We start from the raw sequence: 66188 nt of genomic DNA, 5'->3' as shown, positions 1-66188 counted from the left end.
AAAAGATACACAAAACACACATACAAACATCACTTTCTGAAGACAAGACAGACAGAGGACGTAGGTGGTGATTTATCAGGTACCGTTGAGCTGCCTCAAGGGGCCAAGGCTGGTACGGAAGCAGCGATGGAGATTCCCACTCAGCTTCCCCGCAAAAAAATTCCTTCAGAGAGCAGATTTGAGACCTGCTGCTCCTGAGCCTAAAGGAGAGAGGGCTGGGAGGAGGCTTGGAGTGCTACCAGCTCCTTCTTCTCCAGCACATGGAAGGAAAGGGCAGGGAAATTCAGTTTTAGAAACCCAAATTCTCTCCTATTGCACCTTGATTTATTAGAGAAGAGCCCATGGGTGCCTTCAACAAGAAGTTCTTGCCTCTATCTACTCCCTACCTGCATGGAAAAGTCTAATTCTGACCTTTCCTCATCCTTCCTGAGAGGACATAAGAAGATATATATTAAAATACCTTTATTACATTGCTAAAAACGTGTGTAGTGTCCAGAAATCTGTGGGGTCCCTGAGCAACTAGCAAAGCAGGAACTCAAAACAGCCAAAACGCCCACAAAAATCGCATTTTCAAAGCTCCGTGCGGTGCAGAAGCTGCAGCAGCTTCATCCTTCCTGGAGAAAGGTTGGAGAGAGGCTCACGCCCACGCAAGCCGCAGGGACAAAGGTGTCCCAGTTGCCCCCAGCCAACACCAGTTTGGGGTTGCCTGGGGCTGGGGTTGAGCTCCAAGCCCTCTGTGGGGCCGTGGATGCTCAAGAACGTTGCATCCAGGTAGGAAAGTTTCATTGCAAGCAACGGCTTCCACGGCCCCGGGGCCAGGAGGCTCCAAGACCACCAACCCCGAGGTTCTCTTTGGCAGGTTTGCATCATCTCCCAGCACCTCAGAGCCCTCCCCCCTCCCACCATCCCCATTACTTCTTGAAGAACTTCTTGTTGAGGAGGAAGAGGAGCAGGTTGACGTTGACTTTGGCTTTATCGAACATCTTCATGACGGCTACGCCCTCGTATTGCAGCTGGAGCAGGTCCTGCAGGAGAAGAGACCATCACCACCACCAGCCCCACGCATCAAACCAGGGATGTCCCAGCCCCAGCATCGCTTGATGCTGCAACATCTCTGCAGCTCCAAGTGTCCCCCCAACCCAGCCAGGTATGGAGACACCCCCAGGTTGTCCTGGTCCCGCTGGCACCAGCAGCAGCTCCAGGATGGGCTCCCTACCTGGTAGTGCATCTCGAACCTCTCCATGTCGATCCCCATGAATTTGGCTTTCACCTGGAACCTGCCCGATTCCTCGCAGGGGATGATGTCAAAAATCACGTTCCTGAACCTTGAAGGGAGAGCTGCTCACTAAGAGGGTCTTCACAGCCTTAGAGCAACCAAGGAATGGAGCAACCAACCCAGGGCCACCCCTAGAGGCTAGATTCACAACCCAAGAACCCCACTCCACAGCCCAGCTATTCCTGGTCTCCTGGTAAAAGCCACAGCCCCTCACCCCGTCCTCAGAGGATGATGGTAGGACCACATGCACCTTCCACCCAAGCTCTTTTCCTCTACCTTGACAAAGCTCCAAGCCATCACAGCTCATCCCAAGGACCTGGGGTTACGTACTGGCTGAGCGGCAAGTCCTCGATCTCCAGCAGCACCCCCTTCTCAAAGAGCCGGGCCGCCGTGTAGTGGAGCGTCTGCAGCTTCTTGTTCTTCCTACTGACCCTTGAAGAGAACGGACCACGTGCTCAGAGCCAGGCTCCAGCCACTCGCCTTAGACCCTCAACATCTCCACAATCATGGAATGGTTGATGTTAGAAGGGACCTCAAAGCCCACCTAGACCCACCCCTGCCACGGGCAGGGACACCTCCCACTGCATCAGGGGCTCCAAGCCCCATCCAACCTGGCCTTGAACCCCTCCAGGGATGGGGAAGCCACCTCTTCTCTAGGTAACCTGGGCCAGGACCTCCTCACCCTCACATCAGAACATTTCTCCCCAAGATCTCATCTCAACCTCCCCTCTTGCAGCTTCAAACCATTCCTGATCATCCTCTCCCTGCCCTCCCTGCTCAAGAGCATCTCTCCAGCTTTCCTTGAGCCCCTTTCAGCACTGGAAGCTGCTCTAAGGTCTCCCCAGAGCCTACTCCAGGCTGAAGAACCCCAACTCTCTCAGCCTGGCCTCATACAGGAGGTTCTCCAGCCCTCAGATCATCTCCGTGGCCTCCTCTGCACTCGTTCCAACAGCTCCATGTCCTCCCTGTGCTGAGGACTCCGGAACTGGACACAGAGCTCCAGGTGGGTCTCACCAGAGCGGAGCAGAGTGGAGAATCCCTCCAGACACCAACTTTACACAACTGGGTTTTTGTGAGGAACCGTACTTGTTGCTGGCTGCCAGGTTGTCGAGGCAGGTCTTGATGTACTGGTTGTAATAATCAATTTGCTCCTCATAAAACAAGGTCTTGGCGTTGAGGGCCTGCAGGGTCTGTCTCAGCTTCAGGAGCTCCCCTTTGCGGTGCTGCCGGTACCTCCTCTGGTTGCGGATGTCCTAGAAGAAACCAAGCCACAGGAAAGCCAATATAACTCGTTCCGAGCTTCACTGAAGCACCAAAGCAGGATCTCTGGGGGGTTTAGAGAGGTGACCTCCCAACTGAGAGGCACCAAAGCAGGATCTCTGGGGGGTTTAGAGGTGACCTCCCAACCCAGAGGCACCAAAGCAGGATCTCTGGGGAATTTAGAAAGGTGACTTCCCAACCCACCTTAGCCAACTCATCGATGATCTCCTGGTATTGGTGGGCAGAGTCAACGAGCCCCAAGCTCTCCAAGCGGCGGAGGTTGCGGATGATCTTGCGCTTCTTCTCCTCCAGGGACAGCTGGCGGTTGGCAGCCAGGGAGCGGTTGCGTTTCAGCTTGGCTGGGGTCTGGGCCTCTTGCAGAGCTTGTCTACGCATGAGATGGTCATGGGAGGCTTCCTAGGGACGAGGAGGAGGAACGGCTCAAATAGGACATGAGGAGATGGAGCAATCAGCCCCCCTTCCCACACACATGCGTCGATACGAGTGTCTCCTGGCCCAAAACATGTGCTTCTCCTGAAAACCACACTCCAGCGGCGGCTGGGCTCTAGGAGACGCAGCCAAACCTCCAAGATGAGCCAGGTAGCTTCTGGCCAAGGGCTGGTTTATCATATCATGGAACCATAGAATCTTGTGGGGAGGGGCCCACAACTGACCCCAGGATTCGAGGAGCGCTCTCCCCAGGGCCGAGTCCCGAGGGAGAAGAACCTCCCTGGCCCTGCTGGCCACGCCGGGTCTGATCCAAGCCAAGATGCCCTTGGCCTTCTTGGCCCCCTGGGCCCCTGCTGGCTCATGTTCAGTTGCTGTCAACCAACACCCCCAGGTCTTTCTCCATTTGTCTAAGAAGTTTTTAGCTCATCCCCTGAGCAACCTCACACATCGCACCTCACGTTCTGAGGCTCGTGTCCACAGGATCTCTGGGAGGGAATCTCCTGGTTGGGACTGGATCACATCCACCAGCATCTGCTTGGTGCTAGAGACCAGAGGGAGAAGTCAGGCATCCACTGTAGACCACCACCCTCCTCCCCAGAGAACTTTTAGTAGCCTCCCCATGGTTTCTTGCCCACCTTGAGCACCCCAGGTGGCATCTCAACACCCAGCAAGCTCCCCTGAAGCCCAGGAAGCCCATCCTCACCTCAGCAACAAGCTCCTCGTGTCGTTCTCCTCGCTGCTGGCCGCTGGCACCAACTTGCCAGTGAGGGTGAGGGAGATCTCCATTTTACTGAGCTGGGAGAGCATCTGCTCGGCACTGCTGTCCGCTGAGCTGGCAACGTTCTCTCCTGTGAGGGCACAGAGAGTCCAAGAAGCTACATTGGGCTCAGGAGAGGTGGCTTCCCCATGCCCAAAGCAGTCATATAATCCTGGAGTGGTTTGGGTTGGAAGGGACCTCAAAGCCCATCCAGTTCCACCCCTGCCATGGGCAGGAACACCTCCCACTGCATCAGGGGCTCCAAGCTCCATCCAACCTGGCTTCAACACCTCCAGGGATGGGGCAGCCACCACTGCAACCTGGGCCAGGGCCTCCCCACCCTCACAGAAAAACATTTCCTCCTAAGATCTCGTCTCAATCTCCCCTCTTTCAGCTCAAAACCGTTCCCCTTCATCCCATCCCTGCAAGAACAAAATGCATCCCCATCTACATCCTCATCCAACTGCGATCTACCTACCAACAAGGGACTGGATGGTAGGGAGCTCCTCAAGATCTTCCAGGAGCTCATGCAGGGGGTCTCCGTGATAGGGTGCGATGGAGTCCTGGTGCTCAAGCAGGAGCTGGAAGGTTCCAAGGAGGAGAGTCAGGAATGCAAAGAGTCGGGAACAACGCAAAGCCCTTTGCCCCTGGAAGAGGCTCCAAACTATGAGCTTGAGGGAAGGACAAGCAGCAAAAAACCCGCAGAATCTGGATTATTTGCTTGCTTAAAAAGAAAAAGAAAGACCTGGAGAAGTTGTGCTAGTGGTGGGAAACAGAGGAACATGATGAATCGCACTAGAAAGCCCAGGAGATGGGAGAAGAAGCAGAACCTACTTGCTCGCAGATGAGTTTGATGCTCTTACCTTGTGCGTGTTGATGAGCTCCCCCACTGTGATGTAGATGACGGGTTTGGCCACCACCACCATCTCCGAGTACTCATCCACGTTAAACCTCTCCTCTGGCTCAGGGACGCAGCAGGCAGCGGAGATGAACCTCCTGCAGAGAACCACCTCGTTGGTGAGACCCAAAGACCCTACCTGCAGCTTGTAACCACCCTCCTGTTCCAACGCCACCCTGGTGCCCACCTGAACTTGTGGTGGGTGTCCTCCAGGTACTGGTTGACCCCGCAGAGATGCGCGTTCTCCCCCTCGAAGGGCCTGCGGGCGGCCGCGTGCTGCAGCACTTTGGCGATGGAGCCCAGGCTGCGGCGTTGGTCAGGATGGAGGGTCACCCCAGCAGAGATGTCCACGATGTCAAAGCCATCGGGGGCCACCACTGCCGGGTTCATGAAGCGGTAGTAGAGCAGGTTCCCCACGATCTAGGGCATGAGACAGGGGGGAGATGATGGGGAGCACACGGCTGGTGGCCCAAGGAGAAGACAGCTCAGCAGGGAAGGTCGTTTCGTCCTTGCAGTGCCTGGTGGGACCCTCCCAGAGAGAACAGCAGCACAGAGAAGAGCCCACCCTTAGCCTTTTCTTAGAGGGTCAAGGAAAACATTGACTTGAAGGCATCAACTCAAGAGGACTTGACCCTCTGTGAAACGTCCTTCACACACACACATGGTTGAACACCTCCAGCCCCAGGGTACCTTGTCGATCTCCTCCAGCGGGGCCTTGGGGAACTTCTCAACCAAGGATGTCCTCAGGATTTTGGCCACGTAGCGCATCCCATAGCTGAGTCAAGGGCAGGGAAAGGTCCATCAGCATGTGAGGCAACACCAGGCTCAACCACCCTTCCCCATCCCTACTACCCAACACTCAAGGCACAGGAAAAGCCCCTAGGCTGGGGGTGATGGAGGAGTCCATTACAGGGGCTTGGGGCACCCCTCAGCATCCTCCTCTACCACCCCAGAAATCCTTGGAAGAAGCCTTTATCCTCCCAGATCACCACAAAGTTAAGCTTCTTCCCCGGAGACACCTCAACTCTAGTAGTGAAGCACTCGGGAACAGAGCAGCAAGAGGGAGCAGAAGAAGCAACACCCACGTGTTTGGATTGACCCTCGTTGACAGGACAGTAACCCAGTCCTGCAGCAGCTAAGGGGCCAGGAAGACCCCCATCAGCCAACCTCCCTGTCTAAGGCCTTGCTGAAGCTACCTTCAAGCCACCAACCCTGAAGGGATCTGTACAGAAACCACTGAGATACATACGGGATCTTGTCTACAGAGGAAGTGATGGCAGAGACGAACTTGTCCGTCATCACGAGGAGGTTACGGATAGAAATATCCAGCCGCCTTTGGACCTCAGGGTGGCTGAGAGCCTGCTCAGGGCTGACCTCGTAGGGGAGGTTGCTGTGGATGGAAGACAAGGTCCTCATCACCAGCCCAACACCCATCACGCTGTGGTTGCTCTAAGCCTCCTCGATGAGGGCCTGACCTTGTCTGCCCGCTCTGCGACTCGGTCTGGTTGATCCACGCCTTGTAGATGTCCACAGGGCTGGTGCGGATGCTGAGGGTCTTGTCCTGCAGGACCTCCTGCACCGGGCCACCCAGGATCTGCCGCAAAGCGTTCTGCCCACGCCCGTTGCGGTAAAAGCTGACGACCATCCGGATCACCGTGGCGTTCCCCGTCAGGATTTCATGGACGTGGTCCACCTTGGACCTGGGGAGAGGGACAGGATGGGTAGGACGGAGGAATGGACCAGCCTGTGTTCTGGGGAGGTTTAGGTTGGATATTAGGAGAAGTTTCTTTAGTGGAAGATTGGAATAAGCTGCCCAGGGAGGCAGTGGAGTCCCCCCTCGGCCCTGGAGGGGTTTGAAAATCATGTAGACGTGGCACTTGGGGACATGGTTTACTCAGCATGGTGGGGTTAGGCTGACAGCTGGACTGGAGGAGCTTAAAGATCTTCTCCAAGCTTAATGATTCCATAATTCTCCAGTCCAGGAGGCAGCAGCCAGAGGAGATCCAAGCCGAGAGCCCTGGTTCAGCCTTTTCCCAGACCTGACCTTATGAGGAGCGGCTGAGAGAGCTGGGGGGGTTCAGCCTGGAGAAGAGGAGGCTGAGGGGAGACCTCATTGCTCTCTGCAACTCCCTGAGAGGAGGTTGTGGAGAGGAGGGAGCTGGGCTCTTCTCCCAAGGGACAGGGGACAGGACGAGAGGGAATGGCCTCAAGCTCCACCAGGGGAGGGTCAGGATGGACAGCAGGAAAAAATATTTCCTGGAAAGGGTGATTGGGCAGTGTCCGAGGCTGCCCAGGGAGGGGGTTGAGTCCCCTTCCCTGGAGGGGTTTAAGGGCCGGGTGGACGAGGTGCTGAGGGACATGGGTTAGTGATTGATGGGAATGGTTGGACATGCTGATCCTGAGGGTCTTTTCCAACCTGGTGATTCTATGATTCTGTCCCCAAACCAGGACATCTATGGCCACCAACCTGATCTCCTCCTGCAGCGCTGCCTTGAAGAGCTGGAGCAGCAGGTAAGCCTCCCGAGGGTTGGACGCGTAGTTGTAAAGCGTAAAGATCACCGACTCCATGAACTTGGTGGACTTGTTCTGGGGCATCTGGAAGATCAGCCTGGCCAAGTACACTGGCTGCGTCTGCAGGGGTGAGGAGCACCAAGCTAACCCAAGTGTTGGGAGATAGCAGGGGGTCCCCGTGCTGCTCGCCCAGCTGTGGTGGACACCGCAGAGCCCCACCAGCCCCACCTGCAGCAGATAGAAGAGATGCTGGTAGGCCTCCAGCTTCTGTCTCTTCTCTTTGCTGAGTGACTTGAGCCCCTTCTGCTTGTCTATGGCCATCATCTCCGAGAGCTGCTCCTTGTTCTTCTTCGTCAGCTTCTTGCAGTGGGAAACCACCTCCTGGAGATATGGGAAAGGAGAGAGAAGCATTGGTGACCAGGGAAGCTCCATCATTCATAGAATCACCAGGTTGGAAGAGACCCACTGGGTCATCGAGTCCAACCATTCCCATCAAACACTAACCCATGTCCCTCAGCACCTCGTCCACCCGGCCCTTAAACCCCTCCAGGGAAGGGGACTCAACCCCCTCCCTGGGCAGCCTCTGCCAGGGACCAATTTCCTTTCTCCCACCACCAAACTCACTCCCCACCTGCAGCGTGATTCTGTTCTTGACCAGCAGCCCAATCTTGATGTCCATGAGGTCGAGGTCGATCTCCAGCTGCTGGTTCGCGCGGATCCTCTTCACCACCTCCTCCTGCAGCCGCAGGACCTCCGCCTCCTCCCAGAAGTCACGCTGGCTCTGCTCCAGCAGGTGGATGAAGCGCCGGACGATGCTCAGCGGTGGACTCCTAGCATGGACTGAACATCCGCACGGCCAATCCCACCACAGACCCTCGGACCTCCAGCATCTCGCCAAGACACCTCATCCTCCTCCCCAAAAAGCAACGCGAGGACACGGCCCCGTGCCGTGCAACGTCTCCTTGGGAGCCTTCAGGAGCGGAGGGGTGGCGAGAGCAGCCCCAGCGCTGCTGCAGCTGATGCCAAGGGACCACGAAGACTCTACCACCCTCATACGTGTCACGGGGACACCAGTGGCCAGCCTGCCACCACCCCTCCATTGCACAGGGCCAACGAGGGGAGAGGTGGAGTCCCCTTCCCAATTAATTACTCACCCAGCATCCTGTAATCCCCACGGGCCTTGTTAGCGCGCACAAAAGCCTGGATTTTAATTACAGCTTTGATCTGCCAAGACAAAGGGGACAGGAGGTGTTTCTCCACGGCACCTTCAAAACACACGGAGAGCAGAGGAGAGCTGGCCAGGCTCTCCCTGCTCCCACCACTGGGAATCAGCTGAGGGTTTGAGGGTCTCCACAAGCCAAGGATTCCAGGGTTTCACTCTCCTTTCCGCTCCGCTCACTGTAGGTCACACGCTGCAGTGACTCCAAAGGTGCAACTCTGCTTCCCACACCTCTTTCCCTCAAAATTCCATAGAATCATAGAACCACTGCGTTGGAAAAGACCTTTGAGCTCACCCCATCCCCGTCCTCTACTAAATCATCTCCCCAAGCTCCTCATCCACTTGCCTTTTAAGTCCCTCCAGGGATGGAGACTCCACCACCTCCCTGGGCAGCCTTCCAGCCCTTGACAACCCTTTTGGTGAAGAATTTTTCCCTGATGTCCAATCTGAACCTGCCCTGGGGCAACTTGAGGCCATTTCCTCTTGTCTTATCTTTGAGAGAAGATCTTATCTTATCACTTGAAAGACCAACATCCACCCCTCGACAACCTCTTTTCAGGCAGTTGTAGACAGCGATGAGGTCTCCTCTCAGCTTCCTTTTCTCCAGGCTGAACAACCCCAGGTCCCTCAGTGGATTTGTTCTCCAGCCCCATCACCAGCTTCATTGTCCTTCTCTAGATCAGGATCTCAAGGTCTTTCGTGTAACAAGGGGCCCAAAACTGAGCAGGGAACTTAGATTATTCCTTCCCCTCTAATGGGCATCGTGAAGTCTTGGTTGGTTTTTCAGGGAACTGGAGTGGTTCTACCCTCTTCACACTTTACACACCCTGATAGTTTGACTTCCACACCCACCAAGAACCTTTCAGCCTGTCCTTGCAGGAGGAAGGAGTTTCCTCCTCCAACTGCACTGCAAGCACTTGGGAGCACAGGTTAGGGATGTTTGGAATGGTCCTTTCACCTCCACAGGTGGTGACAAGCTCCCAGGAGCTGCTTCACACCCCATCCCATCACTCACATTGTGTCTGAAGTAGCGCAGCCTCTCCTGGTACTTTCTCCGAGCCAGCCACATCCTCACACCCGCCTGGATCTGGGAGAGACGAGCAAGCAAGTTGGATACTTGAAGGACTTACTTGGCCAAAGCAAAGAAGGTAGAAAACCATAAGGATCTTGGCAAGACGTTGTCTCCTCGTCCCATCACACTCCGGCTGCCGCACCCACCACTCCAGCTGCCTCTTTACTAGGCAGAAGGGAAACACCACGCTCATCACCAAGCAAGAAGGTGATCATAGAATCACCAGGTTGGAAGAGACCCACCAGATCATCGAGTCCAACCATCCCCATCAATCACTGACCCATGTCCCTCAGCACCTCGTCCACCCGGCCCTTAAACCCCTCCAGGGAAGGGGACTCAACCCCCTCCCTGGGCAGCCTCGGACACTGCCCAATCACCCTTTCCAGGAAACATTTTTTCCTGATGTCCAGCCTGACCCTCCCCTGGTGGAGCTTGAGGCCATTCCCTCTCGTCCTGTCCCCTGTCCCTTGGGAGAAGAGCCCAGCTCCCTCCTCTCCACAACCTCCTCTCAGGGAGCTGCAGAGAGCAATGAGGTCTCCCCTCAGCCTCCTCTTCTCCAGGCTAAACCCCCCAGCTCTCTCAGCCGCTCCTCTTCTTCTCCAGCCCCTTCTCCAGCCTCGTTGCTCTTCTCTGCACTCGCTCCAGAGCCTCAACATCCTTCTTGTGGGGAGGGGCCCACTAGATGATGACTAGTGTGGGAGCAAAGGGTGAAGGAAGAGCCTTCCAAACCTTTATCGCAGCATCTGCGTTGGCCTGCAGGTAGCGCAGCCTCTCCAGGTAAGCTCTACGCTGCTTGTAGCTTCTCCAACGAACCTGGACATGAAAGGAGACAACCAGATACTGAGATCTGCGCAAGGTCACTGCAATATCCAGTTGGATTTTGAGAACGTGCAAGAAGAAAGGAGAAGACAGCACATGGAGGTGGGACGGGTTCTGGCTACATCACCTGGATCCTGGTGGCAGCCAGCCACTGCTCCCGCTGGACGTGCCGCCGGGCCACAAAGTCCCTACGGACAAGGAAACCCCGGAGCCGAGCCTGCAGCTTCACCACGAAGGCAACGTTGGCTTCCCAAAGGCGCTCCCGGTCATGCTCAGCGGTCACTCGGGTGATGACCGACTGCAAGGACACAACGCAGCAGTTGAACCCCCAGTGATGCCACCAGCACCCAACGAGCTACCCGTCCTCCCAGTACCTGGATCTCCTCCCGGCTCAGGTGGGTGGTGTTGAGGCCACCGTCGCGTGGGCGCTGCCAGGTGCCCTCAAAGGTCTGCAGGCTCAGGTAGAACTCGGCACCATCGGCCAACCGGTGCCGGATCCAGCGTGGCTTCTCGCTCCCTGCATGGTGAATCATAGAATCATCAGGTTGGACAAGACTCATCAGATCATCGAGTCCAACCATTCCCATCAATCACTAACCCATGTCCCTCAGCACCTCGTCCACCCGGCCCTCAAACCCCTCCAGGGAAGGGGACTCAACCCCCTCCCTGTTCCAGTGCCCAATGACCCTTTCTGTGAAACTCCCCAGGGCCGAGTCCAGAGATGGAGAGGTTCTCCTCCTCCCTGCTGGGGCCGGCGTGCACCCCAGGTTTCTGGGAGGGGGAGTTTTTGAACAGCCCCCAAGCTTTTACCTGATTGTCTCTTGGTGGCCATCAAAGCCGCGAGCTGCTCCTGGTAGGCTGGGGCGCAGGCGCTCACCACGCCGCACAGGGCCACGTCAGGGTTGCGCAGAACCCTCAAAGTCTGCGCCGCCTTGCCCTCCTTGATGGCCTGGTTGATGGCCGCGGTGCCCAAAGCCACTGCAGGAGAAGAGAGGGTTGGCGTGAGCTCCTTCTCACCTCCCTCCCCATGGAGCCAGCAGCGAGCACCCACGCCGGGGCGAGCACTCACTCCTCCTGGCTGCCACCGTGTCCTGGTTGGCCCTGCAGACCCCTTCCTGGATCTCTTCCCACCACAGCACAGCTCCATCATCTTCTGTGGCCTGCGAGACAGGAGAGAAGAAGGGGTCGAGCGAGCTGTGCAGCCCCCCAAGAGCTTCAGCCAAGCTGGTCTTGCCTCACCACCCCTTGAGCATCTTCTGCTTTGCAAGGAACCACACAGCCAAGAGGGCAAGAACCGCGTCACCGACGGGGGTGCCACCAACCTGAGCTTTCAGCCTTCGTGCCCGGGTCAGGACGTGGTGGTAGCGCCGAGCAGTTGGGAGGTTGACATCAGGTAGAGCGGCCGCCGGCAGCAGCAACGCTGCCAGCGTCTTCTCTGGGTCCGTCTGCATCAGCGCCTCGTTGATCAGCCGGACAGCAAGAACTCCTGCGCGGGAGAGGGAAGGGACACAAGATTCAGCCCCCGTGATGCTCCACACACCCAGTGAAGCTGCAGCCCAGGGTAGCAAGAGGTTCTCTAGTGTCTCATCAGGGCTGGGCTCCCAGAGAAACGTCCCTCTTGTAGAGCCAGCAGGGCCCCCTACGCAACTGAAGCTCCCACCACCAGGACTCACTGTCGTTTTCGTCTTGCACTGATGAATTGGTGTGGTTCACACCATCTTGAATGTCGTTCCAGCTCAGGAACTCAGATCCAGCTTCCTTACGTTGGCCTTTCAGCTGCAGGAGGTCCTCAAAATACCTGCGGGAGGGACACGGCTGTGGCTCAGCGCATCGTAAGGGGGAACAGAGCCTGCTGCCTTGCTTTTCATAGAATAGTTTGGGGTGGAAGGCACCTTAAAGATCATCCAGTTCCAACCCTTCTGCCACAGGCAGGGACATCCCCCTGGATCAGGTTACCCAAGGCCCCAAGCTGGCCTTGAACACCTCCAGGGAGAAGCAACCACAGCTTCCCTGGGCAACCTGTTCCAGTGTCTCACCACTCTCACGGTGAAGAACTTCTTCCTAATGTCCAGTCTAAATCTGCCCCTCTCCAGTTTATCCCCATTCCCCCTCATCCTATCACCACAGGCTTTTATGAATAGTCCCTCCCCAGCTTTCTTGTAGCCCCTTTCATGCACTGGAAGGTCACGATATAAGGTCTCCTTGGAGCCTTCTCTTCTCCAGGCTGAACAACCCCAACTGTCTCAGCCTGTCCTCCTATGGGAGGTTCTCCAGCCCTCACATCATCCTTGTAGCCTCCTCTGGACCCATTCCAAGAGCTCCATCTCCTTCTTATGTTGAGGATCCTCCAGCTGAGGTGTCACAAGAGAGGAGCAGAGGGGACAATCCCCTCCCTCCCTGCTGTTCACGCTTCTCTTGATGCAGCCCAGGACACGGGTGGTTTCTGGGCTGCGAGCGCACATTGCTGGCTCACATCAAGCTTTTCATGGACCAGCACCCCAAGACCTTCTCCTCAGAGCTGCTCCCATCACATCATCCCCCATCGTGAACTGAAAATGGGGATTGCCCCAACCCAGGTGCAGGACCTCGCACCTGGCTTTGTTGAACCTCATGAGGTTCTCACAGTCTCACTTCTCCAGCCTGTCTAGGTCCCTCTGGATGATATCCCATCCTTCTGGTGTGGCAACTCCACCAAGGGGAGAAGGTAAAGCAGTGGATCAAGCCCATGCAAAGCTCAGACTTGCTGACCATCCCCTCCCAAGAGCTTGTACTTCACCACGACCTCAAACGCAGACACCACCTCCTTACCGCTGCGCATTGGCATCCTCAACCCCCGAGAGGCCCAAGGCAGAGCTGACCAGGCTGCTCCAGAGCCCCTGGGGATCCCTGGTGTCCAAGGCTCGGTTGACCAGGGCCACAGCCGAAAGCATCTCCACAGCCACAAAGAGCTCCTCCTGCACCAGCTCACCCTGCGCGGGGCAGGCAGAGACAGTGAGCCCCTGCACCCCGACCCTCCAAACCAGCAGCACCTCCAAGTGCAGGAATTATCATAGAATTATCATAGACTCACCAGGTTGGAAGAGACCCACCGGATCATGGAGTCCAACCATTCCCATCAATCACTAACCCATGTCCCTCAGCACCTCGGCCACCCGGCCCTTAAACCCCTCCAGGGAAGGGGACTCAACCCCCTCCCTGGGCAGCCTCGGACACTGCCCAGTGACCCTTTCCATGAAATATTTTGTCCTGATGTCCAGCCTGACCCTCCCCTGGTGGAGCTTGAGGCCATTCCCTCTCGTCCTGTCCCCTGGCCCTTGGGAGAAGAGCCCAGCTCCCTCCTCTCCACAACCTCCTCTCAGGGAGTTGCAGAGAGCAATGAGGTCTCCCCTCAGCCTCCTCTTCTCCAGGCTAAACCCCCCCAGCTCTCTCAGCCGCTCCTCTTCTTCTCCAGCCCCCTCCCCAGCTTCGTTGCTCTTCTCTGGACTCGCTCCAGAGCCTCAACATCCTTCTTGTGGGGAGGGCCCAGCACTGACCCCAGGATTCGAGGAGCGGTCTCCCCAGGGCCGAGGCCAGAGGGAGAAGAACCTCCCTGGCCCTGCTGGCCACGCCGGGTCTGATCCAAGCCAAGATGCCCTTGGCCTTCTTGGCCCCCTGGGCCCCTGCTGGCTCCTGTTCCACCAACCCCCCCAGGTCCTTCTCCTCCAGGCAGTTTCCAGCCAGACTCCTCCTAGTCTGGAGCTGCTCAGGGTTGTTGTGCTCCAAGTTCCTGGTCAAACCTCCTGCTGTTGGTCTCAGCCCATGGATCCAGCCTGCTCAGATCAGGACCTCCCACCCCAGCAGAGGCTCCCACCCCAGCACCAGCAGCCCTGGGACCCTGGTGGTGTGGGAGGTCTCACCCGCGGGTGCTGGCGCTGGAGCAGGCCCAGCTGGTGCTGGTAGAGGGAGGCGGCGAGCGGACACACGTCTGGAAGTTGCGCCGCGGGGTCCCTCAGCGCCTCCAAGGTCGCAGGCGCCGTTCCTCGACGGATGGCGGCGTTGATGCGGCTGACGGCCTCCAGCACTGAAGGACACACCAAGGGGAGCTTGCACGGAGGGGTTGCGGGAGGTGACCTTGCCCCACCTGCCCTAGGACACTTGGCCGAGCAGCCAGCGGGGCCACCAGCTCCAGGAGGTGCCCGAAGCACCAAAACGTGCTGGTTACTCACTGGCTCGCTCCTCCTCGCCTTTCTTGTTGGCCACAAGGATGCCTGCCTCCACCTCCTCCAGCTCCAGCAGGTCCACGTAGCCCAGCTCCTGCGTTTGGAAGAAAGAGGAGCTTCTGGTGTCACCCCAGGTCCTGCTCGTGCCGATCCCAGGACCTGGGATGCCACCCTGCCCACAAGCTCCTACCAGAGCCTTCTGCTCCCGGTCCATCCTGAGCTGCTCCAAGTACCAGTCGAGGTTGTCCCGCTGGAGGCACCTCAGGGCCAGGACGGGGTCCTGCAGCGCACAGTACAACGCTGGCGCGTCCTGGTTCTCCAGGGCATTGTCCACCTCCTCCAGAGCTCCGTGAACTAGGAGAGAGGCCGGTTCACACCAAGAGAAGGTGAGCAGGTAGGTCGCTCCTCAGCTCAGAAGAGCAACAGGAGCACCAGTTGAAGGCTGCACGTCCTGCTGGGTCTGAAGGTGCCCACCACGCCAAGCAGGCTCTCCCACCACCTCGTGGTACCACATTCCCACTGATAGACCCTGGGGACCTCTCAGGATAGAAGCTCCAGCCTCGCTCACCGTTGACTTTGTTGATATTCCCTTGGATTTCAGCCTGGGTCAGACAGCGGTCGTAGATGTCCTCACCCTCAGGGATCACCTGGAGGTACTGGAGAGGGATTCCTCACGCTGAGTCCGAGCTTTCCACTCAAGCACAACCCAACGGCACCACAGCAGGTTCTTCTGCAGATGTCTGGGCTTGTTTCCCAACCCCAACCCTGGGTCAACCAGCCCCCAAAAGAGAAACAACCATGTTCCTCCCATCTCCTGATCAGCACAAGAGCTCCCAGGCTGTGTTTTAGCCTCCAAGCATGAGGACGCTCTCTGACCAAGAGGGATCCTCCCATGCTGTCCCTCTCCCAGCCCTCCCAGACCCCCTCGTGCCCTTCTCACCCTGTTCCTGGCATTGCTGCCCTTCTCCAGCTTGGCCTGGTGGAGCATCTCCTGGTAGGCACCAGCCAGCGCTTGGCGCAGGTTGAGAAGCATCGCGTTGGGGTTCTGGAGAGCTTCCATCGTCTGGGCCACCACGCCCCGATCCACCGCTTCGTTGATGGCCAGCACCGCCGCGTGGACTGGAGGTGGAGTGGGAAGGACGCAGGTGAGATGGGGCACGGAAGGCTGGTGTCAACAGCATCCCCAGGTCTTTTTCCATCAGGCAGCTTCCCAGACACTCTTCTCCAAGCCTTGGGTTGTTGTAGCCTTGACCATTGACCCAGCGGATGCCCAGCACCGTTCGTTACCTGCTGCTTCATCCACCGAGAGCTCGTTAGCCAAAATGCCCCCGATCTTGCTGAAGGCGGGCAGCTGCAGGCCATACTTCTCCAGCTCCCGCTTCATGTTGTTGATCTCCTCCTCTGGAGAAGAGAGAAGAGGGTTCACCACTCAGCACCAGCACTGCTGTTTGACACTGGAGGAGAAACCAGCAGAGCCACCTGCTGATTTGGTGAAGGAGAAATGGGTGGAGGAATGGTTTGGGTTGGAAGGGACCTCAAAGCCCATCCAGTTCCACCTCCTGCCATGGGCAGGGACACCTCCCACTGGATCAGAGGACTCCAAGCCTCATCCAGACTGGCCTTGAACCCCTCCAGGGATGGGGCAGCCACAACTTCTGTTCTACTGCCTCACCACCTCCAAGCATCACCAAGGCAGCTCTGGAAAAGCTTCCCCAAAGTCTTCGTTCCCCACGTCCCCCCCACCAAAAGGATCTGAGAGCATTGTCGGCAAACCCCGTCTCCATCCCAGGTTGCCCCACGTGGTGTCGTACCTGTGAAGTCCACCTTCCCGTACAAGTCCTGGATCTGAGGAGCCAATCCCAGCTTGAAGAGGTACAAGCTGAAAGATGAAGTGGACGTACACCGTGACCATGCAGCCGCGTCCTTCTCTCTCCCAAAGCTTCTGCAAGGCCCAAGGCTGTTACCCCAGCCCCGAGCGTGAGGCCACCAACGGGCTCATGATCACGAACAGGACCACGACAAGAGTTTTGGCCCCAGGGACACTCACCTGAGGGCATGGATGCAGTAGACCACCCGAGGCATGTTCTTCTTGTCGTAGATGTCCGTGGTCTCCGGGTGGAAGATCTGCCAGCAAGACAAGAGCGCTCAGATGGAGATGGGACCAGCCGAGGTGGCCCACATGGAGGAGACCAAGGTGCAATGAGCTGAGCCATCGGTGGTGCCACAGGGCCAAGGCCAGCACGTCCCTCGGCCCAGGGAGAGCGGAGGTGGGATGTTACCGAGGGGAGTCCCACGTGGCTCATGGCATCGCGCCAGTAGTTGATGTTATCCGTGTGCCGAAAGTGAAGCCCGGCTGCCTGGAGGAGAAGAAGCCAAAGGCAGGGTTGAACCCCACCTTCTCCCATCCCTGAGGTCTCCCAAACCCCCAGGTCCAGGGCACGAGGTTAAAAAAGCAAAGCTGCGACCCCCTTAACAACCACAACCAGTCTGCCCCCCTTGCTTTGTGTCCATAGAATCGTTTGGTTGGAGAAGACCTTTGGAACCAACGTTGTCCAATATCTTCTTCAATGACATAGAAGAAGGGATCGAGTGCACCCTCAGCAAGTCTGTAGGTGACACCAAGCTGAGTGGAGGGGGTGCCACCCCCTTGAGGGATGGGAGGTCATCCAGAGGGACCTGGACGAGCTGGAGAAGTGGGTCTGTGTGAACCTCACGAGGTTCAACAAGGCTGAGCAGCCTTGAGGAGAAGGATTTGGGGTGTTGGATGATGAGAAGCTCCACGTGAGCCAGCAGTGGGCTTGCAACCCACAACCAAGTGTCCTGGGCTGCATCCAAAGCAGTGGGACCAGCAGGTTCTGCTCTGGTGAGACCCCAACCTGGAGCCGTGCGTCCAGCTCTGGAGTCCTCAGCACAGGGAGGACATGGAGCTGTTGGAGCGAGTCCAGAGGAGACCACAAAAATGATCAAAGGTCTAGAACATCTCCCCTTTGGGAAGGCTGAGAGAGTTGGGGTCGTTCACCTCAGAGAAGACTCCAAGGAGACCTTATCGCAGCCTTTCATTGCTTAAAGGGGGTTGATAGGAAAGATGGAGTGACAGGATGAGGTGTCCTTGCCCATGGAAGGGCTAGAACTGGATGGGCTTTGAGGTCCCTTTTGACCCAAACCATTCTATGATTCTACGATCATCCAGTCCAACCCTTCCTGTTCACTCCTAAACCATCTCTGAGCCCCTCATCCAACCATCTTTTAAACCCCACCAGGGATGGCAGCTCCACCCCTTCCCTGGGCAGCCTCTCCCAGTATCCAACAACCCTTTTGGTGAAGAACATCTTCCTAATATCCAGTCTCAACCTCCTCTGGCACAACTTGATGTCAACATTCACTCCTACCTTGTACCGCATCTGCTCGCGGTCGTAGATCTTCTTCAGAGGCACCACGGTTGGGGCAAAGCAGTGGCCCAGCTTGGCCAGGAGGACCCCATTGCGTAGACTTTCTTCCAGCTCCGTGGGAGAGGGCAGCTCCTCACCCAGGCAGGCTTCCATCCAGCTGGTGGGGCAGAGATGGGACACGTTTGGACCTCCAGGAACCACCCCAGATCCCTTCTGGACCATCCCTGTAAACCCCTCCATGGTAGGTGGAGGTTGGCCCTCAGCCTTTGCTGGAGGGCTTAGCAGAGGGGGGGTTCTCAGGATGGGTGCAAGAGCAGAGCCAAGTGCCCTCCAAGAGAACAACCACCAGAAAACCAACCCTGAGGACCAGAGAACCAACCCCAACCAGCCACCAGAAGAACCAAACCCCAAAAGAACCAACCCCCAACCAATCACCTGAAGAACCAACCCCCATCGACCACCTGAAGAACCCACCCCCAATCGACCCCTTGAAGAACCAACCAACCCCCTGAAGAACCAACCCCAACCAACCCCCTGAAGAACCAACCCCAACCACCAGAAGACCCACTTTGAAGGACCAGGAGGCACCAGGATCAGGAAGGATTTTGCCACCTACCCAGATCCTGTGTCTTACTCCCCACCCCACCCTTTGCAACTCCCTCCCCATCCCAATCAAAGCTTGAGGACCAGCCCCACCGCTTGGCCTCCTCCAGGTGGCACAGGTACTGGTAGGCGACGTTCTGCCTTCTCTGCGCGTCCATCTCCTCGGCGGTGAGGCGCTCGTCTGCGGGGCGACCGGGATGAGACATCAAACCCTCCCATCCCATCAAACCCCAGGGTGGAGGGTAGAACTTCAGGGACCCCCCTCTCCACCCAAAAGGAGCTTTTCTAAAGGAAGAACAGGGGTTTGGTGGCTCCACCTCAAGGTGTGGTGGCAGAGACACCAGCCAAGCTCTTCCAGGGGTTGGAGGAAGGTTCCTAATTTCCCTTTTTCCCAAAATAACGGCACCCGGGAGGTGTGTGTGGGGGGGGGGTCCCCAGCTGCAGGGTTGGGGTGTCTCCGTACCACGGGGCTGGAGGAACCCACGGTGGCCAGGGGGCCCCCAACAGCACCTCTACTGGATGTGACCCCCAAACCTGGACCCACCAGCTCCTCCCCAGGTGCCTGGAGCCCATAGTCACCCCCCCACCCCACCCCGGACCCACCTGTCCCTTCATCTTCCCCCCTTCACCCCCAGATCTACCTGCCCCCACGTCCCCTGCACCCCCAGATCTTCCCATCCCTTCCCATCCCCTTCACCCCCTGACCCCCCCCATAAGTCCCCCTTTAGGGGATGCACCCCACATCCCCCTGCACCCCCAGACCTGCCTGTACCCCACATCCCCCGCACCCCTAGACCTTCTGCCCCCTCCCTGCACCCCCAGACCTGCCTGAACCCCACATCCCCCGCACCCCTAGACCTTCTGCCCCCTCCCTGCACCCCCAGACCTGCCTGAACCCCACATCCCACTGCACCCCCAGATTTTCTGCCCCCTCCCTGCACCCCCAGACCTGCCTGAACCCCACATCCCACTGCACCCCCAGATTTTCTGCCCCCTCCCTGCACCCCCAGACCTGCCTGAACCCCACATCCCACTGCACCCCCAGATTTTCTGCCCCCTCCCTGCACCCCCAGACCTGTCTGCCCCCCCTGCACCCCACCCCACTGCCTGCCCCCTATCTTCTTGCCCCCCAGACCTGCCTGAACCCCACATCCCCCTGCACCCCCAGACCTGCCTGAACCCCACATCCTCCGCACCCCTAGACCTTCTGCCCCCTCCCTGCACCCCCAGACCTGCCTGAACCCCACATCCCCCGCACCCCTAGACCTTCTTCCCCCTCCCTGCACCCCCAGACCTGCCTGAACCCCACATCCCCCTGCACCCCTAGACCTTCTGCCCCCTCCCCGCACCCCCAGACCTGCCTGAACCCCACATCCCCCTGCACCCCCAGACCTGCCTGAACCCCACATCCCTCTGCACCCCTAGACCTTCTGCCCCCGTCCCTGCACCCCCAGACCTGCCTGAACCCCACACCCCCCTGCACCCCTAGACCTTCTGCCCCCCCCAACCCCCCCAGACCTGTCTGACCCCCACATCCCCCTGCACCCCCAGGATTTCTGCCCCCCCCACCTGCCCTAAACCTGCCTGCCTTCCCCTGCCCCCCACCCCACCCCAGACCCCCCACCAGCCCCCTGCACCCCCAGATCTTCTCGTCCCCCCCGTCCCGGTCACTCACAGGCCCCCGGTCGCGCTCCCTCCATGGTTTCCCCGCTGGCGGCTCCACCCGCGATTTGAATCTCGCGCCGCCCACGTGACCGCGCGCGCGGGGGACGCCGGGAGTTGTAGTCCGGCTACGGGTGCCCGCAGGGGCCGAGGCGGCGGCCATTGTCGGGGGGCACGGAGGGGGGTGTAAAGAATCATAGAATCATGGAATAACCAGGTTGGAAGAGACCCACCGGATCATCGAGTCCAACCATTCCCATCAATCACTAACCCATGTCCCTCAGCACCTCGTCCACCCGGCCCTTAAACCCCTCCAGGGAAGGGGACTCAACCCCCTCCCTGGGCAGCCTGTTCCCAACGACCCTTTCTGTGAAAAATTTCATCCTGCTGTCCAGCCTGACCCTCCCCTGGTGGAGCTTGAGGCCATTCCCTCTCGTCCTGTCCCCTGGCCCTTGGGAGAAGAGCCCAGCTCCCTCCTCTCCACAACCTCCTCTCAGGGAGTTGCAGACAGCAATGAGGTCTCCCCTCAGCCTCCTCTTCTCCAGGATAAACCCCCCCAGCTCTCTCAGCCGCTCCTCTTCTTCTCCAGCCCCCTCCCCAGCTTCGTTGCTCTTCTCTGCACTCGCTCCAGAGCCTCAACATCCTTCTTGTGGGGAGGGCCCAGCACTGACCCCAGGATTCGAGGAGCGGTCTCCCCAGGGCCGAGGCCAGAGGGAGAAGAACCTCCCTGGCCCTGCTGGCCACGCCGGGTCTGATCCAAGCCAAGATGCCCTTGGCCTTCTTGGCCCCCTGGGCCCCTGCTGGCTCCTGTTCAACCAACCCCCCCAGGTCCTTCTCCTCCAGGCACTTTCCAGCCAGACTTCTCCTAGGCTGGAGCTGCTCAGGGTTGTTGTGCCCCAAGGGCAGGACCCGCCATTTGGCCTCGTTAACCCTCCTGCCGTTGGTCTCAGCCCATGGATCCAGCCTGTTCAGATCCCTTTGGAGCCTCCCGACCCTCCAGCAGATCCAGCTTCCACCCAGCTTAGTGTCACCCACAAACTTGCTCAGGGTGCACTCGATGCCTTCATCCAGGTCATCAATAAAGACATTGAACAGGTCTGGACCCAGCACTGAGCCCTGGGGACACCACTTGTCACTGGCCTCCAGCTGCAGTTAACTCCATCTCCCACCACTCTCTGGGCCCTCCAGCCAACCAGTTTTCCACCCAGGAGAGTGTGTGCCTCTCCAGGCCAGAGGTGACAGTTTCTGAAGCAGAATGCTGTGAGAAACTGTGTCAAAGGCTTTGCTGAAGTCCAGGAAGATACATCCACAGCCTTCCCCTCATCCAGCAGCCGAGTCACTTTGTCATAGAAGGCGATCAGGTTAGTTTGGCAAGACCTGCCTTTTGTGAACCTGTGTTGACTGGGCCTGATCACCCGGTTCTCTTGCATGTGCTTCACGATAGCACTCAAGATCTCCTGCTCCATGACTTTCCCTGGCACCGAGGTCAGACTGACAGGCCTGGAGTTCCCTGGATCCTCCCTGCGACCCTTCTTGTAGATGGGTCACGAGTGCAGGGGGGGGGCTCAGGGGTGCTGGGGGGGCACAGAGTGGGGTGTAAGGGGAGGCCATGGGTGCAGGGGTGTGTGTTAGGGGTGCAGGGGAGCTCTCTTCTCCAGGCTAAACCCCCCCAGCTCTCTCAGCCGCTCCTCTTCTTCTCCAGCCCCCTTCCCCAGCTTCGTTGCTCTTCTCTGGACTCGCTCCAGAGCCTCAACATCCTTCTTTGAGGACTGGAAGCTGCTCTAAGGTCTCCTCAGAGCCTCCTCCAGGCTAAACAACCCAAACCCAAGCAGCAGCAAAGCCTTTATACATTTATTTATAGTGAAAGTCGGGTTCTGATTATTTACAGCACACAGGGAAGCCCATGTTTGTACAAGCCAGCCAGCAAGGTTTTGGTGTCTAGCAACAACACACTCTCCTCGCTTTGAAAACCCTTCCTCCCGCTCCGAAGTCTGGCTGGGACAGCTGCAATCCCACCCCACGCTTCTCCATGCATGAGTTCTTCCTGCAGCAGCCTCAGAAGAAAGCTCGGGCGCAGTCCATGAACAATCCAAGAGCTCATTCCCAGTTCTCAGGCTGGGACCGAGGTCAGTCCCGGCTGTCCGGCTCCACAAGGTTGAAGAAGAGGGTAAAACAGAGTGGGTGACAGAGAAAAGATGGAGCCAACCTTGCGAGAAGTTCTGTCCTAGCTGGGATGAATCCAGAGCAATGGACCAAATCCCAGTGCCGAGTGCTCTGGGAGCAGGGCCTGAGGGACCCATTCAAACCCTAAGCATCCTCCGGCTAGAACGGGAAGCGCGAGGTTAGCGAACCAGGTTTCAAAGAGAAAACAGGGCAGGAGATGCTTAGAGTAAAAAGAAATTAAAGTGGCGTCACATCGTCCACAAGTTTGAGAACTGCTGCCTAGTCCTTTCCTTTTTGAAAGTCCGAACACTGAAGCGGCGTCCCCACGAGCTCGAGGTGCCTGCAAACACTGGCCGACAGCGGGAACGCTCGATAAAACATGAACACCGGGTGCAAAACAGAGTCAGCATGACTGATGCTTCCCATTTTTCCAGGATCACATAAAAAATGGGAAAAGAAGACCAAGAGCCTGCCCTCGTCTCTCTGCGCGGGACAAATACTACTTCAAATCCTTCAGTTTTGAATCGACAAATTGATTGCAGAAATAAAGGACTTTAAAATTTGATTTTAAAAAGTTTTCCCCTTTCAAGGGGGCCAAACCCGAACCTTTAGCTTCTGCAAATGTAAAAACAACACGTATTTGCAAAGTTCGTTCTGTAATGTACATGCATTATTGCTAGAGAGAGAGAAAAACAGATGAAATCTCTTCTTGCGGGTTTTATGGTGCCATCCAAAACGGCATCTGTTGTTTAGCTCGCTGTTGGGAGGAAGGATACTGGTATCCCAAACTCCATCCCTGTGAAAAAGTACTTGCGTTTTTATGGCCGCCGTGCTCCTCTTCTTCATCGGACGAATCTCCAGCGTACGCCACTAACCCAAAGCCCTTCTCCGTAGTCTTCATCTTCTTTGCTTGATGATCTAGGGGTTGGGAAAAACAAAACAATCCCCCCCCGCAACCCCCCCACCCCCAACCCCAAGAAGGAAAAATAAAAATAAAAAGAGATAAAATGCCCCAAAAATGAGTTAATTTATAAAAAAAAAAAAAAAAAAAGAGGACGTTAATTGTCAATTGTTAGTTGGACGCCATTTGGAGGTCACAAGGCCAATGGTCACCCAAGGTCGAAGGCCACACGGAACAGCACCAGCACAGCCCATGTGATCCACCAGAACCATGTAAGAGAACAGAGAAAGAAGAAAGAAACACACAGAAAAGGTCAAGTTAGCAAAACGGGTCTAAGCGACAGCAACCTCACCGTTAGAGATAACTACGTAAAGAAAAGCAGAAACCTCGTTCAAAAAGAAAGCTAAGAGGAGAGCAATCTCTGGGACCGATACTGCAGAGAAACTAAGGTTAAACAGGCTAACGGGATGTTCCTGCAAGCCTGGAAGGCTGCAAGCTACCCGTGGAGCAAGAACCACTCTGTGTTTCACCAAGGTGCAAACACCAGGTGCAGGAGAGCCCTACGGAAAGATGAAACCTGCCAGCAGTCGCGCTCTCTGCAGACACAGCTCGTGGCTGTCCAACCCCAGCACCCACCAACGCCCTCGGTGCCTCTGGAGATCGCTGGGCCCAGGGCAAAGCCATGAAAACGTTGTGTCACCAACACTCTGAGCGGTGGCCCAGGTGGCCAAGGAGGCCAATGGCATCTTGGCTTGGATCAGACCCGGCGTGGCCAGCAGGGCCAGGGAGGTTCTTCTCCCTCTGGCCTCGGCCCTGGGGAGACCGCTCCTCGAATCCTGGGGTCAGTTGTGGGCCCCTCCCCACAAGAAGGATGTTGAGGCTCTGGAGCGAGTCCAGAGAAGAGCAACGAAGCTGGGGAGGGGGCTGGAGAACAAGGATTACGAGGAATGGCTGAGGGACCTGGGGGTGTTTAGCCTGGAGGATGCCGAGGGAGACCTTATTTCTCTCTCCAACTCCCTGAGAGGAGGTTGTGGAGAGGAGGGAGCTGGGCTCTTCTCCCAGGGGACAGGACGAGAGGGAATGGCCTCAAGCTCCACCAGTAGAGGTTCAGACTGGACATCAGGAAAAAGCTCTTCACTGGAAGGATCTTTGGGCACTGAATTGCCCAGGGAGGGGGTTGAGTCCCCATCCCTGGAGGGATTTAAAAGGCGGGTAGACGAGGTGCTCAGGGACGTGGTTTAGTGGCAGATAGAAATGGTTGGACTCTATGATCTAAGAGATCTTTTCCAAACTAGAGATTCTCTGCTTCTATGAGAGGCTCTTGGCCGTGGTTCCCCAATGGGACAAAAATACCTCTCTCAGTCCTTCACTTAATGGCACTCTCCTCATCCATACAGCTATTGATTAAAGCTTTAAGAGAAGCATCCTGTGTGTATCATCACAGCGAACACCAGTGATTTCTGAGCAGGGCCCTGATCCGCTCATCACATCAACGCCACGGCAGAAACAACAGCCAAAACCATCGCTAATTTACGTGAACAACAAGACCAGTGCAAACTCATTTAGGAAACAAAATCTGACTTTCAGGTACGTTTCAGCCATCGCACTCACCATGGCTGCCTGGTAAAGACCCCGCACCGTTCCTTTCTTCAGATTCCGATTTCATTCCAGTGACAGGAAAAGCTGGCGGAGGCATCAACTGCCTGTTTAAACCAAACAAGCCCTTAGTTTTAGTTTTTTTAACAGAAGCGAAGAGTCAAAGGAAAGAGCAAACAAATTCATAACTCGGTTCTTGACAGGAGGAGCTGAACTTTTAATTGTTCGCCTGACCTAATGGCCTCCTCCAACGGAGTGAATCGTGGACTTGGAAAGAGCAACTGATGTCACCAACCTGGACATCCATAAGGCCTTCAATACTGCCCCTTCCAACATTCTCACCTCCCAGGTGGAGGCGTCCCTGCCTAAGGCAGGGGATTGGAACTTGATGAGCTTTAAGGTCCCTTCCAACCCAAACTAGTCCATGATTCTGTAATTCTGTTTCATGAGAACACCCTGTTATCTCAACCAGGTGGAAAAATACCAGATCCAGACCAAGTAAGAGCGTACAGACTTAGGGAGGAGCAGAAACAAAGCTATTTTTGTTATGAAGCATGAAAACGTTACCCTTGCATCCCTTCTCGTTAAAAATAACCCAAGCAGCCCAAAAAAACCCACCCACAACAAAACAAAACACTCCTCCTCTCCCCTACTCACAGAAGGGAACATGAAACACAAACCACCTCTGAAATAAGCTTTCTCCCTGAACCCAAAAAGATCTGAATGCAATTCTTTTCTCACTCACCTGTCCCTCTCTCTCTCCTTTCCTGAGGAACTTGCTGGCTTCGATCCGGCTCCATCGATTTCACTCTGACTGGAGAAGCCTGTACCTAAATTAGTCATATGAATGGGTCCATGCTATGAGCAGAAAAACACACGGCATTAGCAAATCTACAACTACACCATAAGCTCCAGCTCCTTAATGATAACGATAGGAAACCCAACTGCCAACTAGCAGAGGAAACCACTAACAAAACGCTCTCTCCTAGAAAGACTGAGGGCAGCATCCTAAGAGACAGCCTGGAGGACGCCTGTCACCTCTGCCGCAGTGTGGGACAGCAAAGAGAGCCACTTAGCTCACAGCTCAACTCAATCAGCTGATTTTGAGCACTGTGGGGACCTCATGCCACTGTAAATTCAGCTCGAGATAGCAATATCAGGTCTAAAACACAGGCAGTCCCCTCCTGTCTCTAGGCAAAGCTGCTGTTAAGGGTTTCTGCCTGTGAGCGGGGCTGTGTCAGAGCAGCGCTTGCAGAAACTCCCTCATGTAAAGTCTGAGGAACTCTATTTTTACTCAAACCAACTGTATAACATATGCTACCTAAAAGAAAAATAATTAATCTTAAAACTAGGCTTCTGGAAATCCTCTCAAGTGCAACCTGCAAGAAAGGTGAATGGGAAAACCGGGACGTTATCACTCCATTTCCCTCCCGCAAAAAAAACAAACCCCCAAACTATTTCTCTTTAAACTACCCAGTAACGTGCTACTATGATCTCTTTGATCTGCACGCACCACAGTTCTTTGCCAGAGACTGAGGGGATAGAAATCAAGCTGCCAACCCCTCACGTCAGCCCCAGTTTAAGAGCAGTGCATCCACTCAAAGAAATCAAAGTGTGCTCTCTCTGTTTTGTCTGCCAAAAGGTCTCACACGACTGTGCTAATAACAATCTCTCTCCAGCCAAGTTCCATCTGTTGGTGAATGAAGTAAAATTGTCGATTTTATTGCACCTGATATCCCAGCAGTCCTGACTCTCTCTCATCCGGTAGCTCCTCAGTGAAGCGTCTCTTTTGCCCTTGGGGATGGGGTTGGACTTGTGGCTGTGTACCAGTCGGCACGGTTGTTGTTTTGACTGGGGCAGCAGGAAGAAAAGGGCTGCTCAGGGGAGTCTGGCACACAGAAGGTGAAGACAAAACACCAGAGAACTTGGTAAGATGCACAGGAAATAGTAATTCAATCTAGAGTTTCATACGCAGGAGCAGAACACACAACTAGTTTCTCTTTGCACAGCTAAAAGGAAATTCACAACTTGAAGATAACGCATTCCATTTAGAGAATTGTAGAATGAGTTGGAAGGGACCTTAAAGCCCTTCCAGTCCCACCACCTGCCATGAGCAGGGACACCTCCCGCTGCATCAGGGGCTCCAAGCCCCATCCAACCTGGCCTGGAACCCCTCCAGGGATGGGGCAGCCACCCCTGCTCTGGGCAACCTGGGACAGGGTCTCACCACTCTCATAGTGAAGAAATTCCTCCTTGTGTCCAGTCTAAATCTGCCCCTCTCCAGTTTATCCCCATCACTCCTCATCCTATCACTCCAGGGCTCTGTAAAATCTCCCTCCCCAGCTTTCTCATCGTACCTACAAAACCGCATCACAGCCTGTGATGCTTTTCATAGGCGAGCATCCACCCTGCGTGACTATCCTTTACGTTAAGAGGTGGCAGGGATGAGAAACACAGTGTGAAGCAGTCCAAAAATTCAGTTGCTTTGACAGAAGCACCAGCAAACCAAAGAACAAAATGCCCTAATGGAAAATTCTCCATCTGGAATCACTTTCAGTATTTTCTTATAAGCTAAAAAAAAGCTCAGTAAGTTGGCAAAGAGAGGGAAATCTGAGGGGAGACCTCATTGCTCTCTGCAACTCCCTGAGAGGAGGTTGTGGAGAGGAGGGAGCTGGGCTCTTCTCCCAAGGGCCAGGGGACAGGACGAGAGGGAATGGCCTCAGGCTCCACCAGGGGAGGGTCAGGCTGGACAGCAGGAAAAAATGTTTCCCGGAAAGGGTGATTGGGCAGTGTCCGAGGCTGCCCAGGGAGGGGGTTGAGTCCCCTTCCCTGGAGGGGTTTAAGGGCCGGGTGGACGAGGTGCTGAGGGACATGGGTTAGTGATTGATGGGAATGGTTGGACTCCATGATCCGGTGGGTCTCTTCCAACCTGGTGATTCTACGGTTCTATGAAATAACCCCGTTGTGGCGTTACCTGGCCAGTGGTGGCGGGAGGCTGCACCTGAGGGATCGGATACTGCGTCGGCACAGGCGGAACCGCAGCAGGAAGTGTTGGGAGGACGCCCGGTGCCATCGGCACGGCAGGAGGCACGATGCCCGGTACCCCGTACGGGGGCTGAACTGGCTGTTGAGGAGGAGGAACCACAGGATAACCCGACTGGTATCCGTTGGAAGGGTAATAGGATGGCTGAGAGGGTACGCTGTTGATAGCGGCGGGCTGTGTGAAGCCTAGTGAGAGAAAAGGAGAGAGTCACCTTCAACACAGAGTCACAAAAATATCCAATTAACTAACAAGAGTAAAAGAAGCAGAATTCCTTTTCAAGTGAAGGACTTCTGCAGTGCTATAGACTAGGAGAAGTAAGCCTGGAAAGCCGCCTGGAGGAGAAAGACCTGGGGGGGTTGGTTGAGGGCGACTGACCAGAGCCAGCAGTGGCCCAGGGGGCCAAGAAGGCCAAGGGCATCTTGGCTTGGATCAGACCCGGCGTGGCCAGCAGGGCCAGGGAGGTTCTTCTCCCTCTGGACTCGGCCCTGGGGAGACCGCTCCTCGAATCCTGGGGTCAGTTGTGGGCCCCTCCCCACAAGAAGGATGTTGAGGCTCTGGAGCGAGTGCAGAGAAGAGCAACGAAGCTGGGGAGGGGGCTGGAGAAGAAGAGGAGCGGCTGAGAGAGCTGGGGGGGTTCAGCCTGGAGAAGAGGAGGCTGAGGGGAGACCTCATTGCTCTCTGCAACTCCCTGAGAGGAGGTTGTGGAGAGGAGGGAGCTGGGCTCTTCTCCCAAGGGACAGGGGACAGGACGAGAGGGAATGGCCTCAAGCTCCACCAGGGCAGGGTCAGGCTGGACAGCAGGAAAAAAAATTTCACGGAAAGGGTGATTGGGCAGTGTCCGAGGCTGCCCAGGGAGGGGGTTGAGTCCCCTTCCCTGGAGGGGTTTAAGGGCCGGGTGGACGAGGTGCTGAGGGACATGGGTTAGTGATTGATGGGAATGGTTGGACTCGATGATCCGGTGGGTCTTTTCCAACCTAGTGATTCCATGATTCTATGAAATAAATCCCAAACTAACTCCTAACTCTGTGGAATGCAACAGCAAAGACTTTATTTTTACCTGCTAAAGGTACCGCAGTGGTGATCTGATTCACAAACCGGGAGTATTCAGCATGAACCTGCAAAGAGATTCCAAGAATTAGACAATAAACATCTATTTAAGATACCAATTGTGTGCAGGCTAAAGGTCCCTTATCACCCATCCCCATAAATTTGCAAAGGGACTTGGATTATAGAACACACTGTACCGAGAGACAGCCAGAACCAAACAAAGACTGAAAGTCAAAGCCACCGCCTAAGCCAAAGCCCCTGCTGAAACACAGGGTATTATTTCCCAGGAAAGACAGGGGTAAACTAATTAATTACTTCACTAAAGACAAAATATTCCAAGTCAAAGGATCTAAAAGCTTCCATATGTTTTTCTAAAGAAACTTAGTAGCCCGTTCTCAATGCTGAAATCTAACAGAAGCGTTATCTCTGGGCATCCTACTCTATTCACATTCAATATTTGATAGGAATGGTTGGACTCGATGATCCGATGGGTCTTTTCCAACCTGGTGATTCTATGATTCTAAGTAAGGAAAGCTGAGAAATTAATTTTCCGTGTGCACGTTCAAGAGATTCTAATATTATTTATGCACAGCGATCATTTTAGGAAGGGTAAAGAAGATAGCGTGGCTCTGGACTATGTTTAATGATAAAGAAGAGGGCCACAAAGATGATCTGAGGGCTGCAACACCTCTGCTATGAGGACAGCACGGGAGAGTTGGGGTTGTTTAGCCTGGAGAAGGCAACGTTTGGTTACTGTACAAGCATTTGGCAGCAGTATTTAGCACAAAAAGCTATTTGCAAGCCAGAACACACAGACAATTCCACTGAGAGCACAAAAACCGTGGTTAGCCAGGCACACACTCGAGCTACAACAGGCTCCGCAATCCCATATTTGAAAGAGCTACTCACAGTTTGCAGGAGATTCTCACACAGCTTTTTGGCAGCTGCCAAACCTTCTGGCTTTGGGTGACTGAAAACATACACAAAAATTACTTCGTAAGCACAAATGTTTCTACCAGATTTGGGAGCTACTTCTTTCATCAGCAACCTGCTGCCTGATTTGGTCTTTAATGAGCGACCAGTCACTTCCACAGAGCTCGAGCAGCTCTGCTGCTTTGTAGCAACAATTGTGAACTAAAGCAATGAGGATTTTCTACATGAAAATTAAGGTTAATTCAAATAGTGCAGGGAATGAGCACAGAACACTGTCTTGATTGGGTTGCGCACGTTATACTCTTCCTTTAAATTCAGTGTCACACCCAAGCACCAAAAGTAGGCAGCTTTACTGTGTTCCTAATCACAGCAAAGCTTCATGGCAAATATCACGTTATCAAGGTGGGTGTTGGTCTCTTCATGGGATGAGAGGAAACACCCTCAAGTTGTGCCAGGGAAGCTTTAGATTGGATATTGGGGAAAATCCCTCTACTGGCAGCGGTGAAGCCCTGGCAGAGGCTGCCCAGGGAAGCGGGGGAGTTTCCATCCCTGGAGGGGTTCAAAAAGCATGTGAATGTGGCACTTTGGGACAGGGTTTAGCAGGCACAGTGGGGTTGGGCTGACAGCTGAACCAGACTGAACTAGGCTTAGAGGTCTTTTCCAGCCTTGATGATCCTAAGATTCTACACAACATCATTAAACGGTCAACAGCTTTATCACTGTAGAGATCTCTATTTAAATAAAAGCCAGGCTCAACAACGGTTTCATCTGCATTAAGTCAGTCAGAATTAAGAATTAAACTGATTAAACATCAAGCTACGTCCCTGACTGGTGACTGGATTTTTTAAGCCCCCTCATACCTGATGTAGATGTACATGGGCTCAAAAGCCTCTCTGCCCGATGCTGGCTCGATGCAACCCGAGCCTTTCCCACGGAGAAAGACTTTAGCACCCGTTTCAATCTGAATGTGCTGCAAGTAGGAGCAACCAGGTCCTTCCACCTTCTCCTTCACATTAAACGTCGGTACAGCGTGTTCCAGACCAACAAACAACTTGTCCTGTACGTAATGCATCTGGAAACGGAAGAGTAGAAGCTTACGATTTCACTTTAGGAACCAGAAAGTTCATTTCACAGAGGTTAAAAATCTCTTTATATGACAGATTTCAGTGTCGGATGGCGCAGTCAGCCTTATGCTCTTCTTTAAGCAGGGCTGCTCTCTCCATCCCTCTTCTTTTAGGAGGCTATTGCGATCCAAGTCTCACTCTCTAGACTCGGTCTGATTAGTCCTCCAGTTCTCACAACACATCAGAGGGTTTTTGGGGGTGTATTTTTGTTTTGGAGTGGTTTTGTTGGCCGTTTGGTCGGTCATTTTAAGAAACAGCACGTTACAGGAACACTTGGTAACAAGCAATCCTTCTAATTGGTGATAATCGATGAAATTCACATCAATTAATTACTCACCCCTGACTGGAACGGAGGTTTCTGGCCAACTGCTGGAGACAACTGAGTGATAGGAGCTGGCTGGTGATAGACTGTAACCGTGGCTCCGTTGAACGTTGGACTAGAACCTGTGGCTGCCTTCACTACTCCATTAGTAATTATTTCTTTAATTCGGTTAACAGCTCCTAGGTGACAGAATATGAAACTCGCTTACATTTTGGCCCTTGCCAACTGCCCAGGTTAACCAAATCCTGACTGACTTTCCCATATTGTGTGACAGCAGGAAGGTCACATCTGGTGGCAGGATGAAATATCTGTGATCCAGGACTGGATCGCAAAGGATGGTGACAACATCAGGGTTCTTGCTCCATTCCCCACCTCACAAAGCTTAGGAGGGCAGCGTTAGCCCGTTTTGGCAAGCGCTAGAAACGTTTGTTAGCCCTGGGAAGGATTCCCATCTTCATGAATCAGCAAACCAACATGTGACAAGCTGCTCGCTGGCTGTGGAAATCACTGCGGATACAAGTGGGCAGCTCCAAGTTTAAAGGGACAACTGAGAGCGAGCCCATGGGCTGATGGAGAGAACAAATGAACAGTTTCCAGCTCTCATTTTCTCCCAGCAGGCACAGGCAAGACAGGAATTCTGGTTATTTCTAACGGAAACGTAGGTATGTCACAAAAGACTTTCATATTTGTATATAAAACAAAAGGTTTTCCTGCCACAGATGGGATTGCAGTGGGATTTCAGCATGCTGTCAGCCAATAAACATGCACACAAGAGCTGAACCAGCCCAGGAGCCCCACACATCCCTCTCCTTCCCTACAGTCTATCAGGAGTTTTGGTTTCACGGCTAACAGCACCTGAGGTGCTTCTGAGCAGAAACTGCTTAGACAGGAACACAAGCACAGTACAAATCCATACCAGCCCTAACAAAGCCTCTCAGTAAAACCCCTTTATCACAGACAGAGAAAAGGCAGGATGCTTTGTACACTTACTGTCAACCAACTCCCGCGTCTGACCCTGGACGTGAAGATACAACGGACGATCTCTGGAAAACAAACGTCAAATATTCCTTTAAACCCAGAAAAACCATACAAAGGATTCAAGCCAGTTCTATTACAGTCATCCAGACACAAAGTCCTCCATAAAGAGATGAAATACTCTTCAAGAAGTAAGTACATATTTGGTTGGACTCGATGATCCAGTGGGTCTCTTCCAACTTGGTGATTCTATGATTTATTGAGTATCACAGCGCTCTGTAAGCAAAGCTTTGCACTGAAAACTGAAAAGATTCCCCAATTCTTTACACAATGACTTTTTAAAGTGACATCACTGAAACTTTTGCTTCTCCACACACAAGTTTAACCAACTAAAAGCCCCGAATCTTAGATCTTTGCTCTCTTTGTACCTGGAAAGTTGCCCATCCTCAGCGAAATGCACAAGAACTGCAGACCACAGAATCATGGAATAGTTTGGGTTGGAAGGGACCTTAAAGATCATCCAGTTCCAACCCTCTGCCGTGAGCAGGGACATCCCACTAGATCACAGGCTCCAAGCCCCATCCAGCCTGGCCTTGGACACCTCCAGGGATGGATCAGCCACAACTTCCCTGGGTAACCTGTTCCAGTTCCTCCCCACCCTCATTGTGAAGAAATTCCCCTTGTGTCCAGTCTAAATCTGCCCCTCTCCAGTTTATCCCCATTGCCCCTCATCCTACCACTCCAAGCCTTTGTAAAGAGCCCCTCCCCAGCTTTCTTGTAGCTCCTTCAGATACTGGAAGGTCACTATGATGCTGCCCACAACAACCAAAGCAAAAAAAAAAAAAAATAGAACCCCACCGTTTCATCACTCAGAGAAAAATATAGCAGAAAGAAATACAAACCCTGGTCCCACTTTTGCTTTCTCTTCTGCAGTCATGAACCTCCCTCGAGTAGAGACGGCAGCTCCACTCAGTCGGCTTATCTATAAAACATTAAAATAAACAGCAAGAAGTTTACAAATAGTAAACAAAGCACAAAACTCCAAAGGGCTGTAAGTTATAATGTTGTCTAAAGAGATCAGAAGTCATTAATAAAGTGATAAGAGAATTAACGGTGCCAGCTAAAGGACACGAGCTCTGCTACTTTACCTCACTGTTTTTTTACTGAACAAACCAATGAATGATGAAACGAGTCTCTTAGAAAACACAGTTTGGTAAAAAGAGGAACCAAACACTGAATTGGCAGCTCTTAACTGTATAAACGTGTTGCTAAGCCTATTGAATCAGAGACAGACCCCGAACTTACCTCATCCTGAGTCTGTCCTCTCGTCAGCAGGTTTCTGCACGTGAGGGGGACGTCATTGATTTCAACCTCAGCCACCACGAGGTCATCTTTACTTTTACTTGTAGCCGGACCTTTTCCCAGCGCCTGCAGCTTCAAAGACAATCATTGCAAAAGACCCGTGGTTGGAAAGCAGAGAGAAATGATGTAACAAAGTGACCCTAGGACTCCATAGGCAAATATCCTTTCCATTATCTCCTTTCCATTATCTCCTTTCAGCTGTTGAATGCAAAACTTTTACAAATATTAGCAAAAAGCACATGATCTCTACTATTTAACAATCTACCTCATTAAAACCTTCAGCCAAAACCGATTAAAACTATTTTTAACCTCATCCCAGTTTTATATGATAAGTAATTACTGTTTCTGTTCTATAAATGGAGATGCAGGGGTAGAACAAGGCCTGGTGGCCTCCTGGTACCCACCTTTTCTGCCGTGCTGGGCGCCGGCTTCAGCTTCCCTTTAGCCATTAACATGGCGTTGATTTTAGCAGCCACAGCCGCGGCCGCATCCAGCGCTCCCGAAGGGGCCGCGGAGCTCTCGGAGCCCGCGACAGCGGAGCCACCATCGCTGCTGCCGCCGGGAAAGGGGCGTCCGGGCAGAGGCGCCGTGCCGGGAAGGAGGAAGGCAGGGGCTGGGCCAGGCTGGTCCCACTTGCTGCGGCGCCTGGAAAAGAATCATAGAGTAATTTAGGTTGGAAAGGACCTTAAAGATCATCCAGTTCCGCTCCCGGCCATGGGGAGAGACATCCCACTAGATCAGGCTGCCCAAGGCCCATCCAACACGGCCTTGAAGACCTTCAGGGATGGGGTGGCCACAACTTTCCTGGGCAACCGGGGCCTCCTCACCCTCAAGAGGTCTCAGTGTCACAGCCAGGGCTGCAGCCCTGGGGCTCCCTCACTGCACTTCCCAGGCTGGAAACTCCAGCACAGCAGCTCCCGCACTGGGCCCCCAACTTCACAGCCAGGGCTCCAGCTCAGTGTCTTCCACACCACAATCTCCCACCCGGAGCTAGAACTCAACCTTCGGGGCTCCCGCGCTGCAGCTCAAGCTCTGGGCCCTCCGGGACTGCGACTCCCGCACTGGGGACCCCCGCATCGCAGAAGCGACCCTAACGCAAGGGCCTCCACACCGGGGTCCGAGACCGAGATCTCCAGCAGAGCAACTACCGCACACCGGGAGGGGAAATAGAGGGACTCCTTTTCCTGCCCCGTACACCGAAAAGGGGGGGAGGGCCTCCCCTTCCCCCTCCCGCACACCGAAAAGGGGGGGAGGGCCTCCCCTTCCCCCTCCCGCACACCGAAAAGGGGGGGAGGGCCTCCCCTTCCCCCTCCCGCACACCGAAAAGGGGGGGAGGGCCTCCCCTTCCCCCTCCCGCACACCGAAAAGGGGGGGAGGGCCTCCCCTTCCCCCTCCCGCACACCGAAAAGGGGGGGAGGGCCTCCCCTTCCCCCTCCCGCACACCGAAAAGGGGGGGAGGGCCTCCCCTTCCCCCTCCCGCACACCGAAAAGGGGGGGAGGGCCTCCCCTTCCCCCTCCCGCACACCGAAAAGGGGGGGAGGGCCTCCCCTTCCCCCTCCGGCACACCGAAAAGGGGGGGAGGGCCTCCTCTTCCCCCTCCCGCACACCGAAAAGGGGGGGAGGGCCTCCTCTTCCCCCTCCCGCACACCGAAATGGGGGGGTGGGTGAGAGACGCCTCATCACGGCCCAGCCTGCCTCACCCGCCCGCCGCGGCCTCTAGCGCCACGTCCCTGCTGCCACACCCCCCAACAGCCCCATCCCAACCCCGCTCACCCGCCCGCGGCCGCCGCTGCCTCGCGCTGCCCTCCGCCACCCGCTGACATGGCTCCGGCCCGGCTCCGCCGCCTCCGCGCCAGCTGCGGCGTCATTTCCGGCTTCCGCACCGCCTCTGCGCGTCACTTCCGGGCACGGCCCCGAGCGCGTGCGCGCCGGGCCCCCCCCCCCCGAGGCAATTCGCGCATGCGCAAGGCGCCGTTCGTGCCCTTCCCGGGGAGTTCTGCGCATGCGCACTGCGATTCATCAGCCTCACAGCGATGGGGCGTGGTCTCTGTAGTGGGCGTGGCCTGTTTGAGGGGCGTGGCCCCGCCGCCCTATAAAAGCCAGGGCGGGGCCCGCGCGCGGGGTGGGGTCGGGGCTGAAGGCTGAGGGCGCGGTCTCAGTCTCAGTTTCCCGCCTTTTCCTCAGGCTTCCTGCTCTGAGGGGGGTTGTTTGTCCTTCCTAGGGGTGATGGTGATGGGCAGCGGCTCCTCTGGGGCCGTGGCAGGCGGTGCTGTGTGTGAGGGGTTCCTGGGCTGAGGGCTCTGCCTGGTTCCTCGCCCCTCGTTGAGTTCCCGCCATCCGCCTCAGTGTGTGGGTGCTCCTTCTGCCTTGAGGGCCTTGAGGGGGGCTGTTTGTCTCTTCTAGGGGTGATGGTGATGGGAAAGGGCTCCTCTAGGGTCATGGCTGCTAGCTGCCATGGATGAGGGGCCCCTGGTTTGAGGTCTGCCTGGTTTCTCACCCCTCATCAGGTTCCCACCTTCAGTCTTAGCGTGTGGGTGCTCCTTCTGCCTTGAGGGGGCTGTCTGTCTCTTCTAGGGGTGATGGTGATGGGAAGGGACTTATCTAGAGTTATGACTGTGTGAGGGGCACCTGGGCTGAGGGCTTTGTCCATTTTCTCACTCTCCTTCACACATTCTGCCTCAGCTTCTTTGCCCTGAGGGGGCTGTTTGTCTCTTCTAGGGGTGATGGTGATGGGAAGGGGCTCCTCTAGGGTCATGGCTGCTAGTTGCTGTGGTTGAGGGGCACCTGGTTTGAGGTCTGCCTGGTTTCTCGTCCCTCATCAAGTTCCCACCTTTAGTCTTAGTGTGTGGGTGCTCCTTCTGCCTTGAGGAGGCTGTTTGTCTCTTCTAGGGGTGATGGTGATGGGGAGAGGCTCCACTAGGGTCATGGCTGCTAGTTGCCGTGGATGAGGGGCCCCTGGTTTGAGGTCTGCCTTGTTTCTCACCCCTCATCAAGTTCCCACCTTCAGCCTCAGTGTGTGGGTGCTCTTTCTACCTTGAAGAGGCTGGGTTTGTCTTTTAGGGGTGATGGTGTTGGAAAAAGACTTCTCTAGGGTCATGGCTGTGTGTGAGGGGCACCTAGGCTGAGGGCTTTGTCCATTTCCTCAATCTCCTTCACACCTTCTGCCTCAGCTTAGGGGTGGCTTTTTTACCCTGAGGAGGCTGTTTATCTTTTCTAGGGGTGGTGGTGATGGGGAGGGGCTCCTCAGGGCTGCAGCTGGTGGTGCCTGTGTGTGAGGGGGGCCTGGGCTGAAGCCTCTGTCCTCAACCAAGGGCTGGAGCACCTCTGCTTCAAGGCCAGGCTGAGAGAGCTGGGGTTGTTCAGCCTGGAGAAGAGAAGGCTCTGGGGAGGCCTTAGAGCAGCTTTCAGTACCTGAAGGGGCTCCAGGAAAGCTGGGGAGGCATGGAGTGATAGGATGGCGGGGAATATGGCTTTAAATTGGAGAGGGAAAAATTTAGACTAGACATTAGGAAGAAGCTCTTCACGATGAGGGTGGGGAGGCCCTGGCCCAGGTTGTCCAGAGCAGTGGTGGCCTGCAGGTATTTTCCAAAGGCAACTGCTCAATTTCAGAGGTGACACATGTGGACCCTTCTTAGTGCCCTTGAAAATCACTCAGGCCCAGTGCCAGTTGGCATTTCAGAGCGTGGTTTTCGAAGTCTCCTGTTCCACACAAACAATCATTCAGACTGTAATTACCGTGTACTAGAACCGCAGGGAAGCTCTGTGCTGGTGTGAAAATCAGCAATCTAATTCTGGTGATTAGATGAATCATCCTGCTCCATTTCCTTAACTTTACAGGCTTTCTTTGACCTGATCCTGTGGTCTCTTCTCCCATGTAACAAGCAATGCGATGAGAAGAAATGCCCTCAAGTTGTGCCAGAGGAGGTTTAGATTGGATATTAGGGAAACTTCCTTTACTGAGAGAGTGGTGAAGCCCTGGCAGAGGCTGCCCAGGGCAGCGGGGGAGTCTCCACGCCTGGAGGGGTTAAAAAACCATGTAGATATGGTGCTTTGGGATGTGGTTCAGTGGGCACGGTGAGGTTGGGTTGATGTTTGCACTGGATGAGCTTAGAGGTCTTTTTTAACCTTAATGACATCATTAATTGTGTAGGAAGTGTTTGTAGATTGTTAAAGCAGGATAGCTGCAAGCTGGGTTCGTGCGTGGCTTGTGACCGGTGGGGATGTGTGTTAATGCCGATGTTTTATTAACAGACAGAAGAGTATCTACAGGATGGCAACTGCTCAGAAGCAAAGGGGTTGCATGGTATGATTTTGTGGATTTTAACAGTGTATTGTTTGAATTGGAAACATCAGTGAATTTTAGCTGAAATAGCGCACCCAGGTGCTCTGTAGTATTTCTTCACTGAGAAATTATGAGCTATTTCAACCTTTTCAACTATGAAGAAAGATGCTCAATAGTCGAATAGTTTGAGTTTCATCTTTGTGGTGCAGATAGAAGTAGGAATTTCTTCACTATGAGAGTGGGGAGGCCCTGGGACAGGTTGCCCAGGGAGGTTGTGGCTGCCCTATCCCTGGAGGGGTTCAAGGTCAGGTTGGATGGGGCTTGGAGCCCCTGATGCAGTGGGAGGTGTCCCTGCCCGTGGCATGGGGATTGGAACTGGATGATCTTTAAGGTCCCTTCCAACCCAAACTATTCTATGATTAAAAACTTAGTAACCCCAAGAGTTAGGAATATGCCTCAATTAGAAAGTATGACTTTCATCATTTATAAAGTGAATTAAAATATTAAGCAGGCATTAGATGAGTCTGTGGACTGCACAGTTCTGTTGTTGTGCATGCATTAATTCTTTTTCTTCTCTAACTTTCAGAGTGCAGTTGTGTTTCCTAACAAAATAGCTACTGAGCAGCAGTCCCTGATGCTGGTGAAGCGTCTCCTGGCAGTAGCAGTATCGTGCATTACATATCTGCGAGGAATCTTTCCTGAAAGTGCCTACGGAACAAGATACATGGATGGTAACAGGCTGTTTTCATGATTCTTTGCAAAAATCTGTTGTCATAGATCTGTTACGAAGTTAGTGAGTGTTTTTAAAGGCTTTTTTAAAGGTCCTTTCAATTAAAGGTAGCAGCCATTTTCAATGATGGTAGCGGAAGCTTCTCTAATACTTTCATTGCTGAATTAGAGATAGCGGTGATGCAAACTGAGCAGTTAAAACCACGCCTATGCCTGCTGGTAATGATAATTTTAGCCTGGTTTTGGTATATATTTTTAGGGAATGAACTTTGCTTTCTTAGCTGTGTTTTCTCCCTAAGTAACTATATGTGTTTATATTCTTTTTTTCAAGATGTCTGTGTCAAAATTCTGAGGGAAGACAAGAACTGCCCTGGCTCTGCTCAGCTGGTGAAATGGTACGTTAGTTACAGTGCATGTGGAACACTTCTAGCCTTTCTGAAAGATCTTTCTGGTTGCTTGTAGCGATAAAAGTGAGGGAAAAGCTCCCCAGGTAGGTGCCTTTAGTGTTAGGTGTTTACTATGGTGACTTTAACTACAAGAAGGACATTGGAGGGCTGGAGCAAGTCCAGAGAAGGGCAATGAGGCTGATGAAGGGGCTGGAGAACAAGGGTTCTGAGAGGTGGCTGAGGGACCTGGGTTGTTCAGCCTGGAGAAGAGGAGGCTTGGAGATCTTGTGGTCACCCTCGTATGAGAAAGTGGTGCTGTTGGCCTTGATATTCAAAGGTGGAATTAGAATCATAGAATCATAGAATAACCAGGTTGGAAGAGACCCACCGGATCATGGAGTCCAACCGTTCCTATCAAACACTAACCCATGTCCCTTAGCACCTCGGCCACCCGGCCCTTAAACCCCTCCAGGGAAGGGGACTCAACCCCCTCCCTGGGCAGCCTCGGACACTGCCCAATCACCCTTTCTGTGAAAATTTTTTCCTGCTGTCCAGCCTAATCTGTTGTGTGATGACTGTACTCAAAAGAAATCTTAGAACAAAAAAAAAATATAGGGTAAGTTTTAGTTTGCTATTTGACTGTTTAAATCTTCTACGGAAAGCAAATTCCAACATCTAAATACACACAGTAACTCCTTTGTGCTTGAGATGTAGATGTTCGTCTGAAGTACTTATTTATAAATAATGAATACGTGTGTTAGAAGGGGTTTGGAAATCATAGATGTACAATTGCATTGTTTCTACTGAAATTATTTAGTTACAGATTATTTTTACTCTGAAGAGGTTGGGATGATTTGGTATTAGAAAGACAGTAGTTGCTTGTATGGGTGCTAAGAAGGCAGAACAATGGAATAAGTATTATTTATTACTCTAATATAATAGTAAGAAGGCTCAATATGATTTTCATTTTGGGGGACTACTTTATGTCTTCAGAAGAGAAGCAAAAGGAAATTGTGGAATCCTCCAATGGTTTGGGTTGGAAGGGACCTTAAAGATCATCCAATTCCAATATAGAATTTAGTAGTAGATGGACAATATTTGATTTTTGCAGGATGTTAGGATGCTACGACGCCTTGCAGAAGAAATACGTAAGTCTGCTGGTATCATTTAGCTACTCTAAATGTATTGAAATGTTTGTTTGTGTAAGTCCATTATCTCCCAGAGTAGTTCAAGGACTTTCTGGCTAGGGAATAGCTGTGTTTTAATGTGTTAAAGCTGTTGGCTACAGTGTGGGGTGCACAGTCGTTTCAGGATAATATTCTTTATAAACAGATACACTTAAAATCAGGGATACAGAGGAATTTTATTCTGCCAGTTGAGCAAGTCCTTTCTCAAACAGATAAGGAGTTAAATGTACGAAGAGGTTTCTCCTCACAGAGCCCTTAGTTTGTCCAGAGCTGGACAAACAGACAGCTTGGTAGGCAGAAATGGGGTATGGAATGCATTTAATGTTCTTTTTCTTTCTCTAATTATGCGTCTGACAGCTCAGGATGATTGTCCTAGCAGTAAGTATCTTTGAAAAGTTAAGTATTTTAAGGTGGATGCTTAGAGATACGTGCGATTCTCACCCTGTTTCCTCTTTCTGCTCTAAAATACAGGTCTATACCCATCCAGAGGATCCTCAGGTAAATCTGGAGTATTTTACTGGGTGCCTAATGATAGCATGGACCTAGTGAAAAGTGTGTCCAGGCAATAGAATTTCATATTTGCATGGATGCTTATTAAAAAAGCATTTTAAAATACCAAATGTGTGGATCCCTGGGGCCGATAGGAACGATCACTGAATTGCTTTGTGTCTGGTGTCAGGTTATTCTTGGGCAGTCCAGGAAACCCTGAGTGTCCTTTTCAGAGTTAAATACCATCAAGATGTGCCCTTCTACTTTTGTGACACCCAGCGTGGTTTAACCAACCACTGGGTGCCACCACGGCTGCTGCGTGCGTGAAGTGTTCTCACGGGGACTGAAATCTGAATGAATATTTCATTCTAAACTTAAGCTGATGTTTCCAAATATCTTATTGTGGTGATTCCTGGAAAATAGTGTTGATCTCATCAAACCATTTTGGTTTGACGACAATTATAAACATCAAAAGTGTTAATTACTTCAGCGTTAAAAAGCTGTGTTCAGCACGTGGGAGTGGATCAGGCCAGAGCTGGGCTGTCATTCTGCTCTTTAAATGCAAGGTTAATAAATTACTAAACAGAAGCAGCAGCGGTAGTTTCCTTGGCAGCTGACAGTTTATTAATTACTGGATTTTTGCAGACAATTACAGAATGTTACCACTTCAAGTTCAAGTACACCCACAATGGGCCACTCCTGGATTTTGGCAGGTACTGGCACTGGGACTTTATTCCGCTCTGTGGTTTTTGCAATCCGTTTGCATACATGAATCTAAAAAGCTTGGATTTTGTTTGATGTTCCTTTTTTGAATTTTGGATCATGAGGCTTCTTTTGTCAGCATATACTAGTAGCTTAGGCTCACTCCTAAAATAAGGTGAATCACTTTGTCATGTTGTGCTTGTATTTTTAAATATACACTTGGTGTCAGAGCCCAGTACTCTCTGGCCAGGTTCTTCAATGTGTTCCATGTGTGGAGGGTGAAATGTTCGTTATCAGATTTACATATTTGGGATTTCTCATTTAGCAGAGAGGACACAAAATACAGTTGGTCAGTCACAGCTGCAAGGAAATGGCTTGTTTTAAGACAAGGAATTGAAAGGCAGCGATCTGCGGCCTTTTTGAGTGCTGTGTAATGTATAATTCAGTTGTTGGTCGCAGCTGCTGACCGTGACACTTTCATCATTTCCCTGGCTCTGGTTTTGATCTTCCAAGGGGCAGAGAACACGCAGATCTCCTGGTGGCAGGAATTGCAGCGCTTGTGATCTCAGACCATAGGCATTGAATGTGATGTCTGCTTCTGACATTCACTCTGTGGAGCAGTCACACCTCTTAATACTTGAAATGGCTTACTCTGTATTAAAAAAATCTCACTATTTTGTTTTATTTTTAGTAAGAATAAAAAGAATGAGTCTACGATCACCTGTGCAGACACCAAGAAAGCCAGTATCCTTCTCATTCGCAAGATTTACGTTCTGATGCAAAACCTGAGTCCATTACCCAATGATGTTTGCCTCACCATGAAGCTGTTTTATTACGATGAAGGTAGGATTTCCATGTTACCTTGATTTATTGACTGTCTGCAGACATCAGAAAACAATTCCAAGAAATATTTTAATGTATAATCTTTACAGCTGCTGGGACTCGTTAAATGTTATTTTGTGTGTCTTTCTCAGGACAATTTCTAAAATCCTGTTGCCTAGGGGAAAAACTTCACTTCATCTAAATTGAATATTGATTATTTGCCTCGCCGTACAATTTTTTTAGAGTAGCATTTTGTATTTAAAGGGGAAAAGAGCCTTTCTGCTGCACAAGTTGAAATTAGTTGTACAAGGACGTGCTTCACTCTAACACGTCGTGAATTCTTCTCTGCAGTGACGCCATCTGATTACCAGCCTCCTGGCTTTAAAGAAGGCGAATGCGAGGGGGTGATATTCGAGGGGGAGCCGATGTACCTGAACGTGGGTGAAGTGCCAACGCCTTTCCATATGCTGAAAGTTAAAGTTACAACTGAAAAGCAACGGATGGAAAACGTCGATAGAAGCATCCTAAAGCATGGAGAGAGTAACGTGCCTCTCCAGGTGCTCAACGTGGACAGAGAGGATGCGGAAGAAAACGAGAACATGAATGTAAGAGCACCAATGTTTTGTGTTGAAAGTTTTTGTGATTTATAGTCTAGAAAAGGACTGTTTGTTTCACTGTATGTCTTGCCTTTAACATTAGAATCATAGAATCACCAGGTTGGAAGAGACCCACCGGATCATCAAGTCCAACCATTCCCATCAATCACTAACCCATGTCCCTCAGCACCTCGGCCACCCGGCCCTTAAACCCCTCCAGGGAAGGGGACTCAACCCCCTCCCTGGGCAGCCTCGGACACTGCCCAATCACCCTTTCCATGAAATATTTTTTCCTAATGTCCAGCCTGACCCTCCCCTGGAGGAGCTTGAGGCCATTCCCTCTCGTCCTGTCCCCTGTCCCTTGGGAGAAGAGCCCAGCTCCCTCCTCTCCACAACCTCCTCTCAGGGAGTTGCAGAGAGCAATGAGGTCTCCCCTCAGCCTCCTCTTCTCCAGGCTAAACCCCCCCATTAATGAAACCAGCAGTGCTTCCAGAGATATTTAAGCAAGACAACGTGTCTTCAATACCTTCTTGCTTTAATTTTACTGCTCTGGTTGTCAGTCTGTTAGAGCAGTATTGGAATGCATCGGTGCGATGCTGGCCAGCAGCAGCTTTCTTGGTAGCCCCATCTGTGCAAGACTAGAGGGGGAGAAACAGAGGATTTGTGGATACAGGTTCATTTGTCCTGCTCTGCACACAGAACACAGGAGAAGTTCCCCTGGTGCTGCCCCGTGCCAGCCCCAAACAAGCTGCTGCAGCCAGGCAGGATGGGCTGGCAATAAACTCACTCTGATGTGCTGATAGTTTTCTTTCAGTATCTGTTGTTAGAGTATTAGTGGGTTTTATAGGTGTTTTTCTTGGTAGTCAAATTAAATGTGTGCTTGTATTAATAATTAACGCTCAGCTGGGCTGTAGGTTCCATGTGAAATTCAGTGATTTCGGTGCAGTTTGTTCTGATGAAAATCCCTCTCAAGCTCTGGCCCAAAGTGTGAGTACAATCTCGCTTCCTTGTCTTTCTGCAATAAGTGATTAACCTTTTTCTTAATCTAGGAAGATCCAGTCTTGGATAATAAAGTGGAAGATGGGAATACTCTGGCTGTTTCAGAAGCTCAAGGTAACGTTTATCTAAGTTTTTCAAGTCTCACAGGCTGTGCTGTGCACTTCAATAGCAGTGTTACTGCTGGTTTCAGATTTGAAATGTGCACCCTCAGAAAAACAGCTTCCATGCTGTTCAAAAATCATGGAAATGTGTGGGAAACAGCATGTGTAGATCAGTGGTTTTATCTTGATGATGCTAATAGGATGCAGAACAGAAATAACCACGTAAAGGTGTACCTGAAGCTTTTAGAAGTCCACAGAAGTTCTAAAACCATGCAAAAATGTAGCGAATTGCTTGTCTGGGGGAGCTGGTGTGATGTGTTAATCCTAGAATGTCCTGAGTTGGAAGGGAAAACATGAGTGCTGAGAGGCTGCTAGTGAGGTTTCTTAGTTAACAACTCTCTTACAGAGCCAAACTTAATGTGTGATGAAGACGACGTCACAAAGGCTGGAGGGAACCCGAATCTGTGTGTTTCTAACCCTCAGGTACGAGACACACCCTCCATCACCCTAAACTTTTACTAGAGCTTTTATGAAGCTTCTTCCCCGTTTTGAATGATTACAGGGAATCTGCTGAAAGTTCATTGTCCACAGTTGTTATTTTCAGAAATAAAATATCTTTTTGTTTATTTTGTAGTTTTACAGAACCAGTTAATATTCTAAAGCAATCGAAAGCATTGACAAGACTTTGAGTGATAGTTTTCAAACCAGATATCGTCTGTTTAAGAGAAATGGAAATGTGATTTCCATGTTTATGAAATGCCATAAATGAATACACTGCCTATTAGAAATTTCTCTGCTAATTCTGACAGACCCAAACTTGTTTCAAGCTTAAACTGCAAGTTTATTACTCGAGCTGTTTTCCCTGCATTTAGCAACATGGTATAAGTCACACCTGGAGGGCTACTTCAAATCCTTCTTAAAATAGAATGGCCCTGGGCAGCGAGGGGTGATTTGCTCTATGAAAATAAAAGATGCTTTGATTTTTGACATGATCAGCTGTAAATTGTGCGGCTGACTTCAGTGCACGTGCTCCTCTATTTAAATTTCGGCTCTGGAGCTATGGTGGGCAGAGTCAGAGCTCTTTGCCCTTCAGCGCTGAGCCCCGCTGTAGCCTCTGTGTACATTTTTTATACTGCTGCCACAAGACAACACCTTATTTTCTCATTTTAGGTTGATCATTTGGCAAGTAAGACATCTGAACTTAATGTGTCGGAGAGCAGGACAAGAAGTGGAAAGATATTTCAAAGCAGCATCGTTAGTATAGTTTTTTTTTCTCTAGTTCTGCTCTATTTTCTTTTTCCATGAGTGAGTCTAAGCTTTAACATCATAGAATCATAGAATAACCAGGTTGGAAGAGACCCACCGGATCATCGAGTCCAACCATTCCTATCAAACACCAATCATGTACAGAATCACGCACTAATCATGCACAGAAACAAATTCTCATCGCTTCTAAAATTCTTATTAAATTCAACACATTTGGATTTTAGGGTCAAAAAAAAAATCCTGTTCCAAAGAGTTAAAAGCTGAGCAATACCATTAAGACAGATGCAGCTTAATCCTTGCCTGAGGTTTGCTCCTAAGCTCGTAGTTGCCTTATCAAGTTTGGGAGGAAACACACTTCATTCCTCAGAAGAATGTTCAAATGAAATCCAGAAGAGAAATAGCTCTGTGTCTTAGAAACACACGTATGAAAGCTGCCTGCGAAAAGAGCTGTAAGATTTCCCAACAGTTCATGAAGCAGAGCTGTTAAATTCAAAATACAGCAGTAGTGGATTTGGTCTCCCTAAAGCCCTGCTCGCCACCCAGCAGAGATGTTTGACTTCCAACCCGAAGGCTGTATGCTGTATTCCTTGTTATTTGGTGATGTGGAGAAAGGGAGGACGTTGTTCTGTGTGTGCACTGTCACCGTATCCTTTTTTTAACAAAAGATTTTGTTAATAATATAGAGCTACAAAGATGATCCAAGGTCTAGAGCACCTCACGTAGGAGGACAGCCTGAGAGGGTTGGGGTTGTTCAGTCTGGAGAAGAGAAGGCTCCAAGGAGATCTTGTAGCGACCTTCCAGAACCTGAAGGGGCTACAAGAAAGCTGGGGAGGGGCTGTTCATAAAGGTGATAGGACGAGAGGCAATGGGGATAAACTGGAGAGGGGCAGATTCAGGCTGGACATAAGGAAGAATTTCTTCACTATGAGGGTGAGGAGGCCCTGGAACAGGCTGCCCAGGGAAGCTGTGGCTGCTCCATCCCTGGAGAGGTTCGAGGCCGGGTTGGATGGGGCTTGGAGCCCCTGATGCAGTGGGAGGTGTCCCTGCCCATGGCAGGGGTGGGACTGTATGATCTTTAAGGTCCCTTCCAACCCAAACTATTCTATGATTCTCTGAATTTCATGCTAGAATTTAACCAAAGCTCAATTCCTTTAAGTAATCCAGTCACAGCCGGGCTCAAGGCTCAACTGCCATCTTTCCACAAGTCAGAAACGATGGGATTAACCCTGGGTGCTGAGCCCCCTTTCTGGTTGGTTTGGGGTTCTCTGCCCTCCGGTGCCGCTTGGCTCTGCGCGGTGCAGCCGGAGTCGCCGCCTCTTTGTGTCGGTGTCTGCAGAGGGGAGCAGCCCTTATCCCTGTCTCGGGAAGCCGTGACACAGGGCCTTGCAGCGCAAACACATCCCAGCCCTGTGTCAATAACGTGGAGGGAGGGTCTGTTCGGTCAGAAAACAGTATCCAGGTGTTTCTCCAGGCAGGACTCTGGGAATAGCAAGGCCGAGGCAGGTGCTGGACACGCAGCTCTTTATGCACCACACGTCTTCAGGGAGGGCTTTTCTTGTGTCAAACTAGCCCCACGGAACAGCCTGTGACACAGCCTTGCTTTTCCCTCGGCAGGTTCATCAGTTTGAGCTCTCGTCGAGCCAGGATGTGCTGCCAAAAAGGAGGAAGATGAGTGAGCCGAGGGAGCGGTTTTAGCTCCGGCTTTCCAGAGTTCTCCACACCGCTTCCCTGTTGTTGTTTTGATGTGAGTGTTCGCATTTAAATCCCTTTTAGGGATCTCTTCTGTTCTGTTTGTAGTCAAAATCTCTTTTAAAGAAAGGAAACCTGTCGAAACTCAGCTGCAGAGATCAGATCAGAGCGTGTTTTTCCTAGGAGGCCCAGCGGGACAGACGGACAGTGGCATAAGCGGGAGGGGGGTGATTCAGGGGCTTGGCTCCTGCTCCTGGGGTGTTATCCTGATGTTCACTGTTTACTCATCACCCCACACAGTTTCCCCAGCAGCTTTGGGCCGTACATCAAAGCCGAGGGGCTCCCATCCGGACCTTCCCGAGCTTTCGGGAGCAGCCGGGGGTGTCTGCTTCTCCTGGGAGGTTTGCGGGGCTGGATTCCCTGCGTTCCTTCCAAACTTTTGAAGGCACCAGTGCCAAGTGCAGACGGAGCATCTGGAGTTCCTCCGGAGATGGATTTCAGGCCAAGATGCTGGAGTTTCCTGTGCAGCTGTGGTAACAGACGGCTGCGATCACAGCTCTGATCCACGGCAGCGGCTGTTGGAGTGGTGTGGGGTTGTTTGGGGAAACCCTTTGGAAACGATTGGTTGCAGAAGTGAGACGTGGCGCTGTTTGTTTTGCTAATGAAACTCTGTTAATTTTTCCTGTGCTGTACATGAATTTGAGGGGAGCGGTTCCTGGGCCGGAGAGCTGCTGCCAGTGAGGGCCCAGCCTGGCCAGACACCTTGGACTTTTCATGTTAAGAGTTTCTCATTGTTGTTCTGCAATTAAACACCAACAGCGTTCAGTTGCTGGGCGTTTCTTTAGCGCAGAGGCCGAGGGCCTGGGGAGGGCTTAGCGAAATGTGGGCTCTGCAGGGAGCAGGGGGCTGGAGACGAGGCCTTATGAGGAAGGGCTGAGAGAGCTGGGGGGGTTTAGCCTGGAGGAGGCTGAGGGGAGACCTCATTGCTCTCTGCAACTCCCTGAGAGGAGGTTGTGGAGAGGAGGGAGCTGGGCTCTTCTCCCAAGGGCCAGGGGACAGGACGAGAGGGAATGGCCTCAAGCTCCACCAGGGGAGGGTCAGGCTGGACATCAGGAAAAAATATTTCAAGGAAAGGGACATTTGGCACTGGCAGAGGCTGCCCAGGGAGGGGGTTGAGTCCCCTTCCCTGGAGGGGTTTAAGGGCCGGGTGGACGAGGTGCTGAGGGACATGGGTTAGTGATTGATGGGAATGGTTGGACTCGATGATCCGTTGAGTTTCTTCCAACCTGGTGCTTCTAGGATTCAGTGGGGAGCCGGGCACGGGGGGTCCTGCTGTGGGGCTGTGCTGCTCTGGGCCACCAGCTGCTACAGCGAGTAGAGGCTCCCAGTTTTGCAGCGTGGGGAGCGAGGGACCTGGTGCGGGGCTGGGGGAGCAGGGGTTGGGGGTTACGGGGCACGGCGAGGGGGAAGGGGGGTGTCTCTCTTCCCGCAGCCCAGGAGGAGGAGGAGAAGGAGGAGGAAGAGGAGGAGCAGGGGCTGCCCCGCCCCGGGCGGCCGAGCCGCGGGACTCGGAGCCTCCGCCGCGCACCGAGCCGGGGCCGGACCCGGCAGCGGGACGGGCACGGTGAGAGCCGGGGGGGCGAGGCCGGGCTTGTCCCCTTGCCCTGTCTCTGCCCCCCGTCCCTGTCCCCCATCCCTGTCCCATTGTCCCCATCCTTGTCCCCATCTCCGTCCCTGTCCCCTCACCCATACCTGTCCGGCATCCCTGTCCCCCATCGCCGTCCCTGTCACCATCCCCATCTCGATAACTGTCCCCTTACCCATCCCTATCCCCCATCTCTGTCCCTATCCCCCATCTCTGTCCCTATCCCCCATATCTGTCCTTATCCCTCATCCCTGTCTCCATCCCTGTCCCCCATCTCCATCCCCGTCCCCATCCCTATCTCGATCACTGTCCCCTTGCCCATCCCTATCCCCCATCTCTGTCCCTGCCCTCATCCCTGTCTCAATCGCCGTCCCCTTGCCCATCCCTGTGCCCTATCCCTGTCCCCATCCTTGTCCTGGTCCCTGTCCCCCGTTCCTGTCCCCTTGCTCAGCCTTGTCCCCGTCCCCCATCCCTGTGCTCATCCCTGTCTCCATCTCTGTCTCTGTTCCCATCCCTGTCCCCATCGCTGACCACTGCTCCCAGACCACCCCTCCCAGTGGCTCTTGCACAACTGTCCCAGGAAGGCTGAGCTGAACGTTCTTGAGTAGAAGGGGTGAGCGTCCCTTGTCATGGAATCATGGGAGGGTTCATGTTAGAAGGGACCTCAAAGCTCATCCAGTCCCACCCCTGCCATGGGCAGGGACACCTCCCACTGCATCAGTTGCTCCAAGCCCCATCCAACCTGGCCTTGAACCCCTCCAGGGATGGGGCAGCCGCCCCTGCTCTGGGCAACCTGGGCCAGGGCCTCCCCACCCTCACAGCAAAGCATTTCTCCCCAAGATCTCATCTCAATCTCCCCTCTTGCAGCTCAAAACTGTTCTCCTCATCCTCTCTCTGCTCAACAGCCCCGCCCCAGCTTTCCTGGAGCCCCTTTCAGCGCTGGAAGATGCTCTAAGGTCTCCGTGGAGCTTTCTCTTCTCCAGGCTGAAGAACCCCAACTCTCCCAGCCTGGCCTTGGGTGGGATGTTCTTGTCTGTGCCTCCCTAGGTTTTGGGTCTTGGGCCTTAGCACTGTTGTTGTCCGTGGTGTTTAGACACAGCCGGGTGGGAGATGACGACGCTGACGCACCGAGGACGGCGCGCTGAGGCGGGGAGGAGCTTGGACAAGAAGCTGGGCAGCGAGGAAGATGCAGACAGAGACCTGAATGATGATGACCCTGATGATTCCAAAGATATCCGCCTCACGCTCATGGAGGAGGTGCTGCTCCTGGGGCTGAAGGACAAGGAGGTAAGACGAGCATCTCCAACGCTGCACCTGGAGGTGAAGTTCTCGGTGAGCAGCGGAAGGGATTGTACGATTTCCTTCGAGTCTTCTTCAACGAAGCCAGCTCAGCAGCAGCCGCCGCTGTCTGTAGGTCTGAGCTGTTTAAACGTGCAAGCACTGTCCTGGCAGCTCTTCCACGGGACCATAGGAAGCAGCTGGGGTGGAGAGGTACCTTACGGACTTGTACGACTGCTGTTTGCAGAGCAAAGCTGGGTTTCTTTTCACCAGGCTCAAAGACGTGAGGTGGGAGGAGCCTCACCTTGTGCACCGGACGGTGAATGTCCTCTTCCCAAGCCCCAGAGAACTTCCCTATCCAAACCCACCCCTGGAGCACAAGGACACTGAGCCCTGTTCCCACCGCGTTAAAAATGGGTCTGAAAACGATCGGGGAGGTTTTGAGAGAGGAGAGGAAAGTGGGAGAAGGTGGCTGGACCAGGGGCTGAATGCAGCAATGGCCAAGGAGGTCAGGGGGGTTGGAACTGGATGATCTTTAAGGTCTTTTCCAACCCAAACTATTCTATGGTTCAATGATTCTGTGAATCCAGGCACCCGTCTCGCCCGCATGTGCCGCTTTCCATGGCAACAAAGGATGAACTCGGCAGCCAGTCATTTTCTGGGGCTTGTTCTCCACTGAAAAGGGACCCTGGTCAAACTGAATTGGTTTGGGCTTACCAGGTGGTAGGAATTTCTCAGCTCAGCCTAGAAGGAGACACAGGGAAAGGAGAAGATGCCTTGCATTGAGTTCTCAGAGTTGCTTAGCTCTTTGCTTTATCTTCTTCAGCGCCTGCGTCGTCTTGATCTGTCTGGGGGAATCTGGTGCTGCTGTTCCTGTTAATTGATGGGGAAATCGAGAGCAGGGGAAGCCGAGCAGTTGCTCAGGGTGCTTCTTGGGGTGTTAATGGCAGGGGAGAGCCTCAAACACAGGTTTTCCAGCTCCAGGAATGTTCTTCTGGTGAGCCTTTCTCAAGGAAAGGAGACGCTGTGGTTGTCAGAGCTGTTGCTAGATCATGGAACGGTTTGGATTGGAAGGGACCTCAAAGACCATGCAGTTCCACCTCTCCCACGGGCTCAGGGGCTTCAAGCCCCATCCAGCCTCGCCTTGAACCCCTCCAGGGATGGGGCAGCCACCACTGCTCTGGGCAACCTGGGCCAGGGCCTCCTCACCCTCACAGCAGAACATTTCTCCCCAAGATCTCATCTCAATCTCCCCTCTTGCAGCTCAAACCCATTCCCCTCATCCTCTCCCTGCACTCCCTGATCCAGAGCTCCTCCCCAGCTTTCCCGGAGCCCCTTTCCATACTGGAAGCTGCTCTAAGGTCTCCCCAGACCCTTCTCTTCTCCAGGGTAGAGAAGATGGGCCACCTTCTCTTCATCTGCTTCTCTGGGTTGAAATTAAGCTCCTCTGTGTTAGTTGAATGTTCTATCCCATGGGATCCTGCTCCTGCTGGGTTAGTCTGAGCTGGTGCCGTGCTCGCCGTAGACCAGCTCTGGCCGTGAGATCACGCTCGCAGATCCAGCTGTGGGTTGTGTGAGTGACAGAGACGTAGTTGTCCTGTTCGGTGATCCCAGAGCAGATCTCAGACTTGCTCAGCCAGCTGGGAAGTGACAGGAGGGCAGGGCTGGAAAGAGAACATCACACAAATGATTTTAGATCATAAATTTGAGAGCAGCCTAGGAGCATGGTGGCACGGGCTGCTCCTTCCTGAGCTGCACCTAGCACCCTTGGCTTGGTTAATGTGTTCCTGGGAATGGTCCTTCAGCCACCAGGAAGTTCAAAGAGCACAGTTGATACAAAAAACCACTTGTCACACACTTTCTTTGTTCCCGTCCTGCCCTTCCGCATTCCTTCACCTTGGAACTGGGACCCAAGGGGCGGTGACCGTGAGCTGGGCTCGCAGGGGTTGGGTTTTCCCAGCTTTGTTGTTCACCCCTGGTTTGATTATTGGAAAAAAAACAAATAATTTCAGCCAAATCCAGTGACCTCTCGGTGTTTTTTCATCGCCTGTGGCCGTTGGGCCGTGGAGATGATCCAAGGGCTGGAGCACCTCTACGAGGCCGGGCTGAGAGAGCTGGGGTTGTTCAGCCTCGAGACGAGAAGGCTCTGAGGAGACCTTAGAGCAGCTTCCAGTATGGAAAGGGGCTCCAGGAAAGCTGGGGAGGGGCTCTGGATGAGGGAGAGGAAGAGCAAGAATGGGTTTGAGCTGAAAGAGCTTCCAACCCAAACCATACTGTGATTATTCCAGGTGTGGATCTGCCCCTCCAGCAGAACCCAGCCCAGTGGTTTTGTAACCACTTGCATTCCAGAGGCTGAAAGTAACCCAGGAGCTCTCAACTTGTTGGATTTCAGACCCCTTCATGTTTTCGAGGGGTAACGTGCCTCCCAGCCCAGCAAAGTGCCACTTGCATCACCTCCACACCCTTCTCTGAAAAACTCCTTCCTGAAGGGCACGTCGAAAAACCGGTGCGTCTCCTTCTGGGGACGGAAATCAGCAGGGCAGGGATGAAAGGTGGCTTTGTCTTTCCTCACAAGGAAACGAAGAAAGCAAACAAAGGATTTTGGTTCTTTTATGGTTCTGCACTCCGAGCAGCCCGGTGTCCAGCTGCGCTGTATAAACAAGCGTAGTGGGGATGGGGAATTACCCACGTGGTCAGTAAAAGCTTCCACGTGTCATCAGCCTTTTTACCTTAGGAAAAAGGGGCTTCTTGGGTTGCTTTGTCTGCAGTCTCCTGCCTTTTCTTTCCCCTCACTGCTCCCTCCAGAGAAGAAGAGGAAGGAAAAGGGAGTTGGGAACACAGCGGAGCATTTGTGCTGCATCTCCCTGCGTTGTATCTGTGTCTCACTTGGCTCACCTTGCCCCTCAGACCATTTCATGTCCCTGTTCCCAGGCTCTGGATGAGCTCCTTCTGCAGCCCTGCCTGGCCTCCGCTCGCTCCAGAAGCCCTGGAATGCTGCCCTGCGTCCGTGCCGCGGTCCTGGGGCTGGAACAACCAGGCTTTGTTCTAATGGAGGGATGAAGATGAGGGAGAAGGCAATGGAGAGATCACCTTAAGCTCTCCTGTCCCTTCAAACCATTCAAAACCCCTTTCCCACCCATCTTTCTCTCTCTCTCCTAGGGCTACACCTCCTTCTGGAACGACTGCATCTCCTCGGGCCTGCGGGGCGGCATCCTCATCGAGCTGGCTCTGCGCGGCCGGATCCGCCTGGAGCCGCTCTCCATCAGGAAGAAGAGGCTGCTGGAGAGGAAGGTGAAGGTCCCTCAGGACCCAGAGGTCTCACAGGCTTCAGGGCTTCGAGGCTGGGGCCATTCCTTCGGGAAGGGAGCGACTGGGCTTCATCCAGCCTTACGCTGTGTTCCTGCTTGATCCTTCCAGGTGCTCTTGACATCAGACGTGCCGACCGGTGACGTCTTGCTGGATGAGACCCTCCGACACATCAAGGCTACGGAGTCTTCTGAAACGGTGCAGACCTGGATCGAGCTGCTCACCGGTAGGGTTGGTCAGAAACGACATCTCCCCAGCTCCCTGGGGGCCTGTCCTTGCCTCCTGTCCCTTCTCCGCACCTCGGCCACCCCAGTGCTTCACTGGTGATGAGCAGAACGCTGACACCAGAACTGGGGGAGAACGTTTTTCCAAGTCTTTTTTTTGTTGGGAGCTTAGTGGAAGACTTGGACCTTGCTCCTCATTGCCACTTTATTTCATAGAATCATAGAATCACCAGGTTGGAAGAGACCCATCGGATCATCGAGTCCAACCATTCCATCAATCACTAACCCATGTCCCTCAGCACCTCGTCCACCCGGCCCTTAAACCCCTCCAGGGAAGGGGACTCAACCCCCTCCCTGGGCAGCCTCTGCCACTGCCCAGTGACCCTTTCCATAAAAAATTTGTTCCTGATGTCCAGCCTGACCCTCCCCTGGTGGAGCTTGAGGCCATTCCCTCTCATCCTGTCCCCTGTCCCTTGGGAGAAGAGCCCAGCTCCCTCCTCTCCACAACCTCCTCTCAGGGAGTTGCAGAGAGCAATGAGGTCTCCCCTCAGCCTCCTCTTCTCCAGGCTGAGTCTTCACTGACTCTGAGGTCCAAGGTCCTGGGTCGAAGAGGCTTCCCAAAGGGATCTCCCCCTGCTGTGCCTGGTGGGGGCTTGGCCAGCTTGGGCTGGTGCTGGAGCACACATCGAGCTGCTGGAGCGAGTCCAGAGGAGAGCAACGAGGCTGGGGAAGGGGCTGGACAACAGGGGTTATGAGGAGTGGCTGAGGACCCTGGGGCTCTTTAATCTGGAGAAGAGGAGGCTGAGGGGAGACCTCATCGCTCTCCACAGCTCCCTACAAGGAGGTTGTCGCGAGGTGGGTGCTGGTCTCTTCTCCCAAGTGAGAAGTGGGAGGATGAGAGGAAATGGTTTCAAGTCGCTCCAGGGGAGGTTTAGGTTGGATATTGGGAAAAATTCCTTTACTGACAGGGTGGTGAAGCCCTGGCAGAGGCTGCCCAGGGCGGCGGTGGAATCTTCATCCCTAAAGGGGTTCAAACCAGGTGCAGATGTGGTTCTTCAGGACGTGGTTTGGTCAGCACGGTGAGATTGGACTGGTGGCTGGACTGGGCGAGCTGAGGGGTCTTTTCCAACCTTAGTGATTTCATGATTCTCTGGCTTATGGGAGAAGCGTGTCAGAGACAGGATAAGGGGAGGAAGAGGGTTTCTGCAGCAGGGACCGGTGTCCACGCCAGCCCAGATGGTCCTGGCTGGAAGCAGCCTGGGCGCTGAGGTGGGATGGTAAAGCCGTCGCTGCCCCAGCCTTGAGATGGGTCTCATCTCCTTCAGGGGAGACCTGGAACCCCTTCAAGCTGCAGTACCAGCTGAGGAACGTGCGGGAGCGCATCGCCAAGGCGCTGGTGGAGAAAGGCATCCTCACCACGGAGAAGCAGAACTTCCTGCTCTTCGACATGACCACCCACCCCGTCAGCAACGCCACCGAGAAGCAGCGCTTGGTGAAGAAGCTCCAGGAGAGCATGCTGGAGCGGTGGGTGAACGACCCTCACCGCATGGACCGTAGGACGCTGGCTCTCCTGGTGCTGGCCCACTCCTCGGACGTGCTGGAGAACGTTTTTGCCAGCCTGGCAGACGACAAGTACGATGTGGCCATGAACAGGACCAAGGACCTCCTCGATATGGACCCTGAAGTGGAAGCCACCAAAGCCAGGGGGGCGGAGATGATCTGGGCTGTCCTGGCAGCCTTTAATAAGTCCTAAAAAGCCCCCCGAACCCCCCCAAACCAGGTGGGGGGCCTGGGGTATTTGGGAGGGAGGGCCCTGAGGCAGCAGGTGGGCTCAGCTCAGAGGCCCCCGAGGGTTTTGCTCTGCCCCGGCTGGGGCTGGGGGCTCTGAGCCCACCCACCTGGGCAGGTTCCCTGCTCCTCCAGACGCTGGGGCCTCCGGGGAGAGGTGCCAGCGGCTCTTGGCTCCCCTTCCAGCGCTCCTGGCTCGTCCGGCTGCCCCCGTGGCTCCTGCCTCCATCACAGGGCAACGCGGATTCCCCTGGGGAGCAGGCAGGGGGCTGGTTTGGGGGTGTCTGGGAGCACCTGGTGGTGGGGAGCGGGCAGAGGGCTGGTTTGGGGGTGTCTGGGAGCATCCAGCAGTGGGGACTGGGCAGGGGACTGGTTTGGGGTGTCCGGTGGCTGGAAACACCCAGATTTGGAGCAGGTAGAGGGCTGGGTTTGGGGGTGCCCGGCGACTGGGAGCTCCTGGTGGTTGGGAGCAGGCAGGGGGCTGGTTTGGGGGTGTCTGGGAGCGCCCAGCAGTGGGATACAAGCAGTGGGTTGATTTGGGGGTGTCAGTGACAGCCCAAAGCCCTCATCCCACGCGGAGCGACTCTATGGAAACCACGGGCCCTGCCCACCCCTGCCCTCCCACTCGCACCGCTAAAAGGCCAAGTTAATAATGGATTTTTATTTCCCCCCCTCTTTAATCTCCTGTCGTCATTTAGCAGAGAGCTCGGGGCGGAGGCGACGCGGTTCAGCCCCGGCTGGGCACTATTTGGCTGCCAAACGCGAGCGATTGTGTCTTGATTCTCATCCCTCCGCACCCGAGAGAGGGAGGGAATGAGAGGAAAAGACTTTGGGGTTGGAAAGGAAAACAGCTTTATTGAAATAGTACTGATGATGGTGAAGAAAATACCATTAATAAGAAAATAATAGAATATCTACATATATACGACATTTCCCCCTTCGATCACCCTGATTAGATGAGGGAAAAAATTATTAGTGGGGTCTAGGAATGGTTGGACTCGATGATCCAGTGGGTCTCTTCCAAGCTGGTTATTCTATGATTCTATGAAATGTTTTGCTGTGAGGGTTCTGAGACTGCTCTGAGGACTGGGTTGCGTATCCTGAGTGTTCTGCCCTCAGTGGTTTGAGGACACGTTGAGGCTATTTATTATGTGTGTGTGTTAGGAGAATCCCAAGCACAAATCCAGGCTGGGTGGGGAGCGGCTTGGGCGCAGCCCTGAGGAGAAGGACTTGGGGTGCTGCTGGGGGAGAAGCGCCACAGGAGCCGGAGAATCACACAGCCCCAAAACCAACCGTGTCCTGGGCTGCGTCCAGAGCAGCGGGAGCAGCAGGGAGGGAGGGGATTCTGCCCCTCAGGTGAGACCCACCTGGAGACCTGGGTCCAGCTCTGGAGCCCTCAGCATAGGGAGGACATGGAGCTGTTGGAGTGAGACCAGAGGAGGCCACGGAGATGATCCGAAGGCTGGAGAACCTCCTGTGTGAGGCCAGGCTGGGAGAGTTGGGGTTGTTCAGCCTGGAGAAGGCTCCAAGGAGATCTTAGAGCAGCTTCCAGTGCTGAAAGGGGCTCAAGGAAAGCTGGGGAGGGGCTCTGGATCAGGGAGGGCAGGGATGGGATGAGGGGAGCAGTTTGAAGCTGCAAGAGGGGAGATGGAGATGCGATCTTAGGGAGAAATGTTTTGCTGAGAGGGTGGGGAGGCCCTGGCCCAGGTTGCCCAGAGCAGGGGTGGCTGCCCCATCCCTGGAGGGGTTCAAGGCCAGGTTGGATGGGGCTTGGAGCCCCTGAGGCAGTGGGAGGTGTCCTCAGAGCAGGGGTGGCACTGGGTGGGCTCTGAGGTCCCTTCCAACCCAGCCCTTTCTGTGATTCTATGAGGAGGGGGCGGGGCCACCCGGGGGGCGGGGCCTCGGGAGCAGATGTGGCTTTGTGATTGGATGAAGCCACGTGGGGCGTGGCTTGATCGCAGGGGGCGGGGCCAAGACACCATTAGTGTACGTTAGGGGCGTGGCCACATTGTAGCGAGGCCACGCCCCCTCGGCGCTCCTCGTTTCCCATTGGCTCCCGCCCGCCTCAGCCGGCGCGGCCCCGCCCCTCCCTCCTCCCTGCGGGCGCTGATTGGTCGGCGGTGACGTCACCGCGCCCGCCCCCGCGCTCCCATTGGCCGCGGCGCCTGCCCGTCCCGCGGCCGAGGGGGCGGCGGCGGCCATTTTGGAGCGGAGCGCGGGGCCGGAGGGAGCGCGGAGACTCCACCTCCCCCCCCCCCAATCTCCCCGCCATGGCGGCCTCGCTCGGTACCGGCGCCCGCGCAGAGGGAACCGGGCAGGAGAAACAGGTGGGGAGCCCCGTGGCGGCCCGAGCGGCTCCCATTGGGCCCGACGGGCGTCACTCTGAGAGGGCTGCGCCTCCATTGGCTGCGGGGCTGGCGGGGGCGGGACTTCCGGTTGGAGGGGGAGGGCGGGAACTGGATAGGGGGGTGTTGGGGGGGCCTGAAGGTATTGGGGGGCCTAGAGTGAGGGGAGCTGGGGGGGTATTGAGGGGCCTGAGGGTACTGGGGGGCCTAGAGTGGGGGGGAGCTGGGGTGGATATTAGGGGGGCCTGAAGGTATTGGGGGGATCTAGAGTGAGGGGGAGATGGGGTGGATATTGGGGGGCCTGAAGGTATTGGGGGGCCTAGAGTGAGGGGGAGATGGGGGGGCTGAAGGTATTGGGGGGGCCTAGAGTGAGGAGGAGATGGGGGGGCTGAAGGTATTGGGGGGCCTAGGGTGAGGAGGAGCTGGGGGGGCTGAAGGTATTGGGGGGCCTAGAGTGAGGGGGAGATGGGGGGGCTGAAGGTATTGGGGGGCCTAGAGTGAGGGGGAGATGGGGGGGGCTGAAGGTATTGGGGAGCCTAGAGTGGGGGGGAGCTGGGGGGGATATTGAGGGGCCTGAAGGTACTGGGAGGGCCTAGAGTGAGGGGGAGCTGGGGGGGGCTGAAGGTATTGGAGGGGCCTAGGGTGAGGAGGAGCTGGGGGGGCCTGAAGGTATTCGGGGGCCTAGAGTGAGGGGAGCTGGGGGGGTATTGGGGGGCCTAGAGTGAGGGGAGCAAGGGGGGATATTGGGGGGCCTAGAGTGGGGGGGAGCTGGGGGGGGTATTGGGGGGCCTGAAGGTACTGGGAGGGCCTAGAGTGAGGGGGAGCTGGGGGGGATATTAGGGGGGTCTGAAGGTATTAAGGGGGCTGGGTAGGGAGGAAGGGGTGTCAGAGACGAAGAGCGTGAGCTGAAATGGTGGAGGGGCCGTGGAGGACAAAGCTTTGTCTTCTGCTGCCAAGCTCCCCTGTGTCCCATTGGATTTTGGGGTTTGTGGGGCGCCTGGCGCTGTGGCCGGGGCGCGTGGCCTGTGCTGGCCATGGCTCTTATTTCTGGAGCTGTCACGGAGATGGTTAAGAAGAGCCAGGCTCTTCAGTCGTGTGTGGGCAAAGCCCTGCAGGAGCTGAAGATCGTGATGAGACTCTTGGCACCTTCCCCCGCCTTCACTTCTCTGGAGACCCTCACGAATGGGGGTGTGAGGAGGAGCCTGCGTGGTTGGGGATCTGAGTGGGACGTGATGAGCCTGCGCCTCGCGCTGCAGCTCCCAGCTCCAGTTCTCCCAGTGGAATGGCTTGGGTTGGAAGGGACCTTAAAGCCGACCCAGTCCCACCCCTGCCAAGGGGACACCTCCCACTGCATCAGGGGCTCCAAGCCCCATCCAACCTGGCCTTGAACCCCTCCAGGGATGGGGCAACCACAACTTCCCTGGGAAACCTGTTCCAGGGCCTCCCCACCCTCACAGGAGAACATTTCTCCCCAAGATCTCATCTCCATCTCCCCTCTTGCAGCTTCAAACTCATCCCATCCCTGCCCTCCCTGATCCAGAGTCCCTCCCCAGCTTTCCTGGAGCCCCTTTCAGCACTGGAAGCTGCTCTTAAGTTCACCTTGGAGCCTTCTCCTCTCCAGGCTGAACGTCCCCAACTCTCTCAGCCTGTCCTCACACAGGAGGTTCTCCAGCCCTCAGATCATCTCCATGGCCTCCTCTAGACTTGCTCCAACAGCTCCATGTCCTTCCTGTGCTGAGGACTCCAGAGCTGGACTCTGGGCTCCAGGTTGGGTGTCACCAGAGCAGAGCAGAGGGGCAGAGTTCCCCATCATTCCCAATATCCAATCTAAACCTCCTCCAGCACAACTTGAGGCCCTTTCCTCTCATCCCATCCCTTGTTCCTTGGGAGCAGAGCCTGACCCCCGCCTGGCTCCAACCTCCTTTCCAGGAGCTGCAGAGAGCGATGAGGTCTCCCCTCAGCCTCCTCTTCTCCAGACTAAACAGCTCCAAGTCCCTCAGCTGCTCCCACAACCCCTGTTCTCCAGCCCCTTCCCAGCTCCGTTCTCTTCTCCAGACGCGCTCCAGCCCCTCAAGGTTTTCTTGGAGTGAGGGATCCAACATTGAACCCAGGATTCGAGGTGCAGGTTGCCCAGAGCAGAGGTGGCTGCCCCATCCCTGGAGGGGTTCAAGGCCAGGCTGGATGGGGCTTGGAGCCCCTGCTGCAGTGGGAGGTGTCCCTGCCCGTGGCAGGGGTGGGACTGGACAATCTTTCAGGTCCCTTCCAACCCAACCCATTGCGTGATCCCCTGCCAGCAGGTGAAGGCCCAGCGTGTCCCCTTAATGCCACGAGGCTGCGCTGCGGAGCCTCCTCCCTGGGGAGCCTTCACCCTTCCAGCTGCATCCTGCCAGATGAGGCCGAATCTTATGGTGACGACGTTCTGCGAGCTGAGAGCAGTTCGGTGCCTCAGCCCTGAGGGGCTGGAGTGTGTCTGGAGAAGCGAACGGAGCTGGGGAGGAGCTGGAGCCCAGGGGTTGTGGAGCAGCTGAGGGCGCTGGGGGTGTTTACTCTGGAGAAGAGGCTGAGGGGAGACCTCATCGCTCTCTGCAGCTCCTGGAAGGGAGGTTGGAGTGAGGTTGGTGCTGGGCTCTGCTCCCTAGAAACAAGTGATGGGATGAGAGGAAATAGCTTTGAGTTGTGCCTGGGGGTCTTTTAGATTGGATATTGGGAACAATTTCATCACTGAAAGGGTTCTCGGTCACTGGCAGAGGCTGCGCAGGGCAGTGGTTGAGTCTCCATCCCTCGAGGGGTTTAGAAGCCAGGTGGATGAGGTGCTCAGAGATGGTTCATAGAATCATAGAATCACCAGGTTGGAAAAGACCCACTGGATCATCGAGTCCAACCATTCCCATCAATCACTAACCCATGTCCCTCAGCACCTCGTCCACCCGGCCCTTAAACCCCTCCAGGGAAGGGGACTCAACCCCCTCCCTGTTCCAGTGCCCAGTGACCTTTTCCATGAAATATTTTTTCCTAATGTCCATCCTGACCCTCCCCTGGTGGAGCTTGAGGCCATTCCCTCTCGTCCTGTCCCCTGGCCCTTGGGAGAAGAGCCCAGCTCCCTCCTCTCCACAACCTCCTCTCAGGGAGTTGCAGAGAGCAATGAGGTCTCCCCTCAGCCTCCTCTTCTCCAGGCTAAACACCCCCAGATGTTGGACAGGGCTGGTTGGACTCAATCTTAAAGCCCTTTTCCAACCAAAAAAAAAAAATCTGTGATTCCTGATAAACTGGTTTTGGAGCAAGAGGGTTTCTTCCATCTCTGCTGTACTGCAGTGCTGACCCTCTGATCCCTGAATCCCTTTGTGCTGGGCAGCGTGGGACTGATGTTTGTTGGTGCTGCTCTCACCTGTCACTGGTGAGGGGAGGACACTGGTCCCGCAGGGCTCTGAGCTGGCGTTTTCAGCCTGGTTTGCAAAGCCAAATATCAGCATGAGTGCCTGCAGCGGGCAGGACGTAGGGAGAGGGGCTCTGCCTGTTGCCGCTGATGCAGGAGGTAAAAGCTGTTTCTGGAAGGAAAGGTGTTTGTCCTGTTCTGTGAGGGCGCTTGGGTTTCCCAGGGACCACACCTTGCTCAGTAAACCAAACCCTGGGCTTTGGCTGCGCTGCTGAGTGTTGTGTCCTGTTCGTGTTTATTGGAGGGTTTTCCACCCCCTTCTTTGTTTTTCAGGACGCCCGAGAGAAGGAACCGGTCACCCCTGAGAGAGCAGAAGAAGCGAAACTGAAGGCCAAATACCCTAATCTAGGCCAGAAGCCCGGAGGCTCCGACTTCCTCATGAAGAGGCTGCAGAAAGGGGTATTTATTTCTCAGCCAGGGCTTGCTCGCGTCCTCTCCTCCCTCAGTGTCACAGGCAGCCAAGCTCTAACCAGGCCAGAGGGAACCACACCAGAATTCCCCAGGCCAAAAAGTCTGTTGAGCCCATGGGTCAGGTGGATTTAAGCTGCAAGAGGGGAGATCGAGATGAGATCTTAGGGAGGAATGTTCTCCTGTGAGGGTGGTGATGCCCTGGCCCAGGTTGCCCAGAGCAGGGGTGGCTGCCCCATCGCTGGAGGGGTTCAAGGCCAGGTTGGATGGGGCTTGGAGCCCCTGATCCAGCAGGAGGTGTCCCTGCCCATGGCAGGAGTGGGACTGGATGGGCTTTGAGGTCCCTTCCAACCCATTCCATGGTTCTGTGATGTGGCACCCAGTGGGGCACAAGCCTGAAGTAGTGAGTGCTTCTGTGATGAAGCAAGAAGAACTTTTGCCTGCTCAGAACCCAAAACCTACTCAGAGCAGAGCCACCTGAGAGGCAGTATCTCCCACAGTGGTGGATCCCACCCTTTTCTCTGCACTTTGGCCCAGAATCTGGGACCTAGAGGGGAAACAAGTGCATAAATCCACCCCTGCCTGCTGCTCCCCGAGGCTCCGTGGGCCACTGAGATGCTGTGGGTCTGAGTTTTTCTCTGATCTCTTTGCCTGGGTCCTGGGCTAGTGAGAATGCCAGGGAGTCAGCTGGTGGCATCGCCATTGCTGGTGTAACAAGCCAACCTTCTAACTGCTCCTTGGAAACGTAAGTAAATCCCTCTGTGAAAGCTGCTTGGGATGTCACCGCTGGCTCTCCTCCTTGTGGAGGCTGGTGCAGAAACCAGGAATCCCTCGTTGGGATGTCAGCCTTTCTGACACCACTGTGAGGGGGAAGCAGCGCAGATTCCCGCAGGGCTGTGTGCGATAAGGTAGCGGAATGCCCTTGGAGTCCCGAGTCGGCGGTGCTGTGTCCTCCGGCCGTGTCTTTGCAGTCATTTCCCTGCGTTGTCCTGGCCTTCGGGAGCCTGGATTGTCCTTGAAGACCTCGGCCCTAGCCAGGCTGCGCTCCCCAGGGGAGAAAATCTTGTTTCTGTTCACCAAACCAGAATAAATGGTGTCAACAAACCCAGCTTTGCTGCCAGGGCCGAGCCTTTGCCTGCAGGCAGCTGCTTCAGTTCTGCGCCTGCGGGCGGCTCGCGGGGCAGCTCCGGAGCGGGACCGAACCCTTGTCACCCTTGGACGTGGTGCAAGGGCAGAGCAGGACAAACCTGGTCTTTACCCAGCGAGTGCCACACCGAGCAGCCAAAGTTCTCGGGCTGCAAACACCCAAAGGTGGGGGATGTGTACCTGGACTTCAGAAAAGCCTTTGACACCATTTCCCACAGGGCTCTGCTTGAGAAACCTGCTGCCCGTGGCCCTTACAGGTGAACTCTCTGCTAGGTAAAAAACTGGATGGAGGGATGAATCCAGAGAGTGGTGGTAAATAGAATCACAGAATCACCAGGTTGGAAGAGACCCTCAGGATCATCGAGTCCAACCATTCCCATCAATCACTAACCCATGTCCCTCAGCACCTCGGCCACCCGGCCCTTAAACCCCTCCAGGGAAGGGGACTCAAACCCCTCCGTGGGCAGCCTTGGACACTGCCCAGTGACCCTTTCCATAAAGAATTTGTTCCTGATGTCCATCCTGACCCTCCCCTGGTGGAGCTTGAGGCCATTCCCTCTCGTCCTGTCCCCTGGCCCTTGGGAGAAGAGCCCAGCTCCCTCCTCTCCACAACCTCCTCTCAGGAAGTTGGAGAGAGCAATGAGGTCTTCCCTTAGAGATAAATCCAGTTGGAGACTGGTCACAAGCGGCGTGCCCAGAGCTCTTTGTTGGGGCCAGTTCTGTTAAACACCTTAATCCGTGATCTGGATGAAAGGGTTGAGTGCAACCTCAGTCGGTTTGCAGGTGACACTAAGCTGGGTGGGATTGTTGAGCTGCTGGAGGGCAGGAAGGTTCTGCAGAGGGACCTGGACAGACTGTGGAGATGTTGGGTGACAGTGGCTGAACAGGAGCCAGCGGTGGCCCAGGTGGCCAAGAAACCACCAGCACCCTGGCTTGGATCAGCCCTGGGGTGGCCAGCGGGAGCAGGGAAGGGATTGTACCCTTATATTTGGCGCTGGTGAGGCTGCACCTCAAATCTTGGGTTCAGTTTTGGGTCCCTCAATCCAAGAAAATGTTGAGGGGCTGGAGCACATCCAGAGAAGGGAATGGAGCTGGGAAGGGGCTGGAGAACAGGGGTTGTGGGAGTGGCTGAGGGTCCTGAGGCTGCTTAGTCTGAAGAAGAGGAGGCTGAGGGGAGACCTCATTGCTCTCCACAGCTCCCAGAAAGGAGATTGGAGCCAGGAGGGTGCTGGTCTTTTCTCCCTAGGAACAAGGGATGAGAGGAAACGGCCTCAAGTTTCACCAGGACAGATTGAGATTGGGTATTAAGGAAACTTCATTTACTGAGAGAGTGGTGAAGCCCTGGCAGAGGCTGCCCAGGGCAGTGGGGGAGTCTCCATCCCTGGAGGGGTTAAAACCTCACATGTAGACGTGGGATATGGTTTGGTTGGGGTTGGACGGGACGATCTTGGAGTTCTCTTCCAACCTTAATGATCCCACCATTCTCTGTATCTCTGCTGTGTCCCTACACTCCTGCAAATCAAAGTAACCCAAACTCCTCTCTCTCTCTCTCTCTTCCAGCAAAAATACTTTGATTCTGGTGACTACAACATGGCCAAGGCAAAGATGAAGAACAAGCAGCTGCCGAGCGCGGGGCCAGACAAGAACCTGGTGACAGGAGATCACATCCCGACGCCGCAGGACCTCCCGCAGCGGAAATCCTCGCTTGTCACCAGCAAGCTGGCAGGGTAACCTGCGTTCACCGGCTGGGTTTTTTTTCCCTGTTTTCTTTTTTTCCTTTTGGCTAAACGGATTGAACTTCACTGTACCATAGGGACGGAAGCACCAGAATCCACATAGTTCTTTGAGTATTTACAGCGAACACGCTCCAAAACCGAGAAGGCAAGCAAGAGGTGTTGGTAACCTGGGATGCAGAGGCAGATTGGTTCGGGCCGTTCCTTTTAGCAAGTCGGCGGCTGCCTTAATTTTCATGCTGTTTGAAACCATCCTCGCTTGCAGAGCCACTAAAGTGCTGCTGGGAGAGTTGAGAAGCGGGCTTGGAGGAGTTTCTTGGCACCGGGGAGGAGAGCTTAGGCCTGTGGTAGGTTGCTTTTCAGGTGTTGACCATCTGCAGAGGAAGAACCGGCTGAGCAAAAGGTGTGATATGTGCTCTGGAGGCTTAGTTAGGTGTGTGCGTTAGAGTTTTTACGTGAAGCAATCAGCTGGTATGCAAAAAATGATGTGGCTGTGTTGCTGCCTGGGGTCTGTCCCCTGCTCGTACAAAGCATCGGAGCTCGCGGGAGGGAACAACGTGTCCAGTGGCTGCAGGAGAGGGGCCGGGCAGCGTTCGAAATGCTCCTCCGGGCTTGGAGCCGCGACGAGGAGGTGGCGGGTAGCGTCCCACCTCAGCCACATCCCAGCGTGGCTGTGACCAAGGCACCCAGTGTGGGGCTTGCGGCTGCCCCAGAGGGTTTGGGGGTGATTTCTCTCTCCGATCAGCTTTGGGCTGCGAGGTGGCTGCTCTCCCGGCTACCGGGAGGTTGGCAGGAGGGGGTGAGCTGGCTCCTGGCAGCGACAGGAGCCCCAGATCCCACCAGCAGTGAGGCACTTGGCCCGCAGCAGCATGTGGCTGGGCAGGCAGAGCCCGATCTGGGCACCTGCAGCCCCTGCCTGCTGCTCAGACTTTGGTTCTTGCAATGTGGAGACCGACAGTAGCCGAGGAGATGGATATGAGGTGTTGGAGTTCATCTCTGAGGCAGGACTGGGAAGTAACCACCCTGGAAGGGATAAAAATACTCCAGAGACAGAGTGCGGAGAGTAGGAGGAGAGGAACACAGAGGCAAACCAGTGCTGACAGCGTCAGGCACCTCAAGCTTGCTTTTCTTTCTTTTTTTTTTCTCCCCCCCTTTTTTTTTCTTTCTTCTTGCCTTTTTTTTTGTTCTAAGCCTGGAAAACAAACCAAACCCAAAGCACGCGCACACTGTGCGCTCCTCAGGCAGCGGAGACAAAACAGGGAAAGTCTGGGTGAGCCTGGGCCTGGGCAGCGCTCGTCCTGCCTGGCTGGGAAGTCGTGGGGGCGAAGAAGCCAAGCAGATGACATCTTCATCTTTTTTTTTTTAGCTTTTTCTTTCTCCTTTTGGTTTTTTTTTTAAGGGATTCCCATCAGGTCAGGAAAAGCAGGGAGGCGATGCTGTGCTGGAACGCTGGGTGTGGAGCAAACCAGCCCCAGCCCTGCTCCTCGGGGCACTGGGAGCAGCGGCTCCATCGCCAGCTCTGGCCGCAGAGGTTGGTTTTCTCCTGGGGGAGCGAGCAAGGAGCGTAGCAGGAGTCGGGGGGGCTCTGCAGGCCCCACGCTTCGGGCTCTGTCGCCTTTCCAGACCTGGGGCTGCGCTGGCAGTGGCTGTGCAGCCTCCTCGGATGTTCTGCTGTCTGTCCCAGCCGTGTTGTAAATAGATATGAATCATTATATATAAAAATATATCTAATTTTTTTACATGGTCATCTCTCCTCTCTTTACCAGAGCACGCTGGGCTTGCTTTTTATTCAAAAAAATCAGAGGAAAGAAATAGAGTGAAGGTTGCAAAGGGGGGCAGAGGGAGGGGACAGCTCGCAAACCACGTCTTTCCTCACTTTTCCGGAAATGCCAGACGTGCTTGCGCAGGAGGGGGGAAGGATTGTGACGACACAGGATGAGAACGGGCAAAAGCAATTCCATACAAGGGCAGTAGCTGTGGAACGGGGTTATTTCCCTTCCACCCCCCTTTTCCTGCGCACCAGCGGGAGAGGATGCGTGGAGAGACCCCTCAG

The 66188-nt window shown here is 54.3% G+C and overlaps 5 protein-coding genes and 1 non-coding gene across 14 annotated transcripts; 3 read left to right on the top strand and 3 right to left on the bottom strand.

The window, feature by feature from the left end:
* Window positions 1–800: 800 nt before the first annotated feature.
* On the bottom strand, window positions 801–20176 carry IQGAP3 (IQ motif containing GTPase activating protein 3). Its single transcript, XM_069878693.1, has 38 exons — window positions 20129–20176; window positions 18547–18634; window positions 17851–18007; window positions 16741–16818; window positions 16509–16585; window positions 16273–16340; window positions 15749–15862; window positions 15402–15580; window positions 15030–15117; window positions 14652–14815; window positions 14468–14555; window positions 14159–14322; window positions 13071–13231; window positions 11936–12060; window positions 11585–11748; window positions 11332–11422; window positions 11073–11240; window positions 10637–10779; window positions 10390–10560; window positions 10173–10256; window positions 9387–9458; window positions 8307–8376; window positions 7784–7992; window positions 7381–7533; window positions 7109–7272; window positions 6117–6341; window positions 5891–6031; window positions 5332–5416; window positions 4829–5061; window positions 4607–4739; window positions 4222–4324; window positions 3690–3834; window positions 3440–3527; window positions 2741–2953; window positions 2363–2529; window positions 1607–1708; window positions 1217–1325; window positions 801–1025 (listed from the first exon to the last, which is right to left on the bottom strand). Exons 1-38 carry the CDS (start codon window positions 20151–20153, stop codon window positions 912–914), a joined length of 4923 nt encoding a protein of 1640 aa, XP_069734794.1. The 5' UTR covers window positions 20154–20176; the 3' UTR covers window positions 801–911.
* A 1776-nt stretch (window positions 20177–21952) lies between these two features.
* KHDC4 (KH domain containing 4, pre-mRNA splicing factor) lies at window positions 21953–35487 on the bottom strand. 4 transcript variants are annotated; one of them, XM_069878741.1, is made up of 14 exons: window positions 35355–35487; window positions 33986–34226; window positions 33525–33653; window positions 33122–33201; window positions 32235–32287; window positions 31260–31423; window positions 30659–30870; window positions 29775–29835; window positions 28876–28933; window positions 27750–28003; window positions 26505–26663; window positions 25521–25633; window positions 24791–24882; window positions 21953–23196 (listed from the first exon to the last, which is right to left on the bottom strand). In XM_069878741.1, the coding sequence occupies exons 1-14, from the start codon at window positions 35447–35449 to the stop codon at window positions 22997–22999; spliced, it is 1911 nt and encodes a 636-aa protein (XP_069734842.1). In that variant the 5' UTR covers window positions 35450–35487; the 3' UTR covers window positions 21953–22996. The 4 variants fall into 4 exon arrangements, 3 of the variants coding, with proteins under 3 accessions (XP_069734842.1, XP_069734843.1, XP_069734844.1); XM_069878742.1 differs by having other exon boundaries at window positions 33525–33647; XR_011339264.1 differs by having other exon boundaries at window positions 23141–23196; window positions 25521–25605.
* Window positions 30963–31091, bottom strand: LOC138732345 (small Cajal body-specific RNA 4). The gene has a single exon (XR_011339271.1). It is a non-coding gene; the product is annotated as a small Cajal body-specific RNA 4 (non-coding RNA).
* Window positions 35488–36738: 1251 nt separating the features above from the next.
* Window positions 36739–48164, top strand: HORMAD1 (HORMA domain containing 1). 5 transcript variants are annotated; one of them, XM_069878814.1, is made up of 14 exons: window positions 36739–36758; window positions 37837–37884; window positions 38450–38594; window positions 38924–38987; window positions 40090–40126; window positions 40523–40543; window positions 40637–40663; window positions 41300–41367; window positions 42048–42199; window positions 42530–42783; window positions 43824–43887; window positions 44281–44357; window positions 45045–45128; window positions 46755–47876. In XM_069878814.1, exons 2-14 carry the CDS (start codon window positions 37852–37854, stop codon window positions 46833–46835), a joined length of 1107 nt encoding a protein of 368 aa, XP_069734915.1. In that variant the 5' UTR covers window positions 36739–36758; window positions 37837–37851; the 3' UTR covers window positions 46836–47876. The 5 variants fall into 5 exon arrangements, with proteins under 5 accessions (XP_069734915.1, XP_069734912.1, XP_069734913.1 ...); XM_069878811.1 differs by having other exon boundaries at window positions 40523–40663; window positions 46755–47879; XM_069878812.1 differs by lacking the exon at window positions 45045–45128 and having other exon boundaries at window positions 40523–40663; window positions 46755–48164.
* A 194-nt stretch (window positions 48165–48358) lies between these two features.
* On the top strand, window positions 48359–55745 carry GOLPH3L (golgi phosphoprotein 3 like). Its single transcript, XM_069878848.1, has 5 exons — window positions 48359–48453; window positions 49568–49761; window positions 52912–53043; window positions 53170–53284; window positions 54608–55745. The coding sequence occupies exons 2-5, from the start codon at window positions 49585–49587 to the stop codon at window positions 55033–55035; spliced, it is 852 nt and encodes a 283-aa protein (XP_069734949.1). The 5' UTR covers window positions 48359–48453; window positions 49568–49584; the 3' UTR covers window positions 55036–55745.
* A 1518-nt stretch (window positions 55746–57263) lies between these two features.
* ENSA (endosulfine alpha) lies at window positions 57264–65874 on the top strand. Of its 2 annotated transcripts, none has more exons than XM_069878906.1 (3): window positions 57264–57397; window positions 61122–61247; window positions 63963–65874. In XM_069878906.1, exons 1-3 carry the CDS (start codon window positions 57341–57343, stop codon window positions 64131–64133), a joined length of 354 nt encoding a protein of 117 aa, XP_069735007.1. In that variant the 5' UTR covers window positions 57264–57340; the 3' UTR covers window positions 64134–65874. The 2 variants fall into 2 exon arrangements, with proteins under 2 accessions (XP_069735007.1, XP_069735008.1); XM_069878907.1 differs by lacking the exon at window positions 57264–57397 and adding an exon at window positions 60924–60947.
* The last annotated feature ends 314 nt before the right edge of the window (window positions 65875–66188 follow it).

Source organism: Phaenicophaeus curvirostris, chromosome 29 (genome assembly GCF_032191515.1).
Source record: "Phaenicophaeus curvirostris isolate KB17595 chromosome 29, BPBGC_Pcur_1.0, whole genome shotgun sequence".
In the NCBI taxonomy this organism is placed as follows: domain Eukaryota; kingdom Metazoa; phylum Chordata; class Aves; order Cuculiformes; family Cuculidae; genus Phaenicophaeus; species Phaenicophaeus curvirostris.
Note: the sequence above shows the minus strand (reverse complement) of the source record. Positions and strands in the feature narration are given on the sequence as shown.

Coding starts and splice junctions, on each gene's coding strand:
- IQGAP3 (XM_069878693.1), bottom strand. CDS start 20,153: ATGGAGGGAGCGCGACCGGGGGCCT. Junction 10,780..11,072: donor GGCCACCAAGAGACAATCAG/GTAAAAGCTTGG, acceptor TTCACCATGCAG/GGAGCGAGAAGCCACGCTGG. Junction 5,062..5,331: donor CGCTGGAGGAGATCGACAAG/GTACCCTGGGGC, acceptor CTCATGCCCTAG/ATCGTGGGGAACCTGCTCTA.
- KHDC4 (XM_069878741.1), bottom strand. CDS start 35,449: ATGACGCCGCAGCTGGCGCGGAGGCGGCGGAGCCGGGCCGGAGCCATG. Junction 26,664..27,749: donor CTCCCGCCACCACTGGCCAG/GTAACGCCACAA, acceptor TCTGTGTGCCAG/ACTCCCCTGAGCAGCCCTTT. Junction 25,634..26,504: donor CAGGACTGCTGGGATATCAG/GTGCAATAAAAT, acceptor TTCTGCTCATAG/CATGGACCCATTCATATGAC.
- HORMAD1 (XM_069878811.1), top strand. CDS start 37,852: ATGGCAACTGCTCAGAAGCAAAGGGGTTGCATG. Junction 40,664..41,299: donor CCCATCCAGAGGATCCTCAG/GTAAATCTGGAG, acceptor GGATTTTTGCAG/ACAATTACAGAATGTTACCA. Junction 44,358..45,044: donor TGTGTGTTTCTAACCCTCAG/GTACGAGACACA, acceptor TTCTCATTTTAG/GTTGATCATTTGGCAAGTAA.
- GOLPH3L (XM_069878848.1), top strand. CDS start 49,585: ATGACGACGCTGACGCACCGAGGACGGCGCGCTGAGGCGGGGAGGAGC. Junction 53,044..53,169: donor AGAGGCTGCTGGAGAGGAAG/GTGAAGGTCCCT, acceptor TGATCCTTCCAG/GTGCTCTTGACATCAGACGT. Junction 53,285..54,607: donor CTGGATCGAGCTGCTCACCG/GTAGGGTTGGTC, acceptor CATCTCCTTCAG/GGGAGACCTGGAACCCCTTC.
- ENSA (XM_069878906.1), top strand. CDS start 57,341: ATGGCGGCCTCGCTCGGTACCGGCGCCCGCGCAGAGGGAACCGGGCAG. Junction 57,398..61,121: donor GAACCGGGCAGGAGAAACAG/GTGGGGAGCCCC, acceptor TTTGTTTTTCAG/GACGCCCGAGAGAAGGAACC. Junction 61,248..63,962: donor TGAAGAGGCTGCAGAAAGGG/GTATTTATTTCT, acceptor TCTCTCTTCCAG/CAAAAATACTTTGATTCTGG.